Consider the following 72,089-nt stretch of genomic DNA (forward strand, 5'->3'; position numbering starts at 1 on the left):
GTGACCGTGCTTCATCAAGGTGATCTTTCCACCGCTACACCAACTCAAATCTTGGGAAAGATCAATGCTCATGAGATGTATATGCACATCACACCACAAGATGGCTTATCCTCTACCAAGAAGAAAGACAAAGACTTAGCATTCAAGGCTAGCCAAGAGAAGGGCAAAGCAAGAATTGAGTATGAGAGCTCAAGTGATGATGAAGTTGATGCAAGTCTTGCTCTCATGGTGAGAAGAACCATCAAGATGCTAAAGAAGCTCAACAAGAATGACATCAAGTTTGATGGTAAGAAAAAGAAGTTCTTTACTAGCACTAGAAGAAAGCCAATCTTTGAGATAGATTGCTACAATTATGGAGAACTTAGTCATCTAGCTCATCAATGCACCAAGCCCAAGAAAGACAAGTACAAGAAGAAGTACAAGGGCAAGAAAGATGACTCAAGTGATGAAGATAATAATGAGAAAAAGAAAACAAGCCATACAAGAAGAAAGATGGCAAGAAGAAGGACTTCCACAAAAAGAAGAAAAATGGGAAGGCATACATCATCGATGATTGGTTCACATACATTGACTCATCAAGTTGCTCATCCGATGATGATAGTGAGAACGAGAAGGTGGCCGCTATTATGATTGACTCTTCATCATCTTCACCGACACCACCGCCATCATCCTCTACACACCTATGCCTTATGGCTAAGGGTGAACGAAAGGTATCAAATGATGATGATAGTCATGGTGATGATCATGCTAATAATGATGATAGTGATAGTGATAGTGATGATGATGAATTTGAATCACCTTCATATGATGATCTTGTTAAATTGCTAAATCAATACACTAAGATAATTAGAAAGTCAAGAGCTAAGAATGAAAAGCTTGAGATTAAGAATAACTCTCTTTTAGCTAAATGTGACATAGCAGAAAAGGCTAGCGTTGAGCTTAGAGAAACAAATGATGCTATGTCATCCAAACTCAAGGAGCTCAAATCTTCTAAGAAAGGGCTTAAAGATAAACATGATAAACTTGAGGGGATGCATAAAGAGCTCATCACTAGCTACAACATGCTAAAAGAAGAATATATAAACTTCAAGGTTAATCATGATAATCTTGTTATCTCTCATGAGTTTTTATCCAATGAGCCACATGATGCTACTAATGATGTTGTTAAGATTGATATAGCTACATCGTGTGATGATTTAATCATTGAGAGCATTGAGCAAGGTTCTAGTAGCAAAGGCAAGCAAGTGGTTGAGTCCGATGACTATGATGAGTATGTCAAGATCAAGAATGAGAATGAGAAGCTAAAGAAAGATCTTGAGAAGCTATCAACCACCAACACTATTGTGTTAGAGAACCTTGATCATGATTATGATGTAGAGCTCAAGGAAGAGAACGAGAAACTCAAAGAAGAGAACAAGAAACTAAAGATGGAGAAAAATCATGATGAGCTAAAAGAAGAGAACAAGAAGCTCAAGTTGGAGAAAGAACATCTCAAGATTGGCTTGAGCAAGTTTACAAGAGGCAAGCATCTTCAAAGTGAGCTACTAATGAACACCGTCATGAAGATGGATAGAAGTGGAATTGGATATTTGGCAAATCAATAGAAGAAGGCTCAAGCTCAACAACAACAACACAAGTCAAAGCCAAAGCCAAAGAGGTGTTTTGAGTGTGGACAAGAAGGCCACTTTGCCCATGAGTGTCAAACTCCACCACCACAACCTTGCCCAAGCATGCTAGACCCTTTACTTTCAATGCTCATTACATGCTTAGAAAGGACTCTAATGGAAAAATGAAAGTTATGTTCTTAGGACCTCCCAACAAGAATAGGCCTAAGAAAATTTAGGTTGAAAAGTCACTTGTTGAGAAAGTCAAGGGCCCTCAACAAGTTTGAGTCCCTAAAGCTTGATCTCTTGTGTGTAAGTGAACTACAATACCGGTGGAAGTCATTAGGTAATTGATAGTGGTTGCACACAACATATGACCGGTGATCCTTATATGTTCACCTCACTAGATGAAAAAGTAGATGGCCAAGAAAGAATTACATTTGGAGATAATTCAAAGGGCAAAGTCAAAGGATTGGGCAAAGTGGCAATATCAAATGATCACTCTATTTCAAATGTGCTATATGTTGCTTCCTTGAGTTTCAACTTGCTATCCGTTGGACAATTATATGATCTTGGCTTCCAATGCTTGTTTACCGAGAAGAAAGTTGTTGTATCTAAGAAGGATGATGATCAAGTGATATTCAAGGGATTTAGATACAACAACCTATATCTAGTGGATTTCACCTCCTAAGATACTAACTTGAAGACATGCCTATTCACCAAAACATCACTTGGGTGGCTATGGCATAGAAGACTTGCTCATGTTGGGATGAGTTCACTCATGAAGATTATGAAGAATGAATTGGTAAGATGGTTGAAGAATGTGAAATTTGAGAAGGACAAGCTTTGTAGTGCATGTCAAGCCAGCAAATAAGTTGCAAACACTCATCCTACAAAAGCTTTCATATCAACCACAAGAGTGCTAGAGCTCCTTCACATGGACTTATTTGGACCAACAACTTACAAGAGTTTGGGAGGAAATCTTTATTGTCTTGTGATTGTTGATGACTACTCAAGATAAACATGGATGTTCTTCCTTCATGACAAGACCGAGGTTGCTTCATGCTTCAAAAAGTTTGCCAAGAGAGCACAAAATGAGTTTGAAGTGAAACTCAAGAAGATTATAAGTTATAATGGTAAAGAGTTTGACAACACAAACATTGAAGCCTATTATGATAAAGTTGGAATCAAGCATGAGGTCTCCGCAACCTACACTCCTCAACAAAATGGTGTAGTTGATAGAAAGAACTAGACACTAATCACACTTGCAAGAACAATGCTTGATGAGTACAACACACCCGAAGCTCTATGGGCGGAAGCTATCAACACCGCATGTTATGCATCCAACCGCCTATTCCTTCAAAAGTTTCTTGGCAAGACACCTTATGAGTTGCTCAATGGGAAGAAGCCGGATGTCTCCTTTAGGATGTTTGGTTGCAAATGCTATATCTACAAGAAGCGACAACACCTAGGGAAGTTTCAAAGGCATTGTGATATTGGTTTTCTTGTCGGTTACTCATCAAAGTCTAAAGCATATAGAATATTTAATCATGCCACCGGCTTGGTTGAAGAAACATATGATGTGGAATTTGATGAATCTAACGGCTCTCAAGGAGCATATGAGAATCTTGATGATGTAGGTGATGAACCATTGAGGGAGGCCATGAAAAATATTTTGGTTGGAGACATCAAGCCACAAGATGATGTACAAGTGATTAATCCACCTTCTTCATCAAATGTGCCATAAGATGGTGACAAAGATGGGAGAGTAGAAAATGAAGATACTCATGTCTCTTATGATCAAATGGTGGCACAAGCACAAGATGTTGATGCTCCACAACCTCCCCCTCAAGTGGTTGATAGAAGAAATTCACCTCTACTACAAGCTCATCCATAAGATCTCATCATAGGGAGTCCATCAAAGGGTGTAATGACTCGATCTCAAAAACTTGCTTCTTTTATTGAACATCACTCTTTTGTCTCTTGTGTTGAACCTAAGAATGTATAAGAAGCTCTTTAAGATTCTGATTGGATAAATGTCATGCATGAAGAGTTGAACAACTTCGCCCGCAATAAAGTTTGGACTCTTAAACAGCGACCACAAGGTGCAAGAGTCATTGGAACAAAGTGGGTGTTCTACAACAAGCAAGATGATCAAGGCATTGTTGTGAGGAACAAGGCAAGACTAGTTGCAAAGGGGTTCTCTCAAGTTGAAGGGTTGGATTTTGGAGAGACCTTTGCATCGGTTGCAAGACTTGAAGCCATTTGTATCCTACTTGCATATGCATCGCATCATAAAATGAAACTATATGAAATGGATGTTAAAAGTACATTTTTAAATAGTTTATTAATGAACTAGTCTATATTGATCAACCTCCTGGGTTTGAAGACCCTAGATATCATAATCATATTTATAGGTTGTCCAAGGCGCTATATGGGCTTAAGCAAGCCCCAAGAGTTTGGTATGAGCACCTTTGGGATTTCCTCATTGAGAAGGGCTTCACTATTGGGAAGGTTGATACCACACTATTCACCAAGAAGCTTGATGGAGAGATCTTCATTTGTCAAGTATATGTTGATGATATCATCTTTGGATCATCAAATGAAGATTCTTGCAAAGAATTTAGCGAATTGATGTTGAAAGAGTTCGAGATGTCTATGATCGGAGAGCTTGCATTCTTTCTTGGTTTTCAAGTCAAGCAAATGAGAGAAGGGATTTTCATCCCTCAAGAAAAATATACCAAGGATCTTCTCAAGAGGTTCAATATGGATGAATGTAAGCCAATCAAGACACCAATGTCATCTAATGGACATCTCAACCTAGATGAGGGAGGTAAAACGGTTAATAAAACTCTCTACCGCTCTATGATTGGTAACTTGTTATATTTAATCGCATCTAGGCCTGACATCATATTTAGCGTGTGTATGTGTGCTAGATTTCAAGGTAATCCTAAAGAAGATCATTTGATTGTCGTTAAAAGAGTCCTTAGGTATCTTAAGCACACACCAAGCATTGGCCTTTGGTATTCCAAAGGAGCTAGATTTGAATTAGTTGGCTATTCTGATTCAGATTATGCCAGTTGCAAAGTCGATAGAAAAAAGCACATCCGGAGGGTGCCATTTTCTTGGTAGATCACTTATGTCTTGGTCCTTCAAGAAGCAAAATAGTGTGGCTTTGTCCACCGCTAAAGCAAAATACATTGTCGCGGGTGCTTGTTGTGCATAAATACTTTATATGAAGCAAACTTTGCTAGACTATGGTGTAGTTCTAGAAAAGGTATTGTTTTTGTATTTTTGGGATCATTGGTGACATCTCTTAGTTTAGCATCTTTTTTATATTTAACTATATTCATTAGTGGTAGATGAACAGGTAATCTTTCAACTGGCGACCAATGATAATGTATCTCATAACCAAGTAATATCCATAGTGCATCTTGTTCACATAAGTATCTACAATCTAGATATGCTTTGATCTCATCAATATCTTTGGTTTCCTGATTCATGGGTGCATCTTGACCTTTTTTTGATACGTTCAAATATTATATTAGCTTGGTCAGGACCTTTGTTTACATATTTGCATAAGTACTTTAAAACTCTGCTTTTGTTTACATATTCCACATTTATGTGTGCCTGGTATTTCTTTAGTAACTCTAGATTATGTGGAACAACCCATGTGTTATCTAGATTGTGGGTATCTCTACGTATGAAAATACCAGTGTCTCATCTTCGATGTACTGTGAAACCTGTATCTGTGAAAGTAGTCTCTTCTTGAAATTGTTTAGGATAGAATTTAGAGCATCTTCCCTTTTTCATACATGGACAATCCCAGTTTTTTTTCGCCACATGGTCCATGCATTATGTCTTCAGATACAAGTATGTAGCCCAAAGGGTCTTTTGTGGGGTCAGGTATTTCAGCAGTTATCCAAGCGTCAATAGTCTCAGTTGTCACTTCATTTCCTCTTTTATCCACCCAAACTAAGATATGAACATGTGGCAGACCCCTTTTTTAAAATTCTATAGAATATAGTATTGCTAACATAGGACCAAAGATTGCGGTCGAGCTTATGTCATCTAGTAGTTGTTGGAGTTTCATATGAAATACACGCACTATAATATCAGGTCTATTGTTAGGTTGTTCGCCATTTGATATAGCTAATGATATTTTTGGCCACTTAGGATTACATGTGAATGTTATAAAAAGATCTAGTGGTCCATATTCACGACAGATAGCTATGCCATTATGGTAATTTTGTATCATATAGCGTCTAGAACCAATATGGCTAGAAGGTAAGAGAACTCTTTTCCCTATTTGATTTCCTTCATGTATTTCTTTCTCTATGGCATCAAATATTCCCTGTATATATTCAGCTTTTAGATTTTTTTGATTTTTTGCCATAAATTGAAGTCTATCTTCATCTTCCATTGCTCGTGCATCTACAATTGCTTGTTTTGATAATTGTCCATAGCATAAATATGGGTTTGGTTGGTTATTTCTATAGTGCATATGGTATTTAAAAAATTCATGCATTGTTACCATGTTTCTTTTTTGCTGAGCTGTTTGATTTCTTATTTCCTCGTGATATTCTATGCCTAGTTGAAATCCTCTTTCTCCATAAGGAAATAATAATGGATATTGCAATGGCATATATGCTGGATGAAATATAGATATATGTTGTAGTGCCTTTGTTCGGGTGCTAACAATTATATCCCTTTTATAGTTTTCCAATGTCATATCGCCTACAATTAACATAGCTAGTTCTTCTGGGTGTGGCATTTTGTATTTTATTTGATCACCTTTTTTGGCTCCTATGATTCGGATACTAACATCAATTCCTCTATGTTCTTCAAGTAGATCACGTGCATGTCGAAATACTTTTACTAAAGGATTGCATTCATCGAGCCTTTTTTGTAATCCTTCCATTATAGCTGGGTTAAGATCAATTCCATCTGGATCTTCTTTGCTTAAGGCTCGTATTCTATTTTCAATCTCATTTTTGGTATCAAAGATATATACAACAACAACAACAACAAAGCCTTTAAGTCCTAAACAAGTTGGGGTAGACTAGAGTTGAAACTCAATAGAAGCAATCAAGGTTCAGGCACGTAAATAGCTGTTTTCCAAGCACTCCTATCTAAGGCTAAGTCTTTGGGTATATTCCATCATTTCAAGTCTCATTTTATTGCCTCTACCCAAGTCAACTTCGGTCTTCCTCTGCCTCTCTTCACGTTACTATCCTGGCTTAGATTCCACTACGCACCGGTGCCTCTAGAGATCTCCGTTGGACATATTCAAACCATCTCAACCGGTGTTGGACAAGCTTTTCTTCAATTGGTGCTACCCTTAATCTATCACGTATATCATCGTTCCGAACTCGATCCCTTCTTGTATGACCACAAATCCAACACAACATACGCATTTCTGCGATACTTATCTGTTGAACATGTCGTCTTTTCGTAGGCCAACATTCTGCACCATACAACATAGCAGGTCTAATCGTCGTCCTATAAAACTTACCTTTTAGCTTCTGTGGTACCCTTTTATCACATAGGACACCAGATGTTTGGCGCCACTTCATCCACCCTGCTTTGATTCTATGGCTAACATCTTTATCAATATCCCCGTCTCTCTGTAGCATTGATCCTAAATATCGAAAGGTATCCTTCCTAGGCACTACTTGACCTTCCAAACTAATATCTTCCTCCTCCTGAGTAGTAGTGCCGAAGTCACATCTCATATACTCAAATTTAGTTCTACTGGGTCTAAAACCTTTGGACTCCAAAGTCTCCTGTCATAACTCTAGTTTCTAATTTACTCCTGTCCGGCTTTCATCAACTAGCACTACATCGTCCGCGAAAAGCATACACCAAGGGATGTCCCCTTGTATGTCCCTTATGACCTCATCCATCACTAAAGCAAATAGATAAGGGCTCAAAGTTGATCCTTGATGTAGTCCTATCCTAATCGGGAAGTCATCCGTGTTTCCATCATTTGTTCGAACACTAGTCACAACATTGTTGTACATGTCTTTAATGAGCTCGACGTACTTCGTTGGAACTTTATGTTTGTCCAAAGCCCACCACATAACATTCCTTGGTATTTTATCATAAGCCTTCTCCAAGTCAGTAAAAACCATATGTAGGTCCTTCTTCTTCTCCCTATACCGCTCCATAACTTAGTCTTATTAAGAAAATGGCTTCCATAGTTGATCTTCCGGGCATGAAACCAAATTGGTTCATAGAGACCCACGTTATTGCTCTCAAGCGATGCTCGATAACTCTCTCCTATAGCTTCATAATATGACTCGTCAACTTAATTCCCCAGTAATTAGTACAACTTTGAATATCCCCTTGATTCTTGTAGATCGGTACCATTATACTTCTCCACTCGTCAGACATCTTATTCGATCAAAAAATATGTTTGAACAGTTTGGTTAGCCATACTATAGCTATGTCCCCAAGGCATCTCTACACCTCGATTGGGATATCATCCGGTCCCATCGCCTTACCTTCTTTCATCCTTTTCAACGTATCTCTGACATCATATTCTTGGATTCTCTGCACAAAGCGCCTATTGGTGTCATCAAAAGAGCCATCCAATTGAAAGGTTGTGTCCATATTCTCACTGTTGAACAATTTGTCAAAATACTCTTGCCATCGATGTCGGATCTCATCCTCCTTCACCAAGAGATGCTCCCTTTCATCCTTAATGCACTTAACTTGTTGAAGTCCCTTGTCTTTCTCTCACGAACCCTAACCATCCTATAAATGTTCTTCTCTCCTTTCTTCGTACTCAAATGTTGGTAAAGATTCTCATACGCTCTACCCTTTGCCACACTTACAGCTCGCTTTGCAGTCTTCTTTGCCACCTTGTACTTCTCTATGTTGTCCACACTCTTGTCATGGTACAAGCATCTATAGCATTCTTTCTTCTCCTTAATTGCCCTTTGGACTTCCTTGTTCCACCACCAAGTATCTTTAGCCTCGCCTCCACTTTCTTTGGTTACTCCACACACCTCTGAGGCCACCTTCCGAATGTTGGTTGCCATCTTCTCCCACATGTTGTTTATGTCCTCTTCTTCCTTCCAAGAGCCCTCTTTGATAACCCTTTTCCTGAATACCTCTGATGTCTCCCCTTTCAGTTTCCACCACTTTGTTCTTTCAATCTTAGCTTGTTTATCCCTACGGACACGCATCTGAAAACGAAAGTCTGCCACCAAAAGCTTATGTTGAGAAATAACACACTTCTCTGGTATCACCTTGCAACCCAAGCATGCTCGTTTGTCCTTTCTTCTTGCGAGGACAAAGTCAATCTGACTAGAGTGTTGTCCGTTACTGAAGGTCACTAACTTTGACATTTTATTTGGTTTAGGTAACAATGATCCAATACGATGATGTATTTGATCGTTTATTCGAAATACGTAGGGGCCTTCTCCCTTATTGATAGTTTTATCAATATTGCCCCCCTCCCATAGATGTAAAAGCAAACATGCTATTATATTGTCTTATCTTTTGTAGGAAATGTCTTGGGTATCTATCTCCTCTGTAATCCAGTAATCTTTTAAGAAATTGGGGTGGTTCTTTGAAAGGTGGTATTTTGATTTTGCCATATTTACAACAGTTGGAGTATAATACTTGTCCATGAGCTCGTTCAGTATCATATTTGTTGCGTTCTTCGTACCAGAATATTGCATTGCAATATTTACAACTGTATTTTGGTATTCCCAAGTATGATCTTTGTCCATATGTTTCTTTCAGGTATTGAATTTGTTCAGGAGAGAAGTATATCATACCATGAGGTAAAGATAAGTATGCATGTTTTTGATCTTGTTGTAAGCATCTTCGTTTTATAGCTTCTTGTAGAACCTGGTTCTTTTCATCTATCTTCCGTTCTCTCTTCTATTTTCTCACGTATCTTGTTTTTGTCCACAGAATATTTTTGTTTTTGTCTTTTACCAAGCGGTTGATCAGATTGATATGCTCTTTTCCCCATTTCTATAATAAACAGTAGGTGTTATAATTATTGCATAAGAGAAAATCAAGGGTCAGTAAATGTGAATGAAACAAAAATATAATATTACAACAGGATATTAATAACATAAAGCAATATAGAGTTCATTGTGCATATCTTAATAAAATTCTATGAATTATCAGGATATTCCATCGTGTATACCTAAAAAAAATTATATAAATTCTTAGGAGATGCTATACATGAATTAAATATAATATGAAGAAAACAGTTTGTTTAGCAGGTTATAATTGTTTTATCAGCTTGGTTGATTTTGGTTGATGATTATATGACAATGTGAGCTCATGTCTATTGTATTTTGTTAGCTGATCAAGACAGGGGAAGCTAAAAATGAGGAAAGGCAGCTGCTATATGTATTGTCGACTGGTCCATCTTTACTGAAGATAATTAAAAAAAAGAGTTATTACCGGTCCGTGACGAAGAACCTCGATTTGGTTTTGATATTCGTGTTCACCGATGTCCTATTGCCTTGGTGTTGTTTCTTACTGGTGAAAATAAGGTGTGAAACTGTGAAGGGTGAGGGATGACAGAGAAGCGATGGCTGAAGTTGTTAATTGTTAACGATCAAGAGTGGCAGGTTCAGTTAAAGTTTTTAGGTCTGGTTGTGTCATATATATTTGAAGCAAGGTGTTCACGTGGAGGATGAAGAGCTCTCTAGAATATGAATAGTACACGATCATAGAAAAATATGTAAAGCTCTTGTACTTTCTAGAAACATGGCTTGAGCTGTGCTAAATAAGAAGCTACGTGTTGTGGCCTGGTGAACGTGGCCTTGTGAATGGTTGAACACGTGGCATGGTAAGAAGCTAGCTTTGTTGCCCTGTGAATGTGGCCTTGAATAGCAACGGGATGTACCTGTTGGGTATTGCCGGAACGTTGTCTTCCCCGCTACGGAGAAGTCATCCTGTCCATGTCCCTGTTAACTGTCTTGGGTATAGATTCTTGCCCATCTTCGTACCCGTCAGGCATCGGTCGGGTAAAAGATACCCGACGGGTACTGCATACCCGATAAACAATGACACTTGGGGTCGTAGCTTTGCAATCGGAGACGTTTCTTCTTCACCCGGGTATAAGTGTTGGAGTCTCGGAGATGCCGAGGAGAAGGAGTGAGGTTGCGAGGAGGACGAGCAAAGGTGGCAGAGAGACCGAACTGAGGAAGTGAGGGGCACGAGCGCTCGTGAGGCAGGCGTGCTTGTGCTGCTGGCGGAGATGGTGAGAAAAAATTGAACTATGGTTTCTAGAACACACAAACTATATATATGATTGTTCAGATTTGGGTCAAAATACCTATGTTGAGCTTCTTTGAGTCTAATACTCGCATGACAGCTCAAATAGTCGGGTTCCCCAACGGGTAACGGGGACGGGTAAACATGAAACGTTCTCGTACCCGCTATACCCGTCGGGGATGAATTCTTGTCCATTTAGATGCCTGCGGGTAAATATATGATCCCATCCCTATCCCCTAATGGATCAAATACCCGTCGGGTATCGGGGTCGTTGCCATCTTTACTTGTGAATAGCTAGTGAATGTGGCCTTATGAATAGCTGGACACGTGGCAAGAGAAGAAGCTATATCTTATCGCGTGTTTCTAGCTTTCGAGCATCCGGCCGGCGCATAAGAGCATCTCCAACCGATCCCTCACTCAGCCCCTTATCCATTTTTGAGGGTCAAACCACAAAAACAGCTCTCCAACCGATCCCTCATCCGACTCCCACCCGATGAGAGACCCTCATCCATCGCCTCCCATCCCTCACATGTAGGGGACCGCACGAGATCCCTCATCCACGGCGGGAGCAACCGCCGCGAGCCTGCGCGCGCTCGGACATCTCCGCTCGTGCCTGCTCTACGTCGACGCTGCCGGTCTCCGACGCTGCCGTGCCAGGCTCTATCGTCGACCAGGTATGCCCATCCTCCAATCGTATTTAGTAGCTGTAGAGACGAGGAGAGAGAGACCGCATCTACTAGATCCCATCGTGGGGGAGAAGATAGATCAGCTATGGTCGGTTGGAGCAGCGAGCACTGCTCGTGCGCTGGTTGGGCAGGTCAGCAAGCTCCGCCGGCTACTGCCTGCCCCCTGGCCCCTCCTCCTCGCCCTCTTCTGTCGATTGTTGGTGGTGGATTTGTGATGCGGGATTTTTTTTTCATCTTCTTCCTTCTTCTCGCGGTGTCTCGGAATCTTGGCTTCTCTGGATTGCTGTCAATCTCTGCTTCTCGATTTTGGTTAGTTTTGGGGGTTGAGCGGGCGATTGTCGCGTTCCGGATCTGATGATTCTCGCATGGCCTCCTTCTCTTCACGAAATCTTGCTGCCCCTTGGGGACTGACGCCACTATTGTTGTTTGTTGGTCTTGCCGCGGCTCCGATCTGTTCAGTCTCGGGGGAATTCGACCCATGCTTCTGTGCTGCCTTGAATGCTCAACCGTGTCAAGAGTGAATGCTGCTACTGGGATTGTGGGAGTGTGATGCTCTTATTTAGATTGCTGTCTTGTACTAGGCAGCAGCCTTTAAGCACCAATCTGGCTGCAATTCATTTAGCTCATCTGTGCTCATTCCTTAGTTTTTGCTGTGGAAATCTCCAACAACTTTGCGTTCATCTGAAATATCGGCAGTACCATTTGTGGCCACCTTGATACTAGGCAAAGTTATCTGGATCCTTCGCAGGCATGGGCTAGGAATGGCATCAGTTTGTCCCATGTTCCCATGGGTGGAACGGGGATAACATTTTCTTAGTTTTAAATACTGGTACCACCTACAAATGAACGGGGATAACATTTTCTCAGTTTAAAATTCGACAGATTTATAAGGGCATTTATTCATGGATTGGAAAACAGAAAAATGCAAACACGTTACTTCTTCAGCCATGCATTAAATTAGTTATTTTGTGCAGCTGGAAACTCATAGCTTTATTTTTCTGTTTATTACTCAATGAAACTGATCGCTCAGGGGTAATGACCATCACCTCAGGCTTCCATAAACAAGTCCCAGCCCTTTCGTAATGTAAAGAATTGATCGGTATACAAGGTCTGATCAACTTCATTGTCATTAATTTCTAAATGTCCCAATATACATGTATATTTATTTATTTTTCTGACAAGACTGCTCACAAAGCATAAAATTTATTTGTCGCTGACCCTCTCTTATGTTAATCCTGATATATAATGTAGTATGTTTCTCTGAAATCAGAATGCACATGTTATCTCTTTTTCAGAAGTCTTCCTAAAGTAGTATGTTTCCTTTTAGGAAGAGAAAGGGTCATTGTCGTTCAATGCTTGTATGCTGCTATTTTTTTGGATAGCAGATTATTGCTTCTCCTGGGCTTGATGACAGCGATTCTGATAAGATCATAGTGGAATATTTTTATACATTGCATATTTTTTTGGATAGCAGATTATTGCTTCTCCTGGGCAAGACCGACTCTGTTGGCTAGAGCATTGCATATTTTTATTTTGTTTATACAGGTAAGTTGTAGTACTTAATTGGAACTGGAATTAATAGCATAACTTGTTACGGGCCTGTGGCACAGGAAGATGGAAATGCCCAGCTTTGATGATGTTTTTGGGAGCAATGTGGAAAACACCGAGGTTGATTATTTTGGTATCTCACCTGAAGATGGAAATGGTCAATGTGGCACAGGGTCTTATTTTGGTATCTCACCTGAAGGACAGAATGTTGTTGAACAAAGCCTCTCAGTCTACGAAAGGAAGCAAGAAGAGATCAAAAAATTTCACTTTAAAAGAGGATAACATGTTGGTGGAAGCATGGCTAGAAGTAAGCTTGGATGCAGTTCAAGGCGTCGACCAACCTCGTGCTACCTATTGGCAACGAATTCATGATTACTTCCATGAGCACAAGGATTTTCAATCTGATCGTAATATTAGTTCTCTCTCTCATCGCTGGGGTATCATTAATGAAAGTGTTAACAGATTTTGTGGATGGTTAACAGCGATTCAAAATAGAAACCAAAGCGGTGTGACTGAACAAGATGAGGTAAGAGGCATTTTCTTTCAATTTGTTAGAAATGTATATGTGCATTCATGGTTACTAACACATATTAAATTGTGTAGATACAACAAGCACTTGAAATGTACAAGGAGAAAGATGAGAAAAAAAGAACGTTTTCATTGATGCATTGCTGGAATGTATTGCAGCATGAACAAAAGTGGACTAACCAAAGACCTACAAAAAAACAGAAGTCATCTTCCAGGGAAGGTCCAAGGTCATGTACTCCTGAAACCAATGAAAGTCATCTTGGTGATGAAGAGCAGGGTCCCAGCCATACTTCACCAAGGAAAGATAGGCCTATCGGTAAGAAGAAGGAGAAAGATCGCCGAGGTAAAAATCTTGTCGCTCATGGAGAAAACCTATACATGGAAGCAATGGAAAATATGTGGCTCAAGAGACAGAAGGCCGAAGAGTTGAGAGAGATTAGGAAAAAAGAGCGTAATGATCAAAGATTAGCTGTAGAGACTAGAAGGCTTGAACTGAAGCAAGAAGTAGAGAATAGGAAGCTTGATCTGAAGCAACGAGAACTACAACTGAAACAAAGGCAGGACGATGAGAAAGTGATGAATATGGATCTTAGTTCTTTGAGTGAGCGGCAACAAATATTCTACAAGACAATGCAAGATCAGATCATTGCTCGTCTTGGTGGTGGAGCACTTTGAGATGACAGCTATATGTGTGGGGCATTATGTGTGTGGGGGCAATATTTGTGAACCATCGTGTCATTTAAGTATTGTTGTAGGACCTATGTAAGAACAATATGTCCGAACCACTAAGTTTAATTCTTGTTGCCTCTATATGTGGACTATGAGCTATGTGTGTCTTTAAATAGAAGGCACGATACATGGTGCATGCTTAATAAAACGATGAGTACAAGCCTCAATAATAAATTACATAGTACATGATTACAAGCCTGAATAAATTATATAGTGCTAAATTACATAGTAAAATGATGACTACAAGCCTCAATAAAGTACATGGTACATGATTAGTACAAGTCTGCATGACGTTGCCAAAGATGCTCAATTAGGTCCTCCTTAAGCTGGCTGTGGGTTTCCATGTTTCTAATATTGTGATGAGCTTGCATGAACTCATGTAGCTCATGTGTGCGATTACGAACTTCACGCTGTGTAGGTCTCACTAGCTGGCCAATACCCTCGTAGTGGAAGTCGTCTTCTTCATTTCTCTCATCTTCGACTATCATGTTATGCATAATGACACAAGCTGTCATAATTTCTCTAAGTGTTTCTTTATCCCAGCTACGAGCTGGCCCACGAACAATGGCAAAACGAGCTTGTAAAACTCCAAAGGCTCGTTCCACATCCTTCCGTACTGCTTCTTGTGCCTTGGCGAAGTATTTCCTCTTATTGCCATGCGGATTAGTTATGGTCTTTACAAATGTTGCCCACTTGGGATATATACCATCTGCTAGATAATACCCCATTGTATAATTATGATCATTGATGGTAAAATTAACTTGAGGAGCCTCCCCTTCGGCTAGCTTGGAGAAAAGATGTGAACGGTGAAGAACATTGATATCATTGAGAGACCCTGGCAAACCAAAAAAAGCATGCCAAATCCAGAGATCTTTGGAAGCAACAGCTTCAAGGATGATAGTGGGCTCACGCTTATGACCGGTATATTGACCATGCCATGCCACAGGGCAGTTTTTCCATTGCCAATGCATACAATCTATGCTACCAAGCATTCCTGGAAAACCTCTGCGCTCACCTATTGCAAGTAATCTGGCAGTATCATGCTCATTTGGAGATCTTAGGTATTCACCTCCAAACACTTCGACTACAACTATAACAAACCTTTTAAGACTCTCTAGGGCCGTACTTTCACCAATGCGAATATATTGATCCATAAAATCTGCTGGTACTCCATAACTGATCATCATCAATGCTGCAGTAACCTTCTGCAAACATGATAACCCAAGTCGTCCACATCTATCTCTTTTTTGCACAAAATAATTGTCATGTTGTTCTATAGCTTGCATTATGCGAAGAAACAGAGGACGGGCCATTCTAAACCTGAGCAAAGAAATGAGAATAAAAAAACTTACACATAGAAAGAGCATGATAAAAGAGAGCAAATGAATTGACCAAGATATTTGCAAACCTGCGTCGGAATATAGATTCCCCATAGGTTGGATGCTCCGAGAAATAGTCATTGTAGAGTCTAAAATGGCCACTTTCTCTTTCTCTATGAATATAGTTACGGCCAGGTATAGAACCTCCCCAACGTGGATTATTCAAAGCTAGATATTGAGTGTGGGCTTGGTGTAATGCACTAAGGATGAGCTCAGGCTCATCATCATCATCTGAAGATGAGGATGAATCTAAGCGAGAGAGACGACCCATTTCTGGTGGAGAAGGAACAACAGAGTAGAGAAGGAGCAAAAAACGAATGAGTTGGTGTATGAACCAGGTGAGTGTGCAAGCATATATAAAGATAAAATCAGGAGACGTTGGAATATAGCCGTTTGGAGTAGAGCCATTTGAAATAGAGCCGTTCGAAATAGAGCCGTTGGAAATAGATTCGTTTGAAATAGAGCCGTTTGAAATAGAGACGTTGCAACAAATTTGCTGGAATATGGACTTCTAAAAAAGAAACGTTGAAAAAATTGTCATTACAAAAAATGGCCATTGGAATGTAGCCATTAATCAAAAGTATAAACGTTAATATAGCTATTAAAAATGGTTGATTCGTTAGTTACAAGATATGCATAAAATAGAGGTGGAAGAAAGTAGGGAGGCAAATATGAGGGATCGGATGGAGTTCACAGCTAAGTAGGGGATGGAATCTGGATGAGGGAGCCTTATTTTCGAGGATAAGGGTTCAAAATTTGAGGGTTCGGTTGGAGATGCTCTAACAACCCCCTTTACGGCAAAATGCAAATCAGATCGATCATCGATGTGAGTTGCCGAACGAGGAACTCTTGGGGCGTGATTGGTTCTGTGTTTCAGCCCAGCCTGGCTAGAATCAGTGATTGGTTCTTTGGTCAGGCTTGGTGGGCACAAAGGCACTTGATTGGCCTGCCACGCTATTGGGCCTGAAGCCCAACGGCTCGTGACGCGAGGCCCAAGTAGAGCCAGCACCCACCCACCGCAGCTCGCTGGCAGCCGGCTATAAGAACGACAGGGTCGACAAACCCTGACCAAATCCACCGTGCTCGTTACATCTGGCCGCCGCCTCTACTACGCTTCGTCGTCGCAGAATTCCTTCCCCCATATTTTGTTTTCTTCTTTTGCTGCCCTCTCTTTCTGATTTTGCATCTTTGAGGAAATTTGTTGCTCTCTCTTTCAGATCCAGCAACCTGCCCGGGAGAAAATTTGTTGGTTTTGTTCATTTGTGTGTTTCTCGTTATGGAGTAGATGCGAAGATTTATGTCTTCTGTTTAGTTTTTTTCTCACGCACGGTCTGAATCAAATCAGAGAGATCCGGCTCTATATTATGAGTCAACAGCAGGAGCCGGTCAATGGCGTCCTGACTGCCGCTTGGAGCCCAGATTGACGCCCTAGCCAGGAGAAGATTGTTTGGAGATCCATCTTCTTTTAGTTCCAAGCCACAATACCTGGCCACACCTCGATGCAAGCTCACCCAAATACTGAACCTTTACCTATTTTTGTTTCGTTTTGGTGCTATATTTGTTTCATTTTGGTCTGTTGGATTTTGTGCTGGGACGGCATAATTAGATGAACGGGTGACCTCCGGTCCTCCATGGAAGTTTGCCCTTTGCAAGGTGCCCAGAGAGACGCCTATACACGATTGGATGGGGCATCATGTTTCTGCCCTTATCCAAATTTCATGCGGCCACATTAAGTGTATGTGTTGATCCGGTTTTGTTTCTATTTTTTGCCGGCGGTTCCATTTTTTCATTTCTATTTTTTTTTCGGTGGTTCCATTTCTCCATCTTTTTTTTATTTTGCAACTAAAACAGTGAAAACGAAATGATAACAGATATTCACATCTGTTGAACTGCGAAAGCTGTGTCAGAGATTTGTTGAGTCATGCTGAAAAATTGATTTGAACTGTGCCTATGCGTTTTACAGGTAAAACAAAAATTTGTTACGTAGTACTAAGGAATGGAGGGATGCATGTGATACATATAATTTGGAATTACTGTGGAAGACTACGAATTGAATTACTGTGGAAGACTACGAATTGATAACAGCTTATAATCTGGATGGAGTATTGAAGCGACAAGTTCAAGCGACTGGACGTCAGTTCGATGCCAGCGGCAGTCTGTTTTACTGTGTCCACGAATGGGCCCGCGCCTGCCGGATGTTGCTTGCCAGCGTCTGCATCTCGCGGCCACGCTGGGGCTCGTGCCGCCGAACATGGCTCGTGCCACCCGCCCGCAGCGACTGCTTGCGTCCACTCGCTTCCCATGCCTATCCCAGCAACACCGGAACTATTTTTTTTTAAATATTTAGTTGTAACATTTGCAACATAAAAAAACAGATAAAACACTAAACATGCATTTGAAACACTTACAGAAAAACTTAAAAAACACTTGAAAACCATTGCAAAACATACACTATCCAGATAAAATACTTGCAACATATGTGTAAAAATATATGCAACATCTAAATAAATACGCTTGCAACGTATGTGTGAAAAATAGATGAAACATTGGAGACAGACTCTTGCAACATACGTGTACAACCATTGCAACATTCAAATATACTTTTACAGCATCCATATAAAACACTTGCAATATACATCTAAAACATCTGAAACATTTTTGAAATGTGAGCTTGCAATATACATCGTATCCCGTTGCGGCCACCTCCGCCGCCTCCATCGGGGTGTCGCAGTCGTAGCAGCATACGAGGTCGGAGGGCTTCCGCACCAGGGCCTATCGCTTCTCCTTGCCCTGGCGGCGGCTGTGGTGTCGTTAGGCAGAACAGGAACAGCAGGGCGGATGGCTGAGGTGCAGGAGCAGCGCAGGACGAGCAGCAAGGAGCAACAGAAGGCGGCGCGAACAGCGAAGGAGAAGCAGGAGTAGCGCGCGAGGCGAGCAACGGAAGGGCATGGATGCGAGGTTTAGGGGGTGTTTGGTTCTTTAGTCGCTTCTAAAATTCATGTCACATCGAATGTTTAGATACTAATAAAGAGTATTAAATATAGATTAATTATAAAACCAATTACATAGATGGAGGCTAATTTGCGAGACGATTTTTTAAGTCTAAGTAATCTGTCATTAGCACACATTTACGGTAGCATCACGTTGTCAAATCATGGACTAATTATGCTTAAAAGATTCGTCTCGCAAATTAGTCGCAGGTTGTATAATTAGTTTCATAATTAATCTATATTTAATGCTCCATGTACGTGTCTAAACATTGTGACTTATTTTAGGAGCGCATGTAGATACCAAACAGGTCTTATTTCCGATGAATATAACTTATAAGTTAATTGGGAACGGAGAGAGTATGTGATAAACAGTGAAACTATGAAATGATTACGACGTAAGTTATAATTTGAAAGGGAGAGAGTACGTGATGCATAATCTGATACACATCGGTAATGGAGGTATGTGATACATAACTCTCTTCGCAGATCTTATCCTTATTATAATAACTAATAACCGCTTCATAGTCATTTGACCGAGGCTGCAATAAGTGCAGCAGTTAACACAGTTCGCTCTAGCCAAATGTCCCTTTTTGAGCCATATGAGCTGTATCCAGGACTTAACAAGGGCAACGACGCACAATACAGGGCTTCATATGGGGCATCGTCTTCACAATTGGAATGGCAAGATCTTATTCTTATAGAATGATTTAAGGTCCCTGACAAAAACGACAGTAATTAACAAGTAGCAATGTATATCAGTTGAACATGGTCACACTAACACAACAAACAACCTTCCAGTCGGCCAAACCGCAATGGAGCACAACTCTGGCTGCATTTATCTGTACACATTCCACCAGTTCATTCTACAGTATTCAAAGAGAATGAACACAGATTGATGTAAAACAAGGGTGTCTACAGAGCCATTCGACAGAGTCGATGACCTCTTAACCAGCGACACCACTTCATAACCAGCAGGCAGCACACTCTTTTCAGATTGGTGGGATGTTCGAAAACGAGAATCCCTTGTAACCTTTGTAAGCATAGTAGGCGATTCTTGTGTAGTAGAACCCAGGGATGAACATTACAATGCCCAACATCATGAAGAAAATTCCTGATACAACATGGGGCACAAGGTCAGGTAGAGGGAGTAACAAGTTTATGCATAAGCACAGGGACAAAGTTCATGCATAAGCGCAGCATTTCATATGAATCAGTACTTAATTAAAACTGCTATATGAAAGGGTTCACATTGCATCAGTACTTGAAAGGTGAATCAACACCCATGCAAATTATCAAGCCTGTGTGTGCAAATCACAACTTGTTCTAATCCACAAGCAGTTGAGTGTGAATCACAGCTTGTTCTTATTACAAACCTATCACAGGCTTCTAGCATAGACACAAAATCTATACCTGAGTACATACTCAGGAAGCAAAAATGTGATTTCTATTGCCTCTAAATTAAATTTCACACTCCTGCATTTTTATGAAACTACTACTAAACCCTGTCCCGCAACTTCAAGGCGCTCAAATGAACTCAGTACTGTGATGGCTTGTTGATACTCTGAAGTTTCAGGTAGGTTCGTGCTCGTCTGATACGATCAAATTTACAACCCAGTAGGTAGATAAAAACCTGCATTTCCTATTGTGGACATTGGACAGTTCGCCCGATTGGCACCCGGTCAACTAAGCATCCTACCCAAATCAATCCCAACCCCAAACGTAAGCAACTAAGCATCCCACCCAAATCGAAGCTCGCTGTCATCCTAATAAATAACTAATTAGGAAAGTAACTAAATCACTAGTATCTCTTTGTGTGCGCAAAGCCACATTACATGCGTCGCACCCCGGAACACCACTAACAGGTGGTGATTTCCTGACACCGCAGGCGCTTAAACCAAGCTTTACAGCTAAAATCCCCCAGAGATCTGGTAAAAAACAGTGCGAATTACATGAGGCGCACGCAGGAAGCGGACTCGAGCTGCTCGCATCGAAACGAGAGAGGCAGAGGCAGAGGCAGAGGAAGAACATGGGGCAGGGGGACGGCGGCCTCGGACTCACCGTGCGCGCGGTCACCTCCGACGCGGTTGACGGCCATTAGCAGGCCACCGATGGCGCCGAGCGCCCCGAAGGCGAGCAGCGCGGCGGCGAAGGCGATCTCCTTGACGGGCGCCCCGCGCGGGCCCCCGATGGCGCCGCCGACGAGGTCGTCCTCGTCGGAGATGGAGAAGGCGTGGTCCACGTACGCCATGCCCGGCGCCAACCGAAACCCTAGGTGGGGTGACGGGTGAGAAGGTTCCGGACCTTTGCTGCTAGATTGGGGAGGTTGGGGGTGGGCGGGCGGGTGGGGTGAGAAATGAATGCGGGCAAGTCGGGAAGAGGAAGACGCGAGCAAGGGAAGGAAGGGCTGCGAGGGTTTTTTTTTTCTTTGGTGAGAAGAGGTCAGTCTCGAGCCTCGAGTGGGTCGCTTTACGCTACGCAATTCCGATCCTCGGCTCGCGGGTTCGCTGGGTTTAGTGGACGCGCACGGGCAAAGCGGACGCCTTCCCCTCCTTAAAAAAGTGCAGGTGAGCCTATCCAAGAGTTTTCTATTTTTTTTCTAAAAACGTATAGTTTGACAACTCCTAAAGATTTAAAAGAAAAAAAAAGGTCATCTTCAAATTTTTTTAATAAATGGCATCTAAAAAATCAAATTTAGGGTCCACACGAATTATGTTGCGGCTTTTTTCTTCCATGCATCTTCCTCCTCTCACTTTCAGGCGGACCCCACGTGTCATAGACAACAACATGCATCTTCCTCCTCTCGACAGCAGGGATGCCACACTCACCCGCTGGGGCAGGCCGCGCTCGCCTGTTAGGGCTGGCCATGCCGAGCTCGCCGGTCGGGGCTGGCCGTGCCGCGCTCTCCAACTGAGTCTGTCCACGGCGTGCCGCGCCTGGGAGGCGTGGGGGCGGAGCCGAGGCGCGTCGTGTGGGCGGCGGCCGGGTTCGCCAGAGGTGGAGGGGCAATGGGGCCGCGGAGGTGAGGCGAGGGCGTGCGGGAGGCAGCAGACTTCGCCGGAGATGAAGGGGCAGCGGGGCGCGGCGTCCTCTGTGCTAGATCTGCGGCTGCGCATGCCACCAGGGCTGGGGCCTGAGTCCCGAGCGATTCGCCGCATGCGCGGCGACCGTGGCTGCCCGTGCTCGCTGGCCGGGGCTCCCGCGCTCGCCGACAGTGAAGGAGGAAGGGAAGGAGCGAGGGAGGGAAACGCCAGTCGCCTGCCGTGCCATTGGAGCTGCGTCCGCACGACCGAAGCAGGCGCCGCCACTGGGATAGGACACGCCACCGCTGGGATATGACCACGCCGCCGTCGGGGATGGGGCAGAGATGCCCGTGATCGGCAGGGGAGGATCCGGAGGGAGTAGCGGCGCGCGGGAGGCGAAGGAAACTGCAGGAGTCGAAGGATACGCGCGAGGCTACGGCTCGTAAAGTTACGCAGATGAGGGGGATTTTTTCCAACTCCTAAAATATTAGGAGATTGTATTAGGAGTTGTTGGAGATGTATTTTTTCTGGATCTTTCTAAAAACTTAGGATTATGAGCAGGTTTAGGGAACTCTTGGAGTTGCTCTTACCTCTCAACTCGGCAAAGTCCGTTTTTTTCTCCTTCAACTTTAAAATCGGACAAAACACATCCCTTAATTTTAAAACCGTTCATATGGTCCTGTTATAAACAATTTTGAAGGCGGTTCTGTCTTTTTATTTATTTATTTCGGTTGAATCTTTGTAAAATCATAGTAAATAACAGAAAAATCATAAAATAGAAAATCTAATTTTATTCGACTTCACATGAGTAGTGAACATATAATATGGTATGCTTTAATATAAAGTTTTTGATGTGACTTTAGATCCATGCTTTTTTGTAATTAATAGGAATAATTCATAGCTGCAGTTTTATGGTCCAATTATGATGAAATTTTTATGGTGAACTAATTATTATATGAAAAAATGGATTTTCGTGAAAATTGAGAAGGTAACATGGAGTTTTTCCCTCGGTCAACCTCGGCTGAATCGCATCGACCGGCGAGCCATCCTGGGTGGGTTGGTTGGGCTGTGCTGGGCAGGCTTGAGGCCTGTGCAAACGTAAGGCCGATTGGTGCTGGACTTGTTGGGCCCAGAAGTAGAAGACTTGTTGGGTCGGACGACCATTTGGTTCATTTGTTCCTGGGCCCCAATTAGCCCATCATCAGGATGCTCTACAGTTCACCTTTCCTCTTTCTCTTTCTCTCCAGGCCCAGGGGAGGAGAGAGAGTTAAGCATTAGGCGTGTGCGTGACTGCGTGTCTCCAGCCCACAAGAAATCAGGCCCTCACATTTTTATTTTTAAGTTGTTATATTATACAAAATGCTACTCCTATAACCATCTGACGTGTGATTTTATCAAAGGCACAACACTCTCAGTTCTCAAAAGGCTCATCAGAGATACTGACACACACGTTTGTTGTGGTATGGTATCAATTAAGATTTTGCTGTGGTATTTAAAAAGAGTATCGTTCTAACTAAGAATAACTTAGTAAAGAGGATGTAGGGCGGTAATAAATTTCGTTGCTTCTATATTAGTAGCAAATATGCCCGTACGTTACAACGGAATCCAATACGTAGTGATTAGTTATATCACGGGTCATGAGTTTGAGTCAAAAATTTAATTAAAATAGTGGTAAAAATCTTTGTTTCTTAAGGAGTCAAAGATTAAAATGGATGTGATTTCTTATTTCTTATTTGTTTTTAATCTTATTATATTATTAGAACAAGAAAAACTAGGTGGAGAAAACAATGAAAACAAAATCAGAAAAGTCGAGCTACTCGGAGCAAGTTAAAACGGACAAACCAGAAAAAAGTGAAAAAATAGAAAAAAACTAAACAAAGAAATTATACCTTTAATGGACTTGCTGTCTTAATTCGTTTGGGCCAATGTGGTGAGACATTCCAACTCCGAATAAAGGAACCAAATCAATTTATTTCCTTCTCCATGCACGTAGACCATTAAGAAGCGTAGCGATGCACCTAGACTCTGAAAAAAGTAATTTGTATCAGAGATTTCTTTTTAGATTTTTTCCTTTCGAATTTTTTCTAGAGTTCAATCGTAGTAATCTGCCGGTCTTGGGTCTGCTGGTGGACGATTCCTCTTCAAACGTTTTAGGTGTAGAGATTTCTATTCTTATATTTTTGCATTTGGATTAAGAGGATTAAGATTCATTCCGGTTACTCGGAGTTGGAGAGATCTAATTGAATTAAGATTTCTAGTTGTCTATATTATTATATTTTTCTATTTGAATTAAGATTCCTATTCACCCAAAATCAGAGAGATCTAATTGGATTAGGATTCCTAGTTATATAAAGAGAAGGGCTATAGACGAGTTTCCACATTCACAAATTAGTTAAGGGATGGCCGGACCAAAAATAGGTGGAGAGAAATTTTGCCTTTTTATTATTAGGCATAGAAACATGTAACTATTAAACATCTCCTTTTTATTGTTACTGTCATTATGGCAAATTCCTATGGCATGCAATCCATGTTGTTCTAGGGTTCCCTACCGACCAATATTTTTTATATATACTTGATTAAAAGTAGCAAGATGAAAACAAAATATTCTATTATTGTTACGGGCTGTGGCTGCTTGCTGAGCTATTTGGATCACAAGATACGACTTTGTGTTAAACACTAAACGGTAAATGGTTGGTCACTTGTTGTTTAGCCATTATTTAGCCATAACAGCCTTTAAACAAGCAAAACAACTAATGACGAGAAAAGATGTATCGCCGTGTAGGTGTAGCGTTTAAATGGTGTGTAAAAGGGCAAAACAACCGTTTAGGCAAACACTACCTAAACACTATAAATGGGCTCTATTACAATGCACCTAGGAAATCAAGGATCATCCAGTACACCGTTGCCATACTATCAGCGAGTTCGGTTTGGGAACGATATAAAGAATGGGATGATTTCGTCCCTGTTTTATAAAATCGGATAGTCTTTGCCTCATGTTTGGTTGAGTGGGATGTATCTATTTTAGTTTTTTGCTTGGTTGAGCGGATGGATAGTGTTTTGGCACCATTAGCATGCATCAAATGCGGATCCCACTTGTGATTCATGCAACCCAGGCCACATGTCAACGTAACAGTCTCTCTTCTTTATATCATTATATGCATATAAAAAGCACATTCTTCTTCCTCACAGAACCAATGCCGCCCCCTCCGTCCCCTATCTCACAGCGCCCTCTCTCCTTCACCATGCGTTGCGGTTCCCCTACATGAGTTGTTGTCGCGCCACTTGCAAGAGATCTTGTGCCGCCTAGCGTGGGAAGGAGTGCGTCTGCTAGAGACCCTCGTTGCCCAAGCCACGTACCCGGCCTTTGGGGACCTCGCCTACCGAAAATCACTTCACTAAACGTCACACCTTGTTGGTTCTCAGTCTAGTTGGTGACAGACAAGAGATATACGGCAACACCATCCAAAGAGGATGCGCCCGTCCGCTCGATTTATAGGGAGGGCGTCCTGCATTTGAGGGGAATATCCTCTCGGGGATGTTCACATCCCAAATCCCCCTAAACCAAATATAACTAAAATTTGAGATCCACCCATCCCATCCTACCAACCAAAATAGTCAAGGTCATTGGAGTTTTTCGCCTCCCATGAATGACCTTTTATTTTTCACATTGGTTATTAGTGTTAAACTCAATGTATGGAGTCAGTTAGAGTTTGTAATGATTTTAGACTCATGCCTCTTCTTTGATGACGAGGCATGAATGGATTTTATCTGTTATAAAAAAACACTTCTTGTGAACCCACTCAAATCACAAAGATGTGCATGCAATATATGTTGGTTCAAAGGAAGAAGAAAAAAAAAAAGACAGACATGTCTGCATGCAAGGAAAGCGCCTTCAGTTAGGCGGTTAGCTAGGCCTTTCGTTTGCGCCATGATGGGCAGCCATTGTTGACTCCCACTACACACTGATCTGATTAGCTCAACTGCTCAACTGCATCCTACATGTCCTAAGTCCTAACAGGCTAAAACTGCCATATAGAGTTAGAGGAACTTCTAAAGAATACACACTTTGCATCTTCCATGCCTCATGCATGAGCTTTGAGGGCAAAATTCAGCTGCTGCACAGTAGTAACTGACACCTCTTTTTCGGTAAAGAGGTAAAAGGCAGCATCATATCATAATTGGTGCTACGGAGTGGGGAAGAGCATAATTAAAAGCGAGCTCTTAATTTTGTGGGCGCGAAGGAAAAAGAGGTAAAGAAAAGAGCCGGTAAAAAAAAAGCCATGGCCCCGGCACCAAAAGGGAAATGCCTTTTACTTATTACCAAAGGCGTAAATGTTTCGCAAAAGTATATTAGCATGCAATGCAATGGTGGGGGACATACGTGCATGCATACACAAGTTTCTGTCCAGTATCAATATGTCAATATGTCCTTGATGTTGCTGGTCCTAGAAATAAATAAATACTCCGTATAAGTGTATATATACAAACATATATGTGTGTCTCCACATATTTGTGTGCCCGGCCCCACTCATCAATTTGCACGAACCTCGAGATGAACCTCGAGGCGAAGAAGGAAGGAACATCCTTTATCACGTTGCTGCACTGGCCATTATGCTTGTCGATCCATGGATGTCACTCCCATTCATGGCCATGGCCCATGGACAGTCACTTTCACCTGCAGGGGAGCCATATGCACTGTCGCTCTCTGTCAGAGTGCCGTCCGACTGTTTCCAACAGAGCATGCAAACCGCAACCCAAACGCAAAATAGGTCATTCACAGTGTTTTGCCTACAAAAAACAACGCTCCAACAGAAGACCCAAACACCTCGCCCATTTTGCATACGAGGCTTGCCGAAACGCAAATCTGCGTCGTCGAGAGAGACCGACGTAAATCTCTGACGTCGTAGTGGTGGGCCCGTAGGAGCGGGGCGCTGCGAGGCGCGGCCAGCGGGTACCGCGGCGAGGTGGGGAGCGGGGCTTGTCGGCGGGGAGCGGGGCGTGGCCGTCGGGGAGCGGGGATCCGAGGTCCTCCTCACCCGCGACCGCCGGATCCGGGAGGGTGGGGAGGGAGGGGTGCCGGCGCCGGCCGGATCCGGGAGGGAGGGACGCCGTGCTCAACGAGGGAGGGGAGAGAGGGACGGGCGGCGCCGGGGTAGAGAGGGAGAGAGGGACGGGAACGAGAGGCGTGGGGAGAGAGAGTGAGGAGAGAGGGACGGGTGGCGCCGGGGTAGAGAGGGAGAGAGGGATGGGAACGGGCGGCGCGGGGGGAGAGAGAGTGAGGAGAGAGGGATGAGTTTTGGGTAGGCTGTCAGAGAATGCAAGTTTTGAGTGTGTGACCCTTTGTTGCGCGTGACCCAAACTATAGAATAAGTCTCCGATTTGGGTCTGTGTTGTTGGAGATAGCCTCAGGACAAGAAAACTGTATGAGTACCCATAACCATATGCATCCCAAAATTCTATTTTTGTCAGTATAACCTCGCGTGTATTAAGATTTTTTTTCTGTAAAATGAACTTTCTTAGAAGACAAACCATCATACTTTTTTTTATGTATGTATAAGAAATAATCGTATTTTGTTTGCAAAGAAAAAAAGAAATAATCGTATTACATTTTATAAAAATAAAATGTAAAGAAAGAATCCTATCGGTGTCGCCTCCAAAGTCCAAGCAGTGGAGCTGCAAAACATGTCTAGGATTTTAAGTTCAAACTTTTTTTTTTTGCGGATAATTTTAAGTTCAAACTTTACATTTAAAAAAGAGAGTAAGATATATTGATGATCCGTAAATTTAGGTGATGGCGTCATCGAGGTCCTAAACTTTTTTTTTTTTAATTTTTGGGTTTTCAAACTTGTTCTCGGTCACAAGTTCAATGGGTTTTGAGCCGCTCTATAAGCCGGCATGGCATGTTGACTCAACGTCGTTGGCGTGGTGGATCTGACATATTTAGCCTAGTACCTAAACTTATATATATGATAATGGCACCTAGGTTCCTAAATTCTAAAATTGCATATCGAGGTTCCCAATGGGGCCAACGAGGTACCTAAACTCTTGCGCGGTCATGCCATATTGCCATATGTGTCCTTATATTCCAAAATTGTAGATTTAGAACCTAAACTCTTGCGCGGTCATGCCATATTGCCATATGTGTCCTTATATTCCAAAATTGTAGATTTAGACACCCAAACTTGCTAATCGGGTGCCATGAGATCCAAATTACCATTGTTTACGTCCATATGTGGTTGTTGACTGTGCTATGTTGGGTTAGCCATGTCGCCGCAAAAACCTAAGAGACTGATCTCTCTAGCGCCGGAGTAATGGGAAGGCCAACACCTTGGATCAACCACCAACGTTCTTCTCTTCGTCTCCGATGCCGCCGCCACCACTAGGAGGTTGTGATGGCAGCTATACGTCTACGAGATCCACTACACCAATATATCATGTGCATCAGCACCTGCTCTCTAAGTAGGCACATGACTTCGCTCGCAGGTTCAATGGCCACCTCATCTAACAACAACGGTAATACCAGAGTATTTATCCATTTTAGGCGTCTAATTTTGAATTAGTAGTCCTCTATTTAAACCATGAGTTTTAACATGTGCGTATAGCATGGTCGTCCCTTTGTCTCATCTCCTTCCCTGCCCTCTCCTATGCCATCGCCACCACTCGCTCTTACGCCGACGTAGCCCAAGCACCAACACCAACATTATAGCCGGAGCACCCTCTGAGCAAGAGGGAGTGGTGGCAGTGACATAGGAGAGAATGGGGACAAGATGAGAGAGAGAGAGAGAGAGAGAGAGAGAGAGAGAGAGAGAGAGAGAGAGAGAGGGACGCCATATTGACCCCATATGTCAGTTGCATAATAACAACTATGCAAACAGTTTATTGGAAACAATGGTAATTTGTATCTTGTGTGGTTTGATCAGTAAGTTTGGGAGTCTGGATGTGCAATTTTAGACAGTAGGGACCTCGATGGCATCACCATACAAGTTTAGAAACTAGGCCAAATATATCAATCGATGATAGCGTGAAGTCGTCTTATGGAGCGTTTGGACCAATGCTAAGACTTGAAATAAGTTTTGGCACCCATAAATTAAAAAAATAAAAAATTGGAACTGGAATGTCACAATCTTCTTCGGAGTTGTTATTATTGTTAAAATTATCTACTAGAGCTCATCATAACAATCATACAAAGGTGGAACTTTGTGTGGCCAGTACTCAACTTCAGTTGAATTGCTACATCTGTGTTTTTTATTTTTACCACAATCTTTTCTACTTTTTTTTTTTACAAAATGAACACATATACATGTAGTGGACTTGTAAGTAACAAACGCTCAACTTTCTGCCAGATGCTTTTCCGGAAAATACACAGCAGGAGCAGGACTAGCAGTTGGGCCGAGACAGAATCATTGAATCCCCTGCAGCAGTGGGACCAAAGTATTCAGATCTGAGCGAGTGGCATTAACCACCTTTTCTCTCCAGATCTATTCTCCTGCACCCCCTCTGTGAATTGCCCTGCCCGGCTCGGCTGCCCCTCTCATCTCATGCATGCATCCCTTTTTGGACCAAGGCAAGAGGACACCCTTTGGAAGCTGTGTCAGGCTTCTTTCCTCTCCAGGCTCCAGTTGTTCCTTGCTTTGCTCCCTACTCTCTCTCACACACACCTAGAGACTAAACTGTTACTACTCATGTGCTTTATTAACATGGACTAATTAATCAGACTTCGAACTTATTAAAAAGAAAAACAAGAGTCAATTAATCTGACAACACAAAACATATATAAAAGAATTCAGTCGGTTGACGTCAAAATGCCCTTGACTTTGATCAAGAAAATGAAATTACCTAGCTTTGCAACAAACTAACTCAAGGCTCAAGAACCATGTCGCATGCATAAGCCATATAGAGATCATCTCCACAACATGAATTCACCTAATCACGCAACGGTGACTAGGAGAGCTAAAACACAAAAAGATCATATATATGTTTCTAATTGAGTCCATTGTTTTCATCTCATATCATGAACTTTGCTGAACTACAAGTCGGGGGGGTCCAGAGTTGGGTTCAATCAGCACTTCAGCAATAATACATATACAATTTTGGTAATTGAAACCCCAACGTACTTAAACTAAACTGAAGTAAGCTAATTAATAAGCTGGAGTTTAGCTGCATGCATGATAAACTAACCTAACCTAGACATGCTTCAGCTCTCTTGGCGAGCCAAGAGCTACATGCCCAGCTAGCCCAGCTAGCCAGGGCGCCATGCAGGGGCGGACACAGCGGTGGGGCGGGGGCTCAAGCCTCCCTACCCATCTCAGAGCAGTGGAACCCCTATGGAGCCCCCATGAATTTTTAGTTAAAGTTCTATAGTGTAGGAGGACTGAGACTTAAGATCGAACAACAGTATTGTTTAGCCCCTGAAATATTTCCAGGTCCGCCGCTGGCGCCATGGACAACCTCCCTCGATGCATCCATCGATCTGCATGCATCACATATACTAGCTAGCTAGTCACCATCAACTACGACGTGACCAAGGAAGCAGCGTACGTACGCGTGCACCGTCTCATGACTCATGAGCCCACGACGTGCACGCGCATCTTCTTGCTTGCCGGCGACATCGGGCACGGCGCGGAGGCGGGCCGGGCGACGAACACCGCGGCAAGGACGTCGTGGGGCACGGCGATGAACCACCGCACGGGCGCGGGGCGCGGTGCTGCCGACCCATCACTACAGCTACACCCTCGTCGGTGATGCGTCGTCGGCAGCTGCTTCCTCTTGGCCGGCTTCGGCTTCCTCGGCGCCGGCGGGCAGGCCGACGGCGCCCGCAGCACGCTGGCCGCGGACTTGGGCGTGGCGCACCCGCCGTCGACGTCGGCGGCATTATCGTCGCCGCCGCCGCCCGGCCTCGGCGTTGGCGGCGCTGCCACCGTCCGGATCGGCGGCGGTAGCTGGCTGGGCAGCAGCTCGAGCTCGAGGCCCATAAATAAGTCAATGTACTGGTGAGAGGAATGTGACGATGAGGTGGATCAGTGCTGGAGCAGTGATCGATCGAGTGATGGCAATGGCGGTTCGCGGAGGAGGCCGAGGCAAGCAAGAAGCACGGTAGGGTTGCGCGAGCGGCGCTTAAGTAGATGAGAACGGGGGCGGGGAGCAGGCGTGGAGGGCAGAAGGGATGGGATGGCAGTGATTATGGCGGCGATCGAGGAGTGACTAGTGAGAAGGAAGCGGCAGGCAGTAATAAAGGAGAAAAGGGAGCAGAATTATATGGGAGGAGGCAGCCTGCGCCCTGTGATGCCAAAGGCGTCTCGAGAGAGAGAATCTGTGGTCGATGCGAATGAATGATTGTGAGAGGAATAGAGTCAGAGTGCATGAAAGCGGCGGGCCGGCGGGGGTGAATGAACGAACTCAGCCCAAGGAGAACGAAGCTCAAATCTGAGCATTTCGAGGCGGGCGATCGGATTCAGAATATCTGCTGTATCTGTATGGCTCTTGAATTATTGGTGCGGACGCGGTAGAAGTAGAAAATAAACTACTGCTCCTAGATCGAGTTTCTTCCACACAGCTCGTCAGACTGAGCACTTAATTGACCAGATTGCCGAGCATGGCAAGGGCTGACATGTAAGTACGTCACCTAGCTAGCTAGGTCAGTCAGTAGTTACCAGTCACCACCATGGTGCAGTACAGCAGTTGTGCACTTAGGCCCTGTGTAGATTCAAAAATTTTCGACACAAAATGTCACATCGAATCTTACGGCATATGCATGGAGTACTAAATATAGACGAAAAACAAAACTAATTACACAGTTAGATGAGAAATCGCGAGACGAAACTTTCGAACCTAATTAGTCCATAATTAGATACTAATTACCAAATACAAATGAAAGTGCTACAGTAGCCCAACAGTACCCAAACCCAAAAAATTTTGGGAACTAAACGCGCCCTTACAGTGGCCCATTCTATCGCCTATCTGAAATCAAAACTCTTGTGCAGGTTCTATTCACGAGAATATATTGGCTTTCATGGCGTTCGGCTGGTGCCTTGCGCAGTAAATTTCGAATGGTTTGGATGATTCAATAGTATTCTGTGAGAGAGAATAAGCTGAAACAAGCCACCACCTGACCAGCCGAACGCGTTGTTTGTTTCTGGTCGCAAGCTCGAGAATGGCCCAATTGGCTAATTAACAAGGAATGAAATTATATTTGACAAATAATGTTGATATAAAACTCTTTTGCATGTTCTATTGAGGGGAGGGAACGCATTGGCTTTGTTTCTGGGCTCATTTGTAAAGGCATGAGGCATAGGTGTTAGAGGCTTGCCGCAAGCCAAAAAATGCTCCAAATGTGTTTTTCACGTCCTATATATATGGATGTACTTTTATTTTCAGAATTGAGTTTTGAGCTAGTTTTATTTTGTAAGCTCGTTCCTCGTCGTGGAGTAATTATTGTAATAATGTGGTCTTGTTCCTTTTTTCGAGGATGAAGTCAGATGTTCTTCCTGTTATCTATAAAAAAAATCTGAAACTGAAATCGTCAGGAAAAATCTCCACTATTTTTTTTTGAAATTCAAATAAATTTTGAAAATTTAACACTGCCTGGCCTCCCTTAACATTCAAAAAAAAAAACTTCCTGGCTCCACCCCTGCCTTCATGTTTTATTAATTAGAGCTCTCATGTTTGGTTGTCTTTGTATAGATAAACTATGTTTGGTAAAATTATATTTGGTTGTTGTCACACCTGATTTTAAGGATAAAATAGATGCAAAATTTTATGTATGCCCAGAGATCAGTCACACATATAAGCCGACAAATTATAGATAATATCATCACAAGTGTTTATTACATCACGAATAATATGACATAGTCTTCACATAAATACAGCGGAAGTATAAAGATAACTCTCTCGCGGAAGCTCCATAGCACAGGGACGTCAATTGGTTGACCACAAGTCTAGTAATCATCAGGAAAGTCGTCATTACCGTTGCAATCTGTTACCCATCTAGGATTTTTATCCAAATAATAAAAATAAACAAACGTAAGTACATCTCATACTCAACAAGTGTAACAAGAGGTTCATGAGGCTCAAAGGCTTGACACATGTTTAACAACATTTAGCTTTTAGTTGTCATAATTTTAGCATAAGAGTTGCAACAAGATGTTTTAATCCCAAAGTAAAACACATGATCAATGTAAACATGAGTAATATATAGCAAAAACTATTACTTAATAATAATAATCTATTCCATAAGGGTTCCAAGACCGCTCGTGACCATGAGCACGACTGTTATAACAGTTTTACTCTCTGTAGAGGTTGTACAATTTCACTGTGAGTCATGATACCCATATGCCTGGGTTTATAACTCCCAAAAACACTTTCAAGGTGAGCAGGCAGGGTACACTATGAAGCCTTTCAAAGGTTCATCTAACAAGTTAGGGCCGCTAGGTTTCCAATTGGCAAGCAGATATAGGAACCCCCTGTCGAATGGCATAATTCCTTCACGGCTATACACATAAGAGTAGATGTTGTCCTATACCTGACTCGGTAAGCCCCTCTTGCGCCATAAAGGTAACCACTAACAAGCTAGAAAAGGTCCTCATATTTGACTAAAGTCAGAGCCATGTGGCCCTCACAGCTGTTCTGTAAGTTCTAGATGATCACTTATAGATAAGTCCTTAGGAAGAGGAATCCGAAGCATTTAGAAAGTAGCTAAACACTCCATCCCCTTTTTTCCAAGTTGCTAAAAAGTCATGTTTTAATGTTTATTGCATACACCATTAGTCAAGTTACAAGATCATGGTTTAGTTGAGCACTAGCAAAGCTACCCAATGCATATCCCATAGGAGTCGAGGCATAAGTACAATTCTAGGAAATCCTTATCAAGGTGACACATGTAAATATGGATTGATTATATTAAAGTGAATAGGAAATAAGGATGATTCCATGCTATACTTGCCTTGATCTAAGTGTTCCTGCTAATCCTGCTCATCAAAGTAGTACTCTTGATCACCCACGAATTGTTCACCGTCTATACTCAATAATCACAGCAATATACAAGCATCTAGAAGCAATCATGCATAGCAAACAAAGGCTATAGATTAGAACAGCACACCAACAACATAAAATCAATATGAAAAGTTTGTAAAACGAATCTACATCTCGCTATGAACACACAGACACGAAGATCACGGAAATCAGAGCTAAAATGAAGAAATTATGAATTAATCAAGATTTCCTTTAATAAAATAATAGATTAAATCTAACCTCGAATTTCAAAAGTTGAAAATATACTTAACAGTAGTCTAAACATGTAGATTACGCAATTTTGAATCTAACACAACTTGAACGGATCAAAACGGAGTTAAAACGAAGTTTTATGAGCAAAACAAAATCAGTGGCAAATCTGTAATAAGGAAAACATATTTTGAATCTAACAGAGGAATTCTATGCTTTCTGAAAGAGAAAATGTATTATGTGAATACGCTATAGACTACGGGTTCTATTTATATAATATAGAGGGTCCCTTTTGGAAAAGTAGCAGGCGAAAGGGTATGGTGAAATCTAAGCCGTTAGATCTAAGCTGGACGGTTCAGATTAGAAACGGGGAGGAAGAGAGAGATGGTGTCGGCTAGAACAGTGCCGGTGCAGAGGCTTCCATGGCTGAGCTCGCCAATGAAACTGATTAGGGCGCTACAGGGCTCTGTTTGACTCTGAAAAAGTACGAAGGGGCAAGAGGAGCGGATGGAAGCGGCGTGCGGCTTGGGACGGCGGGTGGTAGAGTTCCTGTGAGCAACAGTGATGCGTCTTGAGCAAATCGGAGCGAGAAAAAGAAAAAGAAGAGGTTCGATGGCTTCGCAACCTCGATGCGAAGCTCGAAAATGGCTTACGGTGGTGTCAAAGCAGCAAGGCGAGCACGGCGGTGTCGAGTTTCTACTCGGCGAGATCCAAGCAGCGACGCTAGGGCTCAAGGTGGCATGGGGGCTTACGTTAGGCCTCGGTAGGGAGGCGATGGACATGAGGCTACTATTTAAGGGGGCCTCGGCATGTGGGTCACACTAAAACGCCGTGGAATCAGGGTGATGGTGGACTCTGATCGAACAAAGTCTGGTTCTAGGATGAGCGCGAGGTGGGAGACAACGCCGACATGCGGGCTCGGGTGATAGTGACACAGGGCGTGGGACCATGGTGTCAGCAAGGGAGAGAGGGGAGCGGTGCCCGTACTACTGGTTGGGCTGGCCTGCTTGCGTGGCCCATGGAAGAAAGGAAAAGGGAGCGTCTGCCGCTGCGGGAGGGAGAAATGGGCCGACGGGGCGCACTGGGCTGCGCGGGGGAAAACAAGGCCGAGCGGGCCAGAATCCGTGAGAGGGAGAAAGAAAAGAAAGAAATAAAAAATCCTTTTCTTTTTCTTGAACACATTTTCAAATCCAAATTCAAATCTAATTTAATTTCTTTGAAATTTTGATCAAACCCAATCATCACAAAATAAATATGCAGCAGCATGTATGCACAAACATGTAGCTAGACCTTATAGTTGATTTTAATTTTAACAAAAGTTATTATTTTTCTAAGTTAAATGCTCACAAAATACATAAATAATTCATTTTAACCTATTTTAAAATGATACAAATTTAGGGTGTTACAATTCTACCCCTTAAAATGAATCTTATCCCCGAGATTCGGATGATGCTTACTCAAAAAGCTGCGGGTATGTTTTCCTCAGATCGTCTTCTCTTTCCCAAGTAGCCTCATCTTCTGTATACCGATTCTACTGAACCTTACACATCTTTATAACTCGACTCCTCGTAACCCTTTCTGCCGTCTCCAAAATCTTTACCGGAAATTCCTCATAGGTGAGATCTTCCTTAACTGTAGCTCCTCTAACGGTATTTGCTCCTCAGGTACACGCAAACACTTCTTTAATTGAGACACATGGAACACATCATGTACACCTGACAAACTCTCAGGCAATTCTAACTGATAAGCCACTTCTCCATGTGACAAACTCACATTGGTGCTAATTTTCCTTTCATATTAAACCTTCTCACCACTTCTCATTGGTGACACTTAGGTAAACATAATCCCTATTTCAAAAACCAATCCTCTTCTTCGAGTGTAGCATAATCTTCTGTCGAGACCGCGCCACTCTCAAGTTATCTCTAATCATCCTTACTTGCTCCTCTGCGTCTCTTAAAACATCTGGTCCGAACACTTGAGTTTCTCCCGTTTGATTCCAAAACAACGGGGTTCTACACTTTTGTGCATACAAAGCTTCAAAAGGTGCCATATTGAGTCTCTTTTGATAATTGTTGTTATATGAGAACTCTGCATAAGGCAAACTCTTGCCCCAACTTGTACCGTATTGCAACGCACAAGCTCTCAACATATCCTCTAGTATCTGATTAGTTCTCTTAGTTTGTCCATCCGTCTGAGGGTGATATGCTGTACTAAAATTTAACTTTGTCCCCAATGAACTATGTACTTGCTGCAAAAATGAGATGTAAATTGAGTACCCTGATCAGACACAATTTTCTTGGGAACTCCATGCAGACACACTATCTTCTCCATATATAATGGGGCCAACTTTGGTCCATTATAATTAGTCTTGACCGGTTTAAATTGAGCAACTTTAGTTAACCAATCCATTATCACCCATATTGAATCATAACCTCATTTAGTGACCGATAATCTACACACATCCTTTGGGTACCATCCTTCTCAACAAATCTAACCAGTGCTCCCCAAGGTGATGAACTAGGACAAATGAAACCTTTCTCCTGCAACTCCTTTATTTGTTTCTTAAGTTCCTCTAGTTCATTAACCCCCATTCTATATGGACGCTTAGCTATAGGTGCAGTTCTAGGTAATAATTCAATAATAAACTCAATGTCATAGTCAGGTGGCATACCTGGCAAGTCATCGCGAAACACATCTGGAAACTCATCCACTACTAGGTCCTCCTTGTTGGTGCTATCATCAAGCTGGTTCACTGTGGCTGTTAGCTGCTTCTACACTATAATATCTACACTGATGCTATCCCCATTCAGTGTGGTCGCAAACAACTACCTTCTCCTGACACTGAATTACTGCTCGGTTTTGCTTCATCCAATCCATACCCAAAATTATATCAATGCCAGATGTTCTCAACACAATGGGGCTCACTTTGAACTCTACCCCCTTAAAGATAGACTAGTTGGAAGACAACGATAAGAAGCTTGCATACTACCTCCCCTGGTGAGTTTATTAGCATAGGATTTTTCATTGCAAATAGGGTATGCTATGCGTTCTAACAAATGCTTGCGATATGAAAGAATGCGAAGCTCCAGAATAAAAAAGAACGGTGATAGAAGTGGAATTGACATCAAACGTACCGAGCATGACTTCTGGTTCTGCAAGCGCCGTTCTGTAGACATATGATTCACCTTACCGTGTTGGGTGCTCGCTTTTGAGGCGTTCCATTCTGATTACTGTGCTGACCCTAGGGTGTTAGCTGATTCTACTTCCTAGGACAATGGTTAGCATAATTGTGGCAGAACCACCTAATCTAATGTCCCCCCAGGAGTGCTCGTCTTCCATTAGACACTAAGCACCCAAGGGATAACACTAAATTACTCGGTTCCGTCTGGCACACCCCAGGGGAGAACCAAGAATCCATATTTTTCATCAGATCACAAATAAGATATAAAGCTTACATGATTCTTAACCATTTCTTACATCGCTTTTACTACAACATCAGAGTATAATATTTATTATTATAACATCAGAATGTAATCATATTATCAGAGTTATGAGCAATTTAATGTAACAATGGAATATAAACATGTGACCAGAATTACAACGGAAATAAATAACTATTCATGGCATGATGAAGCATTGATATGTAAACTAGGACAACAGATTATAACTTTTGTTTATAAAAATATTTAGTGAGAGTTATAAATAAAAGCTATGGTCGCAGCATAAAGGAATCCTCGCTGAGCCCACCAAGAGGTATCCACACACAAGGGTCAGCTCTAGCATCTACCTGTCATCTACACAGGGGGAATAAAACCTTGAGTACTCAATTGTACTCAGCAAGACTTACCCGATAGGAGGAAAGAAAAGACTCTAAGGATATGCAAGGCTATCTAGCTTGTGGGTTTATTGCATTTGTAGGAAGCATTACTAAGCGTGCGTCCTTATATTCGATTTTATTAATAGCCGCATTGGTTCATTAACTAACCATTCTATGTAAGCACCTGTGCTACTTTCAAGCAGGTGGTAAGCAATCAGATTTCCTTTTTCCATTCCATCTTCCATCTTTTAGTTCTACTATGGTGCTGTCATGAATTGCTCTCTCTTTCAGATCCAGCAACCTGCCCGGGAGAAAATTTGTTGGTTTTGTTCATTTGTGTGTTTCTCGTTATGGAGTAGATGCGAAGATTTATGTCTTCTGTTTAGTTTTTTTCTCACGCACGGTCTGAATCAAATCAGAGAGATCCGGCTCTATATTATGAGTCAACAGCAGGAGCCGGTCAATGGCGTCCTGACTGCCGCTTGGAGCCCAGATTGACGCCCTAGCCAGGAGAAGATTGTTTGGAGATCCATCTTCTTTTAGTTCCAAGCCACAATACCTGGCCACACCTCGATGCAAGCTCACCCAAATACTGAACCTTTACCTATTTTTGTTTCGTTTTGGTGCTATATTTGTTTCATTTTGGTCTGTTGGATTTTGTGCTGGGACGGCATAATTAGATGAACGGGTGACCTCCGGTCCTCCATGGAAGTTTGCCCTTTGCAAGGTGCCCAGAGAGACGCCTATACACGATTGGATGGGGCATCATGTTTCTGCCCTTATCCAAATTTCATGCGGCCACATTAAGTGTATGTGTTGATCCGGTTTTGTTTCTATTTTTTGCCGGCGGTTCCATTTTTTCATTTCTATTTTTTTTTCGGTGGTTCCATTTCTCCATCTTTTTTTTATTTTGCAACTAAAACAGTGAAAACGAAATGATAACAGATATTCACATCTGTTGAACTGCGAAAGCTGTGTCAGAGATTTGTTGAGTCATGCTGAAAAATTGATTTGAACTGTGCCTATGCGTTTTACAGGTAAAACAAAAATTTGTTACGTAGTACTAAGGAATGGAGGGATGCATGTGATACATATAATTTGGAATTACTGTGGAAGACTACGAATTGAATTACTGTGGAAGACTACGAATTGATAACAGCTTATAATCTGGATGGAGTATTGAAGCGACAAGTTCAAGCGACTGGACGTCAGTTCGATGCCAGCGGCAGTCTGTTTTACTGTGTCCACGAATGGGCCCGCGCCTGCCGGATGTTGCTTGCCAGCGTCTGCATCTCGCGGCCACGCTGGGGCTCGTGCCGCCGAACATGGCTCGTGCCACCCGCCCGCAGCGACTGCTTGCGTCCACTCGCTTCCCATGCCTATCCCAGCAACACCGGAACTATTTTTTTTTAAATATTTAGTTGTAACATTTGCAACATAAAAAAACAGATAAAACACTAAACATGCATTTGAAACACTTACAGAAAAACTTAAAAAACACTTGAAAACCATTGCAAAACATACACTATCCAGATAAAATACTTGCAACATATGTGTAAAAATATATGCAACATCTAAATAAATACGCTTGCAACGTATGTGTGAAAAATAGATGAAACATTGGAGACAGACTCTTGCAACATACGTGTACAACCATTGCAACATTCAAATATACTTTTACAGCATCCATATAAAACACTTGCAATATACATCTAAAACATCTGAAACATTTTTGAAATGTGAGCTTGCAATATACATCGTATCCCGTTGCGGCCACCTCCGCCGCCTCCATCGGGGTGTCGCAGTCGTAGCAGCATACGAGGTCGGAGGGCTTCCGCACCAGGGCCTATCGCTTCTCCTTGCCCTGGCGGCGGCTGTGGTGTCGTTAGGCAGAACAGGAACAGCAGGGCGGATGGCTGAGGTGCAGGAGCAGCGCAGGACGAGCAGCAAGGAGCAACAGAAGGCGGCGCGAACAGCGAAGGAGAAGCAGGAGTAGCGCGCGAGGCGAGCAACGGAAGGGCATGGATGCGAGGTTTAGGGGGTGTTTGGTTCTTTAGTCGCTTCTAAAATTCATGTCACATCGAATGTTTAGATACTAATAAAGAGTATTAAATATAGATTAATTATAAAACCAATTACATAGATGGAGGCTAATTTGCGAGACGATTTTTTAAGTCTAAGTAATCTGTCATTAGCACACATTTACGGTAGCATCACGTTGTCAAATCATGGACTAATTATGCTTAAAAGATTCGTCTCGCAAATTAGTCGCAGGTTGTATAATTAGTTTCATAATTAATCTATATTTAATGCTCCATGTACGTGTCTAAACATTGTGACTTATTTTAGGAGCGCATGTAGATACCAAACAGGTCTTATTTCCGATGAATATAACTTATAAGTTAATTGGGAACGGAGAGAGTATGTGATAAACAGTGAAACTATGAAATGATTACGACGTAAGTTATAATTTGAAAGGGAGAGAGTACGTGATGCATAATCTGATACACATCGGTAATGGAGGTATGTGATACATAACTCTCTTCGCAGATCTTATCCTTATTATAATAACTAATAACCGCTTCATAGTCATTTGACCGAGGCTGCAATAAGTGCAGCAGTTAACACAGTTCGCTCTAGCCAAATGTCCCTTTTTGAGCCATATGAGCTGTATCCAGGACTTAACAAGGGCAACGACGCACAATACAGGGCTTCATATGGGGCATCGTCTTCACAATTGGAATGGCAAGATCTTATTCTTATAGAATGATTTAAGGTCCCTGACAAAAACGACAGTAATTAACAAGTAGCAATGTATATCAGTTGAACATGGTCACACTAACACAACAAACAACCTTCCAGTCGGCCAAACCGCAATGGAGCACAACTCTGGCTGCATTTATCTGTACACATTCCACCAGTTCATTCTACAGTATTCAAAGAGAATGAACACAGATTGATGTAAAACAAGGGTGTCTACAGAGCCATTCGACAGAGTCGATGACCTCTTAACCAGCGACACCACTTCATAACCAGCAGGCAGCACACTCTTTTCAGATTGGTGGGATGTTCGAAAACGAGAATCCCTTGTAACCTTTGTAAGCATAGTAGGCGATTCTTGTGTAGTAGAACCCAGGGATGAACATTACAATGCCCAACATCATGAAGAAAATTCCTGATACAACATGGGGCACAAGGTCAGGTAGAGGGAGTAACAAGTTTATGCATAAGCACAGGGACAAAGTTCATGCATAAGCGCAGCATTTCATATGAATCAGTACTTAATTAAAACTGCTATATGAAAGGGTTCACATTGCATCAGTACTTGAAAGGTGAATCAACACCCATGCAAATTATCAAGCCTGTGTGTGCAAATCACAACTTGTTCTAATCCACAAGCAGTTGAGTGTGAATCACAGCTTGTTCTTATTACAAACCTATCACAGGCTTCTAGCATAGACACAAAATCTATACCTGAGTACATACTCAGGAAGCAAAAATGTGATTTCTATTGCCTCTAAATTAAATTTCACACTCCTGCATTTTTATGAAACTACTACTAAACCCTGTCCCGCAACTTCAAGGCGCTCAAATGAACTCAGTACTGTGATGGCTTGTTGATACTCTGAAGTTTCAGGTAGGTTCGTGCTCGTCTGATACGATCAAATTTACAACCCAGTAGGTAGATAAAAACCTGCATTTCCTATTGTGGACATTGGACAGTTCGCCCGATTGGCACCCGGTCAACTAAGCATCCTACCCAAATCAATCCCAACCCCAAACGTAAGCAACTAAGCATCCCACCCAAATCGAAGCTCGCTGTCATCCTAATAAATAACTAATTAGGAAAGTAACTAAATCACTAGTATCTCTTTGTGTGCGCAAAGCCACATTACATGCGTCGCACCCCGGAACACCACTAACAGGTGGTGATTTCCTGACACCGCAGGCGCTTAAACCAAGCTTTACAGCTAAAATCCCCCAGAGATCTGGTAAAAAACAGTGCGAATTACATGAGGCGCACGCAGGAAGCGGACTCGAGCTGCTCGCATCGAAACGAGAGAGGCAGAGGCAGAGGCAGAGGAAGAACATGGGGCAGGGGGACGGCGGCCTCGGACTCACCGTGCGCGCGGTCACCTCCGACGCGGTTGACGGCCATTAGCAGGCCACCGATGGCGCCGAGCGCCCCGAAGGCGAGCAGCGCGGCGGCGAAGGCGATCTCCTTGACGGGCGCCCCGCGCGGGCCCCCGATGGCGCCGCCGACGAGGTCGTCCTCGTCGGAGATGGAGAAGGCGTGGTCCACGTACGCCATGCCCGGCGCCAACCGAAACCCTAGGTGGGGTGACGGGTGAGAAGGTTCCGGACCTTTGCTGCTAGATTGGGGAGGTTGGGGGTGGGCGGGCGGGTGGGGTGAGAAATGAATGCGGGCAAGTCGGGAAGAGGAAGACGCGAGCAAGGGAAGGAAGGGCTGCGAGGGTTTTTTTTTTCTTTGGTGAGAAGAGGTCAGTCTCGAGCCTCGAGTGGGTCGCTTTACGCTACGCAATTCCGATCCTCGGCTCGCGGGTTCGCTGGGTTTAGTGGACGCGCACGGGCAAAGCGGACGCCTTCCCCTCCTTAAAAAAGTGCAGGTGAGCCTATCCAAGAGTTTTCTATTTTTTTTTCTAAAAACGTATAGTTTGACAACTCCTAAAGATTTAAAAGAAAAAAAAAGGTCATCTTCAAATTTTTTTAATAAATGGCATCTAAAAAATCAAATTTAGGGTCCACACGAATTATGTTGCGGCTTTTTTCTTCCATGCATCTTCCTCCTCTCACTTTCAGGCGGACCCCACGTGTCATAGACAACAACATGCATCTTCCTCCTCTCGACAGCAGGGATGCCACACTCACCCGCTGGGGCAGGCCGCGCTCGCCTGTTAGGGCTGGCCATGCCGAGCTCGCCGGTCGGGGCTGGCCGTGCCGCGCTCTCCAACTGAGTCTGTCCACGGCGTGCCGCGCCTGGGAGGCGTGGGGGCGGAGCCGAGGCGCGTCGTGTGGGCGGCGGCCGGGTTCGCCAGAGGTGGAGGGGCAATGGGGCCGCGGAGGTGAGGCGAGGGCGTGCGGGAGGCAGCAGACTTCGCCGGAGATGAAGGGGCAGCGGGGCGCGGCGTCCTCTGTGCTAGATCTGCGGCTGCGCATGCCACCAGGGCTGGGGCCTGAGTCCCGAGCGATTCGCCGCATGCGCGGCGACCGTGGCTGCCCGTGCTCGCTGGCCGGGGCTCCCGCGCTCGCCGACAGTGAAGGAGGAAGGGAAGGAGCGAGGGAGGGAAACGCCAGTCGCCTGCCGTGCCATTGGAGCTGCGTCCGCACGACCGAAGCAGGCGCCGCCACTGGGATAGGACACGCCACCGCTGGGATATGACCACGCCGCCGTCGGGGATGGGGCAGAGATGCCCGTGATCGGCAGGGGAGGATCCGGAGGGAGTAGCGGCGCGCGGGAGGCGAAGGAAACTGCAGGAGTCGAAGGATACGCGCGAGGCTACGGCTCGTAAAGTTACGCAGATGAGGGGGATTTTTTCCAACTCCTAAAATATTAGGAGATTGTATTAGGAGTTGTTGGAGATGTATTTTTTCTGGATCTTTCTAAAAACTTAGGATTATGAGCAGGTTTAGGGAACTCTTGGAGTTGCTCTTACCTCTCAACTCGGCAAAGTCCGTTTTTTCTCCTTCAACTTTAAAATCGGACAAAACACATCCCTTAATTTTTAAAACCGTTCATATGGTCCTGTTATAAACAATTTTGAAGGCGGTTCTGTCTTTTTATTTATTTATTTCGGTTGAATCTTTGTAAAATCATAGTAAATAACAGAAAAATCATAAAATAGAAAATCTAATTTTATTCGACTTCACATGAGTAGTGAACATATAATATGGTATGCTTTAATATAAAGTTTTTGATGTGACTTTAGATCCATGCTTTTTTGTAATTAATAGGAATAATTCATAGCTGCAGTTTTATGGTCCAATTATGATGAAATTTTTATGGTGAACTAATTATTATATGAAAAAATGGATTTTCGTGAAAATTGAGAAGGTAACATGGAGTTTTTCCCTCGGTCAACCTCGGCTGAATCGCATCGACCGGCGAGCCATCCTGGGTGGGTTGGTTGGGCTGTGCTGGGCAGGCTTGAGGCCTGTGCAAACGTAAGGCCGATTGGTGCTGGACTTGTTGGGCCCAGAAGTAGAAGACTTGTTGGGTCGGACGACCATTTGGTTCATTTGTTCCTGGGCCCCAATTAGCCCATCATCAGGATGCTCTACAGTTCACCTTTCCTCTTTCTCTTTCTCTCCAGGCCCAGGGGAGGAGAGAGAGTTAAGCATTAGGCGTGTGCGTGACTGCGTGTCTCCAGCCCACAAGAAATCAGGCCCTCACATTTTTATTTTTAAGTTGTTATATTATACAAAATGCTACTCCTATAACCATCTGACGTGTGATTTTATCAAAGGCACAACACTCTCAGTTCTCAAAAGGCTCATCAGAGATACTGACACACACGTTTGTTGTGGTATGGTATCAATTAAGATTTTGCTGTGGTATTTAAAAAGAGTATCGTTCTAACTAAGAATAACTTAGTAAAGAGGATGTAGGGCGGTAATAAATTTCGTTGCTTCTATATTAGTAGCAAATATGCCCGTACGTTACAACGGAATCCAATACGTAGTGATTAGTTATATCACGGGTCATGAGTTTGAGTCAAAAATTTAATTAAAATAGTGGTAAAAATCTTTGTTTCTTAAGGAGTCAAAGATTAAAATGGATGTGATTTCTTATTTCTTATTTGTTTTTAATCTTATTATATTATTAGAACAAGAAAAACTAGGTGGAGAAAACAATGAAAACAAAATCAGAAAAGTCGAGCTACTCGGAGCAAGTTAAAACGGACAAACCAGAAAAAAGTGAAAAAATAGAAAAAAACTAAACAAAGAAATTATACCTTTAATGGACTTGCTGTCTTAATTCGTTTGGGCCAATGTGGTGAGACATTCCAACTCCGAATAAAGGAACCAAATCAATTTATTTCCTTCTCCATGCACGTAGACCATTAAGAAGCGTAGCGATGCACCTAGACTCTGAAAAAAGTAATTTGTATCAGAGATTTCTTTTTAGATTTTTTCCTTTCGAATTTTTTCTAGAGTTCAATCGTAGTAATCTGCCGGTCTTGGGTCTGCTGGTGGACGATTCCTCTTCAAACGTTTTAGGTGTAGAGATTTCTATTCTTATATTTTTGCATTTGGATTAAGAGGATTAAGATTCATTCCGGTTACTCGGAGTTGGAGAGATCTAATTGAATTAAGATTTCTAGTTGTCTATATTATTATATTTTTCTATTTGAATTAAGATTCCTATTCACCCAAAATCAGAGAGATCTAATTGGATTAGGATTCCTAGTTATATAAAGAGAAGGGCTATAGACGAGTTTCCACATTCACAAATTAGTTAAGGGATGGCCGGACCAAAAATAGGTGGAGAGAAATTTTGCCTTTTTATTATTAGGCATAGAAACATGTAACTATTAAACATCTCCTTTTTATTGTTACTGTCATTATGGCAAATTCCTATGGCATGCAATCCATGTTGTTCTAGGGTTCCCTACCGACCAATATTTTTTATATATACTTGATTAAAAGTAGCAAGATGAAAACAAAATATTCTATTATTGTTACGGGCTGTGGCTGCTTGCTGAGCTATTTGGATCACAAGATACGACTTTGTGTTAAACACTAAACGGTAAATGGTTGGTCACTTGTTGTTTAGCCATTATTTAGCCATAACAGCCTTTAAACAAGCAAAACAACTAATGACGAGAAAAGATGTATCGCCGTGTAGGTGTAGCGTTTAAATGGTGTGTAAAAGGGCAAAACAACCGTTTAGGCAAACACTACCTAAACACTATAAATGGGCTCTATTACAATGCACCTAGGAAATCAAGGATCATCCAGTACACCGTTGCCATACTATCAGCGAGTTCGGTTTGGGAACGATATAAAGAATGGGATGATTTCGTCCCTGTTTTATAAAATCGGATAGTCTTTGCCTCATGTTTGGTTGAGTGGGATGTATCTATTTTAGTTTTTTGCTTGGTTGAGCGGATGGATAGTGTTTTGGCACCATTAGCATGCATCAAATGCGGATCCCACTTGTGATTCATGCAACCCAGGCCACATGTCAACGTAACAGTCTCTCTTCTTTATATCATTATATGCATATAAAAAGCACATTCTTCTTCCTCACAGAACCAATGCCGCCCCTCCGTCCCCTATCTCACAGCGCCCTCTCTCCTTCACCATGCGTTGCGGTTCCCCTACATGAGTTGTTGTCGCGCCACTTGCAAGAGATCTTGTGCCGCCTAGCGTGGGAAGGAGTGCGTCTGCTAGAGACCTCGTTGCCCAAGCCACGTACCCGGCCTTTGGGGACCTCGCCTACCGAAAATCACTTCACTAAACGTCACACCTTGTTGGTTCTCAGTCTAGTTGGTGACAGACAAGAGATATACGGCAACACCATCCAAAGAGGATGCGCCCGTCCGCTCGATTTATAGGGAGGGCGTCCTGCATTTGAGGGGAATATCCTCTCGGGGATGTTCACATCCCAAATCCCCCTAAACCAAATATAACTAAAATTTGAGATCCACCCATCCCATCCTACCAACCAAAATAGTCAAGGTCATTGGAGTTTTTCGCCTCCCATGAATGACCTTTTATTTTTCACATTGGTTATTAGTGTTAAACTCAATGTATGGAGTCAGTTAGAGTTTGTAATGATTTTAGACTCATGCCTCTTCTTTGATGACGAGGCATGAATGGATTTTATCTGTTATAAAAAAACACTTCTTGTGAACCCACTCAAATCACAAAGATGTGCATGCAATATATGTTGGTTCAAAGGAAGAAGAAAAAAAAAAAGACAGACATGTCTGCATGCAAGGAAAGCGCCTTCAGTTAGGCGGTTAGCTAGGCCTTTCGTTTGCGCCATGATGGGCAGCCATTGTTGACTCCCACTACACACTGATCTGATTAGCTCAACTGCTCAACTGCATCCTACATGTCCTAAGTCCTAACAGGCTAAAACTGCCATATAGAGTTAGAGGAACTTCTAAAGAATACACACTTTGCATCTTCCATGCCTCATGCATGAGCTTTGAGGGCAAAATTCAGCTGCTGCACAGTAGTAACTGACACCTCTTTTTCGGTAAAGAGGTAAAAGGCAGCATCATATCATAATTGGTGCTACGGAGTGGGGAAGAGCATAATTAAAAGCGAGCTCTTAATTTTGTGGGCGCGAAGGAAAAAGAGGTAAAGAAAAGAGCCGGTAAAAAAAAAGCCATGGCCCCGGCACCAAAAGGGAAATGCCTTTTACTTATTACCAAAGGCGTAAATGTTTCGCAAAAGTATATTAGCATGCAATGCAATGGTGGGGGACATACGTGCATGCATACACAAGTTTCTGTCCAGTATCAATATGTCAATATGTCCTTGATGTTGCTGGTCCTAGAAATAAATAAATACTCCGTATAAGTGTATATATACAAACATATATGTGTGTCTCCACATATTTGTGTGCCCGGCCCCACTCATCAATTTGCACGAACCTCGAGATGAACCTCGAGGCGAAGAAGGAAGGAACATCCTTTATCACGTTGCTGCACTGGCCATTATGCTTGTCGATCCATGGATGTCACTCCCATTCATGGCCATGGCCCATGGACAGTCACTTTCACCTGCAGGGGAGCCATATGCACTGTCGCTCTCTGTCAGAGTGCCGTCCGACTGTTTCCAACAGAGCATGCAAACCGCAACCCAAACGCAAAATAGGTCATTCACAGTGTTTTGCCTACAAAAAACAACGCTCCAACAGAAGACCCAAACACCTCGCCCATTTTGCATACGAGGCTTGCCGAAACGCAAATCTGCGTCGTCGAGAGAGACCGACGTAAATCTCTGACGTCGTAGTGGTGGGCCCGTAGGAGCGGGGCGCTGCGAGGCGCGGCCAGCGGGTACCGCGGCGAGGTGGGGAGCGGGGCTTGTCGGCGGGGAGCGGGGCGTGGCCGTCGGGGAGCGGGGATCCGAGGTCCTCCTCACCCGCGACCGCCGGATCCGGGAGGGTGGGGAGGGAGGGGTGCCGGCGCCGGCCGGATCCGGGAGGGAGGGACGCCGTGCTCAACGAGGGAGGGGAGAGAGGGACGGGCGGCGCCGGGGTAGAGAGGGAGAGAGGGACGGGAACGAGAGGCGTGGGGAGAGAGAGTGAGGAGAGAGGGACGGGTGGCGCCGGGGTAGAGAGGGAGAGAGGGATGGGAACGGGCGGCGCGGGGGGAGAGAGAGTGAGGAGAGAGGGATGAGTTTTTGGGTAGGCTGTCAGAGAATGCAAGTTTTGAGTGTGTGACCCTTTGTTGCGCGTGACCCAAACTATAGAATAAGTCTCCGATTTGGGTCTGTGTTGTTGGAGATAGCCTCAGGACAAGAAAACTGTATGAGTACCCATAACCATATGCATCCCAAAATTCTATTTTTGTCAGTATAACCTCGCGTGTATTAAGATTTTTTTTCTGTAAAATGAACTTTCTTAGAAGACAAACCATCATACTTTTTTTTATGTATGTATAAGAAATAATCGTATTTTGTTTGCAAAGAAAAAAAGAAATAATCGTATTACATTTTATAAAAATAAAATGTAAAGAAAGAATCCTATCGGTGTCGCCTCCAAAGTCCAAGCAGTGGAGCTGCAAAACATGTCTAGGATTTTAAGTTCAAACTTTTTTTTTTTGCGGATAATTTTAAGTTCAAACTTTACATTTAAAAAAGAGAGTAAGATATATTGATGATCCGTAAATTTAGGTGATGGCGTCATCGAGGTCCTAAACTTTTTTTTTTTTAATTTTTGGGTTTTCAAACTTGTTCTCGGTCACAAGTTCAATGGGTTTTGAGCCGCTCTATAAGCCGGCATGGCATGTTGACTCAACGTCGTTGGCGTGGTGGATCTGACATATTTAGCCTAGTACCTAAACTTATATATATGATAATGGCACCTAGGTTCCTAAATTCTAAAATTGCATATCGAGGTTCCCAATGGGGCCAACGAGGTACCTAAACTCTTGCGCGGTCATGCCATATTGCCATATGTGTCCTTATATTCCAAAATTGTAGATTTAGAACCTAAACTCTTGCGCGGTCATGCCATATTGCCATATGTGTCCTTATATTCCAAAATTGTAGATTTAGACACCCAAACTTGCTAATCGGGTGCCATGAGATCCAAATTACCATTGTTTACGTCCATATGTGGTTGTTGACTGTGCTATGTTGGGTTAGCCATGTCGCCGCAAAAACCTAAGAGACTGATCTCTCTAGCGCCGGAGTAATGGGAAGGCCAACACCTTGGATCAACCACCAACGTTCTTCTCTTCGTCTCCGATGCCGCCGCCACCACTAGGAGGTTGTGATGGCAGCTATACGTCTACGAGATCCACTACACCAATATATCATGTGCATCAGCACCTGCTCTCTAAGTAGGCACATGACTTCGCTCGCAGGTTCAATGGCCACCTCATCTAACAACAACGGTAATACCAGAGTATTTATCCATTTTAGGCGTCTAATTTTGAATTAGTAGTCCTCTATTTAAACCATGAGTTTTAACATGTGCGTATAGCATGGTCGTCCCTTTGTCTCATCTCCTTCCCTGCCCTCTCCTATGCCATCGCCACCACTCGCTCTTACGCCGACGTAGCCCAAGCACCAACACCAACATTATAGCCGGAGCACCCTCTGAGCAAGAGGGAGTGGTGGCAGTGACATAGGAGAGAATGGGGACAAGATGAGAGAGAGAGAGAGAGAGAGAGAGAGAGAGAGAGAGAGAGAGAGAGAGAGGGACGCCATATTGACCCCATATGTCAGTTGCATAATAACAACTATGCAAACAGTTTATTGGAAACAATGGTAATTTGTATCTTGTGTGGTTTGATCAGTAAGTTTGGGAGTCTGGATGTGCAATTTTAGACAGTAGGGACCTCGATGGCATCACCATACAAGTTTAGAAACTAGGCCAAATATATCAATCGATGATAGCGTGAAGTCGTCTTATGGAGCGTTTGGACCAATGCTAAGACTTGAAATAAGTTTTGGCACCCATAAATTAAAAAAATAAAAAATTGGAACTGGAATGTCACAATCTTCTTCGGAGTTGTTATTATTGTTAAAATTATCTACTAGAGCTCATCATAACAATCATACAAAGGTGGAACTTTGTGTGGCCAGTACTCAACTTCAGTTGAATTGCTACATCTGTGTTTTTTATTTTTACCACAATCTTTTCTACTTTTTTTTTTTACAAAATGAACACATATACATGTAGTGGACTTGTAAGTAACAAACGCTCAACTTTCTGCCAGATGCTTTTCCGGAAAATACACAGCAGGAGCAGGACTAGCAGTTGGGCCGAGACAGAATCATTGAATCCCCTGCAGCAGTGGGACCAAAGTATTCAGATCTGAGCGAGTGGCATTAACCACCTTTTCTCTCCAGATCTATTCTCCTGCACCCCCTCTGTGAATTGCCCTGCCCGGCTCGGCTGCCCCTCTCATCTCATGCATGCATCCCTTTTTGGACCAAGGCAAGAGGACACCCTTTGGAAGCTGTGTCAGGCTTCTTTCCTCTCCAGGCTCCAGTTGTTCCTTGCTTTGCTCCCTACTCTCTCTCACACACACCTAGAGACTAAACTGTTACTACTCATGTGCTTTATTAACATGGACTAATTAATCAGACTTCGAACTTATTAAAAAGAAAAACAAGAGTCAATTAATCTGACAACACAAAACATATATAAAAGAATTCAGTCGGTTGACGTCAAAATGCCCTTGACTTTGATCAAGAAAATGAAATTACCTAGCTTTGCAACAAACTAACTCAAGGCTCAAGAACCATGTCGCATGCATAAGCCATATAGAGATCATCTCCACAACATGAATTCACCTAATCACGCAACGGTGACTAGGAGAGCTAAAACACAAAAAGATCATATATATGTTTCTAATTGAGTCCATTGTTTTCATCTCATATCATGAACTTTGCTGAACTACAAGTCGGGGGGGTCCAGAGTTGGGTTCAATCAGCACTTCAGCAATAATACATATACAATTTTGGTAATTGAAACCCCAACGTACTTAAACTAAACTGAAGTAAGCTAATTAATAAGCTGGAGTTTAGCTGCATGCATGATAAACTAACCTAACCTAGACATGCTTCAGCTCTCTTGGCGAGCCAAGAGCTACATGCCCAGCTAGCCCAGCTAGCCAGGGCGCCATGCAGGGGCGGACACAGCGGTGGGGCGGGGGCTCAAGCCTCCCTACCCATCTCAGAGCAGTGGAACCCCTATGGAGCCCCCATGAATTTTTAGTTAAAGTTCTATAGTGTAGGAGGACTGAGACTTAAGATCGAACAACAGTATTGTTTAGCCCCTGAAATATTTCCAGGTCCGCCGCTGGCGCCATGGACAACCTCCCTCGATGCATCCATCGATCTGCATGCATCACATATACTAGCTAGCTAGTCACCATCAACTACGACGTGACCAAGGAAGCAGCGTACGTACGCGTGCACCGTCTCATGACTCATGAGCCCACGACGTGCACGCGCATCTTCTTGCTTGCCGGCGACATCGGGCACGGCGCGGAGGCGGGCCGGGCGACGAACACCGCGGCAAGGACGTCGTGGGGCACGGCGATGAACCACCGCACGGGCGCGGGGCGCGGTGCTGCCGACCCATCACTACAGCTACACCCTCGTCGGTGATGCGTCGTCGGCAGCTGCTTCCTCTTGGCCGGCTTCGGCTTCCTCGGCGCCGGCGGGCAGGCCGACGGCGCCCGCAGCACGCTGGCCGCGGACTTGGGCGTGGCGCACCCGCCGTCGACGTCGGCGGCATTATCGTCGCCGCCGCCGCCCGGCCTCGGCGTTGGCGGCGCTGCCACCGTCCGGATCGGCGGCGGTAGCTGGCTGGGCAGCAGCTCGAGCTCGAGGCCCATAAATAAGTCAATGTACTGGTGAGAGGAATGTGACGATGAGGTGGATCAGTGCTGGAGCAGTGATCGATCGAGTGATGGCAATGGCGGTTCGCGGAGGAGGCCGAGGCAAGCAAGAAGCACGGTAGGGTTGCGCGAGCGGCGCTTAAGTAGATGAGAACGGGGGCGGGGAGCAGGCGTGGAGGGCAGAAGGGATGGGATGGCAGTGATTATGGCGGCGATCGAGGAGTGACTAGTGAGAAGGAAGCGGCAGGCAGTAATAAAGGAGAAAAGGGAGCAGAATTATATGGGAGGAGGCAGCCTGCGCCCTGTGATGCCAAAGGCGTCTCGAGAGAGAGAATCTGTGGTCGATGCGAATGAATGATTGTGAGAGGAATAGAGTCAGAGTGCATGAAAGCGGCGGGCCGGCGGGGGTGAATGAACGAACTCAGCCCAAGGAGAACGAAGCTCAAATCTGAGCATTTCGAGGCGGGCGATCGGATTCAGAATATCTGCTGTATCTGTATGGCTCTTGAATTATTGGTGCGGACGCGGTAGAAGTAGAAAATAAACTACTGCTCCTAGATCGAGTTTCTTCCACACAGCTCGTCAGACTGAGCACTTAATTGACCAGATTGCCGAGCATGGCAAGGGCTGACATGTAAGTACGTCACCTAGCTAGCTAGGTCAGTCAGTAGTTACCAGTCACCACCATGGTGCAGTACAGCAGTTGTGCACTTAGGCCCTGTGTAGATTCAAAAATTTTCGACACAAAATGTCACATCGAATCTTACGGCATATGCATGGAGTACTAAATATAGACGAAAAACAAAACTAATTACACAGTTAGATGAGAAATCGCGAGACGAAACTTTCGAACCTAATTAGTCCATAATTAGATACTAATTACCAAATACAAATGAAAGTGCTACAGTAGCCCAACAGTACCCAAACCCAAAAAATTTTGGGAACTAAACGCGCCCTTACAGTGGCCCATTCTATCGCCTATCTGAAATCAAAACTCTTGTGCAGGTTCTATTCACGAGAATATATTGGCTTTCATGGCGTTCGGCTGGTGCCTTGCGCAGTAAATTTCGAATGGTTTTGGATGATTCAATAGTATTCTGTGAGAGAGAATAAGCTGAAACAAGCCACCACCTGACCAGCCGAACGCGTTGTTTGTTTCTGGTCGCAAGCTCGAGAATGGCCCAATTGGCTAATTAACAAGGAATGAAATTATATTTGACAAATAATGTTGATATAAAACTCTTTTGCATGTTCTATTGAGGGGAGGGAACGCATTGGCTTTGTTTCTGGGCTCATTTGTAAAGGCATGAGGCATAGGTGTTAGAGGCTTGCCGCAAGCCAAAAAATGCTCCAAATGTGTTTTTCACGTCCTATATATATGGATGTACTTTTATTTTCAGAATTGAGTTTTGAGCTAGTTTTATTTTGTAAGCTCGTTCCTCGTCGTGGAGTAATTATTGTAATAATGTGGTCTTGTTCCTTTTTTCGAGGATGAAGTCAGATGTTCTTCCTGTTATCTATAAAAAAAATCTGAAACTGAAATCGTCAGGAAAAATCTCCACTATTTTTTTTTGAAATTCAAATAAATTTTGAAAATTTAACACTGCCTGGCCTCCCTTAACATTCAAAAAAAAAAACTTCCTGGCTCCACCCCTGCCTTCATGTTTTATTAATTAGAGCTCTCATGTTTGGTTGTCTTTGTATAGATAAACTATGTTTGGTAAAATTATATTTGGTTGTTGTCACACCTGATTTTAAGGATAAAATAGATGCAAAATTTTATGTATGCCCAGAGATCAGTCACACATATAAGCCGACAAATTATAGATAATATCATCACAAGTGTTTATTACATCACGAATAATATGACATAGTCTTCACATAAATACAGCGGAAGTATAAAGATAACTCTCTCGCGGAAGCTCCATAGCACAGGGACGTCAATTGGTTGACCACAAGTCTAGTAATCATCAGGAAAGTCGTCATTACCGTTGCAATCTGTTACCCATCTAGGATTTTTATCCAAATAATAAAAATAAACAAACGTAAGTACATCTCATACTCAACAAGTGTAACAAGAGGTTCATGAGGCTCAAAGGCTTGACACATGTTTAACAACATTTAGCTTTTAGTTGTCATAATTTTAGCATAAGAGTTGCAACAAGATGTTTTAATCCCAAAGTAAAACACATGATCAATGTAAACATGAGTAATATATAGCAAAAACTATTACTTAATAATAATAATCTATTCCATAAGGGTTCCAAGACCGCTCGTGACCATGAGCACGACTGTTATAACAGTTTTACTCTCTGTAGAGGTTGTACAATTTCACTGTGAGTCATGATACCCATATGCCTGGGTTTATAACTCCCAAAACACTTTCAAGGTGAGCAGGCAGGGTACACTATGAAGCCTTTCAAAGGTTCATCTAACAAGTTAGGGCCGCTAGGTTTCCAATTGGCAAGCAGATATAGGAACCCCCTGTCGAATGGCATAATTCCTTCACGGCTATACACATAAGAGTAGATGTTGTCCTATACCTGACTCGGTAAGCCCCTCTTGCGCCATAAAGGTAACCACTAACAAGCTAGAAAAGGTCCTCATATTTGACTAAAGTCAGAGCCATGTGGCCCTCACAGCTGTTCTGTAAGTTCTAGATGATCACTTATAGATAAGTCCTTAGGAAGAGGAATCCGAAGCATTTAGAAAGTAGCTAAACACTCCATCCCCTTTTTTCCAAGTTGCTAAAAAGTCATGTTTTAATGTTTATTGCATACACCATTAGTCAAGTTACAAGATCATGGTTTAGTTGAGCACTAGCAAAGCTACCCAATGCATATCCCATAGGAGTCGAGGCATAAGTACAATTCTAGGAAATCCTTATCAAGGTGACACATGTAAATATGGATTGATTATATTAAAGTGAATAGGAAATAAGGATGATTCCATGCTATACTTGCCTTGATCTAAGTGTTCCTGCTAATCCTGCTCATCAAAGTAGTACTCTTGATCACCCACGAATTGTTCACCGTCTATACTCAATAATCACAGCAATATACAAGCATCTAGAAGCAATCATGCATAGCAAACAAAGGCTATAGATTAGAACAGCACACCAACAACATAAAATCAATATGAAAAGTTTGTAAAACGAATCTACATCTCGCTATGAACACACAGACACGAAGATCACGGAAATCAGAGCTAAAATGAAGAAATTATGAATTAATCAAGATTTCCTTTAATAAAATAATAGATTAAATCTAACCTCGAATTTCAAAAGTTGAAAATATACTTAACAGTAGTCTAAACATGTAGATTACGCAATTTTGAATCTAACACAACTTGAACGGATCAAAACGGAGTTAAAACGAAGTTTTATGAGCAAAACAAAATCAGTGGCAAATCTGTAATAAGGAAAACATATTTTGAATCTAACAGAGGAATTCTATGCTTTCTGAAAGAGAAAATGTATTATGTGAATACGCTATAGACTACGGGTTCTATTTATATAATATAGAGGGTCCCTTTTGGAAAAGTAGCAGGCGAAAGGGTATGGTGAAATCTAAGCCGTTAGATCTAAGCTGGACGGTTCAGATTAGAAACGGGGAGGAAGAGAGAGATGGTGTCGGCTAGAACAGTGCCGGTGCAGAGGCTTCCATGGCTGAGCTCGCCAATGAAACTGATTAGGGCGCTACAGGGCTCTGTTTGACTCTGAAAAAGTACGAAGGGGCAAGAGGAGCGGATGGAAGCGGCGTGCGGCTTGGGACGGCGGGTGGTAGAGTTCCTGTGAGCAACAGTGATGCGTCTTGAGCAAATCGGAGCGAGAAAAAGAAAAAGAAGAGGTTCGATGGCTTCGCAACCTCGATGCGAAGCTCGAAAATGGCTTACGGTGGTGTCAAAGCAGCAAGGCGAGCACGGCGGTGTCGAGTTTCTACTCGGCGAGATCCAAGCAGCGACGCTAGGGCTCAAGGTGGCATGGGGGCTTACGTTAGGCCTCGGTAGGGAGGCGATGGACATGAGGCTACTATTTAAGGGGGCCTCGGCATGTGGGTCACACTAAAACGCCGTGGAATCAGGGTGATGGTGGACTCTGATCGGAACAAAGTCTGGTTCTAGGATGAGCGCGAGGTGGGAGACAACGCCGACATGCGGGCTCGGGTGATAGTGACACAGGGCGTGGGACCATGGTGTCAGCAAGGGAAGAGAGGGGAGCGGTGCCCGTACTACTGGTTGGGCTGGCCTGCTTGCGTGGCCCATGGAAGAAAGGAAAAGGGAGCGGTCTGCCGCTGCGGGAGGGAGAAATGGGCCGACGGGGCGCACTGGGCTGCGCGGGGAAAACAAGGCCGAGCGGGCCAGAATCCGTGAGAGGGAGAAAGAAAAGAAAGAAATAAAAAATCCTTTTCTTTTTCTTGAACACATTTTCAAATCCAAATTCAAATCTAATTTAATTTCTTTTGAAATTTTGATCAAACCCAATCATCACAAAATAAATATGCAGCAGCATGTATGCACAAACATGTAGCTAGACCTTATAGTTGATTTTAATTTTAACAAAAGTTATTATTTTTCTAAGTTTAAATGCTCACAAAATACATAAATAATTCATTTTAACCTATTTTAAAATGATACAAATTTTAGGGTGTTACAATTCTACCCCCTTAAAATGAATCTTATCCCCGAGATTCGGATGATGCTTACTCAAAAAGCTGCGGGTATGTTTTCCTCAGATCGTCTTCTCTTTCCCAAGTAGCCTCATCTTCTGTATACCGATTCTACTGAACCTTACACATCTTTATAACTCGACTCCTCGTAACCCTTTCTGCCGTCTCCAAAATCTTTACCGGAAATTCCTCATAGGTGAGATCTTCCTTAACTGTAAGCTCCTCTAACGGTATTTGCTCCTCAGGTACACGCAAACACTTCTTTAATTGAGACACATGGAACACATCATGTACACCTGACAAACTCTCAGGCAATTCTAACTGATAAGCCACTTCTCCATGTGACAAACTCACATTGGTGCTAATTTTCCTTTCATATTAAACCTTCTCACACTTCTCATTGGTGACACTTAGGTAAACATAATCCCCTATTTCAAAAACCAATCCTCTTCTTCGAGTGTTAGCATAAATCTTCTGTCGAGACCGCGCCACTCTCAAGTTATCTCTAATCATCCTTACTTGCTCCTCTGCGTCTCTTAAAACATCTGGTCCGAACACTTGAGTTTCTCCCGTTTGATTCCAAAACAACGGGGTTCTACACTTTTGTGCATACAAAGCTTCAAAAGGTGCCATATTGAGTCTCTTTTGATAATTGTTGTTATATGAGAACTCTGCATAAGGCAAACTCTTGCCCCAACTTGTACCGTATTGCAACGCACAAGCTCTCAACATATCCTCTAGTATCTGATTAGTTCTCTTAGTTTGTCCATCCGTCTGAGGGTGATATGCTGTACTAAAATTTAACTTTGTCCCCAATGAACTATGTACTTGCTGCAAAAATGAGATGTAAATTGAGTACCCTGATCAGACACAATTTTCTTGGGAACTCCATGCAGACACACTATCTTCTCCATATATAATGGGGCCAACTTTGGTCCATTATAATTAGTCTTGACCGGTTTAAATTGAGCAACTTTAGTTAACCAATCCATTATCACCCATATTGAATCATAACCTCATTTAGTGACCGATAATCTACACACATCCTTTGGGTACCATCCTTCTCAACAAATCTAACCAGTGCTCCCCAAGGTGATGAACTAGGACAAATGAAACCTTTCTCCTGCAACTCCTTTATTTGTTTCTTAAGTTCCTCTAGTTCATTAACCCCCATTCTATATGGACGCTTAGCTATAGGTGCAGTTCTAGGTAATAATTCAATAATAAACTCAATGTCATAGTCAGGTGGCATACCTGGCAAGTCATCGCGAAACACATCTGGAAACTCATCCACTACTAGGTCCTCCTTGTTGGTGCTATCATCAAGCTGGTTCACTGTGGCTGTTAGCTGCTTCTACACTATAATATCTACACTGATGCTATCCCCATTCAGTGTGGTCGCAACAACTACCTTCTCCTGACACTGAATTACTGCTCGGTTTTGCTTCATCCAATCCATACCCAAAATTATATCAATGCCAGATGTTCTCAACACAATGGGGCTCACTTTGAACTCTACCCCCTTAAAGATAGACTAGTTGGAAGACAACGATAAGAAGCTTGCATACTACCTCCTGGTGAGTTTATTAGCATAGGATTTTTCATTGCAAATAAGGGTATGCTATGCGTTCTAACAAATGCTTGCGATATGAAAGAATGCGAAGCTCCAGAATAAAAAAGAACGGTGATAGAAGTGGAATTGACATCAAACGTACCGAGCATGACTTCTGGTTCTGCAAGCGCCGTTCTGTAGACATATGATTCACCTTTACCGTGTTGGGTGCTCGCTTTTGAGGCGTTCCATTCTGATTACTGTGCTGACCCTAGGGTGTTAGCTGATTCTACTTCCTAGGACAATGGTTAGCATAATTGTGGCAGAACCACCTAATCTAATGTCCCCCCAGGAGTGCTCGTCTTCCATTAGACACTAAGCACCCAAGGGATAACACTAAATTACTCGGTTCCGTCTGGCACACCCCAGGGGAGAACCAAAGAATCCATATTTTTCCATCAGGATCACAAATAAGATAATAAAGCTTACATTATTCTTAACCATTTCTTACATCGCTTTTACTACAACATCAGAGTATAATATTTATTATTATAACATCAGAATGTAATCATATTATCAGAGTTATGAGCAATTTAATGTAACAATGGAATATAAACATGTGACCAGAATTACAACGGAAATAAATAACTATTCATGGCATGATGAAGCATTGATATGTAAACTAGGACAACAGATTATAAACTTTTGTTTATAAAAATATTTAGTGAGAGTTATAAATAAAAGCTATGGTCGCAGCATAAAGGAATCCTCGCTGAGCCCACCAAGAGGTATCCACACACAAGGGTCAGCTCTAGCATCTACCTGTCATCTACAACAGGGGGAATAAAACCTTGAGTACTCAATTGTACTCAGCAAGACTTACCCGATAGGAGGAAAGAAAAGACTCTAAGGATATGCAAGGCTATCTAGCTTGTGGGTTTATTGCATTTGTAGGAAGCATTACTAAGCGTGCGTCCTTATATTCGATTTTTATTAATAGCCGCATTGGTTCATTAACTAACCATTCTATGTAAGCACCTGTGCTACTTTCAAGCAGGTGGTAAGCAATCAGATTTCCTTTTTCCATTCCATCTTCCATCTTTTAGTTCTTACTATGGTGCTAGTCATGAAACAAGTCATACCAGATCGCCTGGCGATTTGCGAATCAATGCCCCTAGCTAGGTACCCCAAAAACACATGCCCCGCTTGTAACCAAGGCACAAGCAAGACCAACCCATCACCCTTCTATCCTGGTTCCTAGGTCCTTGTCCAAACTAGGACTCCAAGCCCCCGCCCCTGAGTCCCGGACTTAGTGCGGTGCAAGGACCTCCTCCACCAAAAAGAAACCCTGATAGTCGGTTTGGAAAGAGCCAGAACCCATGATAAGAGAGCAACAAGTCTTCCAAGTGCCCATACCTAAGTATGTGCTCAGGATAATATGTCTGTGACTTGCCTCGAGTCTTATGCAATGACTGGTCCTTGACCGACACAGACAGAGAAAGCAGTGTAACCAAGCCATGCCCCGCGTCCACGGCGACACAACCTCTTACACCCACCAATACCCAAACCATATCCCTGCCCGGTCACCCTTTATCATTTCCACCATTTATATTTTTCAAGTGTTAATAATCCAATAATATATTTTCTATCTCTCGTGAGTGACAGCCATCACTCGACTTCTACCGGAGTCCTGTAGCATAGCAATCTACACGATCCTGTCATACTAGTAAGACTCATAGGATAAAGATATATATATGCAAGTGGGTTTCATTCAACTCCTTAAAACTTAATGCACAAATATAATTTAAACTGCAGAAAAGTAGGGGTTATGCACCAGGGCTTGCCTAGGTAAAATATAACCAAAAGTTAGTATTTGCATCTTCAGATCATCCACCATCAACTAGATAGGAAGTCCATTGCATCATCTCCTGAAGAGAATTCCATTACACCATCTTTGGATTTCCAATCATCCTTCAATTGATCCGTTGCTCCATCATCGTACCTATATGATATGCATTGATGCAAATACATAGATGTAAATAATCAATGACAGCCAAAATGCTTAGAAACCCAATCACGCCTCACAAGCTAACGGGCTCGCTCTAACGACGTCTGTACTTAGGCTACATATCCATGTTGTCAAAAAAGACATTATTTCCCAACAATTATTTTAGTTATATAAACCCAAGTTGTTTCATTATTCTATTCTATCAATTTAATCTTTATTTGCGATAGGACATCATTATCTATTTAGCAAACTAATTATTCTAGAGCTACAAAAATTATAGTGAGTACCTAATATTGCTAGGAGCCTACTGTTAAAATTTTAGATCCAACACTATTACCAATTTATCACAACAATTCCTATAAGTTTATATTTTTACAATATTAATTATCTAAAATTAATTATATAGCTTTTAAGAATATTATCAAACTATGTGAACAAAATACACTAGCAGTTAGATCATAATTTTAGACGACTAACAAATTTGGTTTCACCATTGTTGTACACCTACACAATTCTATATTAATTTTACAAGTTTGCATCAACATTAAATTAGAAAATACCTAAAAATGAAAATGGGTCGGCGGCATCTAAACTAGCCCAGCAGCCCAGGCAGCCGGGCGTGCGGCGGTCCAGCGAGACCGGCGGCTCACGCAGACATGTGGCCCAGGAGTGGCCTACTATCGGTGAGCGTGACCTAGGCACGCACGGCACAAGCCGGCCTAGCGCGCGGTCGGTGGCCACCGGTCGGCCCTGTGTGGGCGGGGCGCGCACACGGGCGCAAACGGTGACAGGCTGGCCCATCGCGACATGGTCCTTGGGCGCGTGCGCTGCCCAAGTGGTAGTGGACCATGGCCGGCGTGACTGAGTCGGCCCATGGCGGGGAGAGCCTAGCGACGACAGCATCAAATTGTGAAAAGGCCCTTGTACTTACTCTAAATCCACTAAGACCCTCTTTGTAAACCTATGAGTCTAGCGCTTTTGCAAAAAGAACACGGTAAAAGGTACTATTTACTCTTAAGTCCTTTTCTACCTTTTCATCCTCCTCAAAGCAGAGCACCGGCAGGGGAGGCCATCCGCCGGCCAAGAGAGCGGTTCACTGGCGGTGGTGCCATCATGGGTCATCACATGGGGCAGCGAGGTACCTGCCGCACCTGAAGGTGTTGGTGGCAAGGCTAGGCACAACCCACGATGGACCAGCAGCGAGCGCTGGTGGCCGATAGGGGCACCCGATGATAGCGGACATCGATAGGGCTCTACGGGTCGCAGCCATGGCGCGACGGCATTCCTGGGTGGCGTGCTAGCCACGGTGAGGTGGTGATGTGGAGCATGCATGGCTTGGTCGTGTTGTGGGCCTATGGTCCAGAGCGGGCCGAGGGGCGCAGCGACGGTGGCCAAGACCACTACGTGGAGCAATGTAGGAACATGGTAGGGGCGGCACAGAGGGTGAAGGTGAGCACGACTTAGGTAGGGGAAGGCAGTGGAGGCGTGTGGAGTAGTGGACTAGCGCGGGCCAAGGCTCGCTCACGGGGAAGGAAGAAGGAGGGGCGCCACTAGAAATAGCTACGACGGCTACGTCACAGACGGCGTAGGAGGGCAACAAGGTGCTACGACATGGCACACCGAGGGCAGCAGGCCTAGCGTAGGGCCGGGGCATGCACACAGGAAAGGCCAGCACCGGTGTGGTTGGCCTTGGTGTGGACGCTATGGTGGGAGGAAAACAGGGAAGGGAGAGCAGAGCAAGAAGGACGAGCAGAGCTGGGATGACTCCCCATGGCAACAGAGAAGAAAAAGGGAGGGGGAGGTAGGACTAACTCGGCCTAACAGGACCCAACGTGGCCAGCAGGATGTGTCGGTTGGCACGGACAAGATCAAGGCTGTAGAGACAAGCAAGGTAGGCAAGGACAAGATCGAGGCCATAGAAAAATAGAGGGGGTAGTAGGACAGGACGGCACAACGCATCCAGTAGCAGCAGGCAAGGACAAGGCCGTAACCACAAAAATAGAAAAGGGGAAAACAAGAGTGTTCAGTCAACTTTCATTAATGTAGGTGTAGCATGGCGGCAGCAAAGACGACACATGTTTCACGCGCTATGGCATGGCAATGGCGCCCCTGCGCGGCCTATGCGCGAAGTAGTAGCGGCATGGCTCTTTCTCAATAACGTGCGCTAGGATACGTACGTGAGGGAACATGTTGTAGCAGAACACGTTGGCACCATGTGGCTCTACTGGCTGCCTGCCCACGCGTGAGACAACATGACACGGAGGTGACAACGATACGTTGCCGACAACTCTAAAAGAGCTAAATCCGATTGACTTCCACCAATAAACATCGCACGCAATAGCTCATACTCGTACCAAGCCATGGAACAAAATATTAAAGCGTTATGTAATCCTTTTGTGCAAAACAATTTGCCACAAACAACGCTTTAAAATATATGTTCCGATTTTTACTGTTGACGTGAAAAGCTAGTTTTTAAAATTTTTAAAACCCGAGAAAATCATTTCAAAAATTTTCTTAGGCCTAAATTGTGGTGCTAAACAAGCTCATAACACCAGAGGTGTTACAACCAACCCTCCTTAAAAAGAATCTCGTCCCGAGATTCAAAGCAAGAACTAGAAGGGGAAACGCGACTACATTTCATAGATCAGTGATTACCCGAAAGATTGCACGACTTCGAATACTAAACCACATAGGGATCTAGGGATACATGGTTAAGAGTAACCTAGTACAATTGAGACTTAATCTAGAAGTCGAGATAGACGAGGACAATGGAGAAACAACAAGATAATGATTATCCAAAACATGGCGTAGCACAAACAGATCCAGAAACAGGACTCCCAGAACTCAAACATTGTGAACCCTAAGACTAAACTAACCAAGGGAACTTGAACTTCTTTGGAAACCAGATCGTTTCTTCTTCTTAGATTACACCGTCACCTCAGACTGATGAACCAAGCTTTATAATGGCAACTGGATTTCGTAACTCTGCCCTGAAGGCGAGGGAATGGGTTGATGAAGAAGAAGAGCAAGGACCAAAGGGATCTTATAGTGGCGAACAGAGGTGGAGCGCAACACACTAGAAGTGGAGGTGACATGGATAGGGTACATAGATGGGTCATGCTATGGTGATAAGGTCAGACATGGTGTGCGTCCTACATGAGCGGGCAAAAGATAAAGGAGAGGAGAAGGGGTCTGCTCGACAAGGCAGGCGTGCGGATGACCATGTTTCCAAGAGAAAAGAGAAAGGGGAAGGGGGTATAGTATGGGGACAAGGCATGAGAGTCAAGAGCCGACCGGATGCTGGGAAAAGGAGAAACGCACAGTGCACAAGGATGACAGGTGTGGTACGATGCCGCGGCTACGCGAGAACAGGGTGCTAAAGGACCTGACACAGATGGCATTCCTAGGACACGCAGCAAAATAACCCAGCATACATTGTGTGGTCAACTCACATAGGGCTCGGGACATGACATCCACTGAGACTTTTACAATCACTCTCGACTACCCGAGCTTAACTTTCCTTACTACTCTTCTTTTTCTTTCCTTTACTCGACCACATCCATCTTCCATGTAAACCAAGACCATGTCATACGTTCTTCCTCCAAAACCCCCTCCTCTTGCTTACCTTGAGAGAACACTATGTCATCAACCTATTGTGGATTTCCCATTTAAACACCTGAACATTTCCAAGGAAAATTATTTATAGGAAAAGCGGTATGGTGTTGTAGCTTGGCAAAGGTACTTGGTTAACAACCTCGATACCAGCGTGTGCCGAGCAACGTCGCCATGTAGCAGCTGTTCCACAGGGAGCCCTCGGTTCCGTCATGGCACCATAAGCTATTAACCAGGCAACTACTACCGACTTACATGCCATGAAGGCGATGGGGGTCATAGACCATAGAATAAGAGGAGTATTGCAAGGAAAAATTTAAACAACAAAGGTTCTCTTCACAACAAGGGACAAGGAATTCAAATCCAATGACAGATTTGTTTTAAAAAGATTCAAGTGTTCTGTTGGGACATCCACAATTTGTCAATATAGTGTCCAAAATTATCCAATCACGACTGATCTGCTGGTTTTTGAATGACAACTTCTCTTGTAACCCGCTTAATATCGCCCTTGAAAACTTTAAGCACATCTAACAAAACTTAAAGTAAATGAACACAATAACCACAGTGAAATAATTAAAAATGCATATTTCGAACAGTCTTATACGGGTACAATGTACATGCATTCAGGTTCCCATTCACGACATAGCATTCACCTTCCCTACAACAGACGATCTCAACTACGGACCAATAACGGCAAGAGTACAATACTGGAAGACAATGATGAAAAGCACTACTACTATGGGTACAACATCCCAATGCAGCTAATCTACTCCAGACCACGCATCTTCATTCTCAGGCTCGAAGGATTCTTCTACTACCCTGGCTATGGATCTGCATCTTCTCTTGGCGCTGGTTAAGTGAGAGGAACCAAGGGTTCTACATCTGACACTTCTGAGGGTGGAGGTGCTGGCAACACTGCAACACCAGTTCTCCTTCTTTCTAATGGGTGGATAGGGATCCCTTCCAAGATCGGGGCATCTTGCCTTTTAGCAGCTAGCATCCTCCACTTTGCCCTAGTGACAAGATAGGCCACCCGTAGCTGATGGACATGCCGATCTTTAGTCTCCTTCAGAGCTTCCAACATGGCAGTCTCCCGACTCTCAGCAGCTGCAGCACTGGCATGCGCTTTGGCAAGTTGCACTTGGAGCATCTAGGTGAAGATCTCAGCTTCCTCGGCCTGCCGGAGGCAGGTCCTTAGTTCTAAGGCTTGCCGATCGTATTGCTCATCCAGAGCAAGCAGGTACGTGGTCAAGTGCACCATGATTGGACTATTTTTTTGTGACTCCCACCCTTGCAAGGCCTCCATGCGAGCCCTCCATGCCCGTCGATTCTTATCCAAGGGTGGAAAGAACCTCATGGGGGTATAGGCGATGGGCTCTTTAGAGATCTGGCAGAGGTACCGCAAGGCTTTATAAGCCACAACCTGGTAGGTGTCGATAAGCTAAACCCAGTTGTGGTCACACTCCAGGCTTTAGTGAGGTTGGGGAAGTCCTCACTCTTCCCGATATAGACGATAACCTCACACCGCTCGGTGCCATGCTCCTCATACTCATGGCCCTCATACTTGGGATGATCTTTGACTCTGAGCTTTTGTAGGGTGGCATGCAGGATTATGGAAAAACCCTTAATATTCTAGCAGTAACTACTAACCTAGGCTCCTGTCATTTCTAGCGGTGGCTGTGAGGAAGGCTGAGCGAAAAGCTGGCTCAAAGGAAAAGCTAAGCGAGCTAAAGTGTGCCGAGTGGTGATACCAATGGCTAAGCCAGGCTCTGTTTATAATGGTGGAGCGTTCAGTGGTCCTGGCATGGTCCACCAGGGTTCCCGTGTAGGATCACTATGATGAATCAACCAAATTTCTGCACGTTCAAGGCAAGCGACGCCTGAGGCCATTACTGACTGGTACGACTACAGGGCATGTGTCCAACAAGAGCGCAAAAAAGGGTTACGAGGAGATGTGGGTCATGACAGGCGTGAACCATGGGCGAACGTGAAACACGAAGCCATAGTGTAGATCTAATTTTGGAACAGGAACGAGTCAGTCGTGCACAATACGACACCCATGACACCTATGGATGGCGTATCTACAAGCAATATGGCACTACAATGCACAACTAGGATATGCATGAATGTACTTCCTATACGTCCTTTCATTCTTGCCAGCATATAGGGCAACCGTTCTCAGAATTTTAGCACAACGTTCTCTCCCTGTAGCTAGTCGATAGTATCAGACTATGCTCGAGTTAGTGTACCTACAGAAAACTAGATTAAGTCTACCTAAGTTAACAGAGTGCCATCTATCCTGGATACATAACCATAGTAATAGGGCTACTTATATAACTTCGCATAAAGACGTCCTATTCTTTTGAAAAGAGTTTGTTGTCAAATTTTATTTTAGAAAAGGTTTTTGAAGCTTTATTTTCTCATTTATGCTCTGATACCACCTGTGGTAGAACCGTCTAATCTAATGCCCCCAGGAGTGCTCGTCTTCCATTAGACACTAAGCACCCAAGGGATAACACTAAATTACTCAGTTCTGTCGGGCATAGCCCAGGGGAGAACCAAAAAATCCACATTTTTTCCATCAGGATCACAAATGAGAGAATAAAGCTTACATCATTCTTAAACATTTCTTACATCACTTTTACTACAACATCAGAGTATAATATTTATTATTATAACAATGAAATGTAATCATATTATCAGAGTTATGAATAATTTAATGTAACAATGGAATATAAACATGTGATCAAAATTATAGCAGAAATAAATAACTATTCATAACATGATGAAGCATTGATATGTAAACTAAGACAACAAATTATAAACTTTTGTTTATAAAAACATTTAGTGAGAGTTATAAATAAATGCTATGTCGCAGCATAAAGGAATCCTCGCTGAGCCCACCAGGAGGTATCCACACACAAGGGTCAGCTCTAGCATCCACCTATCATCTGCAACAGGGAGAATAAAGCCCTAAGTACTCAATTGTACTCAGCAAGACTTACCTGATAGGAGGAAAGAAAAGACTCCAAGGATATGCAAGGCTATCTGGCCTGTGGGTTTATTGCATTTGTAGGAAGCATTACTAAGCATGCCTCCTTATATTCGATTTTTATTAATAGCCGCATTGGTTTATTAACTAACTATTCTATGTAAACACCTATGCTACTTTCAAGTAGGTGGTAAGCAATCAAATTTCCTTTTTCCATTCCATCTTCCATCTTTCAGTTCTTACTACGGTGCTAGGCACGAAACAAGCCATACTGGATCGCCCGGTGATTCGCAAATCAATGCCCCTAGCTGGGTACCCCAATAACACATGCCCAGCTTGTACCCAAGGCACAAGCAGGACCAACCCATCACCCTCCTGTCTAAGGTTCCTAGGTCCCCGTCCAAATTGGGACTCAAAGCCCCCGCCCCTGAATCCCGGACTCAGTGCGGTGCAAGGAAGCCCATTGCATCATCTCTTGGAGAGAATACCATTATACCATCTTCAAATTTCCAATCATCCTTCAATTGATCCATTGCTCCATTATCATACCTATATGATATGTATTGATGCAAATGCATAGATGTAAATAATCAACGATAGCCGAAATGCTTAGAAACCCAATCACGCCTCACAAGCTAACGAGCTCGCTCTAACGACGTCCATACTTAGGCTACATATCCATGTTGTTAAAAAAGACGTTATTTCCTAACAATTATTTTAGTTATATAAACCCAAGTTGTTTCTTTATTCTATTCTATAAATTTAATCTTTATTCGCAATAGGACATCATTATCTATTTAGCAAACTAATTATTCCGGAGCTACAAAAATTATATTGAGTACCTAATATTGCTAGGAGCCTACTGTAAAATCTTTACATCCAACACTATTACCAATTTATCACAATAATTCCTACAAGTTTATATTTTTACAATATTAATTATCTCAAATTAATTATATAGCTTTCAAGAATATTATCAAACTATGTGAACAAATACACTAGTAGTTAGATCATGATTTTAAGCGACTAACAAAATTGGTTTCATCATTGTTGGACACCTACACAATTCTATATTAATTTTACAAGTTTGCTTTAGCATTAAATTAGAAAATACATCAAAAATGAAAACAGGCCGGTGGCATCTAAACTGGCCTAGCAGCCTAGGCGGCTAGGCATGCGGTGGTCCAGCGAGCCCGGTGGCCCATGCAGAGGTGCGGCCCAGGTGTGGCCTGCTACCGGCGAGCACGACCTAGGCGCGCGCGGCACAAGCCGGCCCAGCACATGGTCGGTGGCCACTGGTCGGCCTAGTAGCACGGTAAAGACGCGGCAGCCCAGTGCGGGCGGGGCACGCGAGCGCGAGCGGTGATAGGCCGGCCCCATCGCGACATGGTCCTTAGGTGCGTGTGCGGCCCAGGCGGTAGTGGACCAAGGCCAGCATGACCAGGCCGGCCCATGGCGGGGAGAGCCTAGCGATGGCAGCACCAAATTGCGAAAAGGCCCTTGTACTTACCCTAAATCCACTAAGACCCTATTTATAATCCTATGAGTCTAGCGCTTTTGCAAAAAGAACATGGTAAAAGGTACTATTTATGCTTAAGTCCTTTTCTACCTTTTCATCCTCCTCAAAGCAGAGCACCGGCAGGGGAGGCCATCCCCCGACCAAGAGAGCAGTTCACCGGTGGTGGTGCCATCGCGGGTCATCACGTGGGGCAGCGAGGTACCTGCCGAACCCGAAGGTGTTGGCAGCAAGGCCAAGGACAGCCTAAGACAGACCAACCACGAGCGTTGGTGGCTGGTAGGGGCATGCGACGACAGCGAACATTGGTAGGGCTCTGTGGGTCGCAACCATGACGCGACGATGTTCTCGAGTGGCATGCTGGCCACGATGAGGTGGTGATGCGGAGCACGCAGGGCTTGGGCGTGTTGTGGGCCTGCAGTCTGAAGCGGACCAAGGGGCGTAGCGACAGTGGCCAAGACCACTGGGTGGAGCGGTGCGGGAACGCAGTAGGGGTGCGCAAAGGGGGAAGGTGAGCATGGCTTAGGCAGGGGGAGGTGGTGGAGGCACGTGGAGCAGTGGACTAGTGCTGGCCAGGGCTCGCTCGTGGGGAACGAAGAATGAGGGGCACCGCTGGAAGTGGCTACGACGGCTCCAACACAAATAGTGTAGGAGTGCAGGGCTTGGGGCACGTGCACTGGAAAAGGCCAACACCAGCACGGACGGCCCTGGCGTGGACACTGCGGTGGGAGGAAAATAGGGAAGGGAGAGCAGAGCAAGAAGGATGAGCAGAGCTGGGATGGCTCCCCATGGCAACAGAGAAGAAAAAGGGAGGGGGAGGCTGGACTGACTCGTCCTAACGTGACCCAGCATGGCCGATAGGACATGTCGGTTGCCACGGACAAGATCGAGGCTGTAGAGACAAGCAAGGTAGGCAAGGACAAGATCAAGGCCATAGAAAAATAGAGGGGGGAGCAGGACAGGACAACACAACATGTCTAGTAGCAGGAGGCAAGGACAAGGTTGTAGCCATAGAAATAGAAAAGGGGAAAACAAGAGTGTTCGGCCAACTTTCATTAATGCAGGAGCAGCGTGGTAGCAGTAGAGATGACACATGTTTCACACGCTACGGCACAACAATGGCGCCCCTACGCGTGGCCTGTGCATGAAGCAGTAGTGGCATGACTCTTTCTCAATAATGTGCGCCAGGATACATACATGAGGGAACACGTTGCAGCAGAACACGTGGGCACTATGTGGCTCTACTGGCAGCCTGCTCACGTGTGAGACGACACGACGTGGAGGTGACAGTGATACATTGCCGACAACTCTAAAAGAACTAAATTCGATTGACTTCCACCAATAAACATCGCACACGATAGCTCATACTCGTACCAAGCCATAGAACAAAATATTAAAGCTTTATGTAATCCTTTTGTGCAAAACAATTTGCCACAAACAACGCTTTAAAATATACGTTCTGATTTTTACCGTTGACGCGAAAAGCTAGTTTTTAAATTTTTTAAAACCTAAGAAAATCATTTCAAAAATTTTCTTAGGCCTAAATCGTGGTGCTAAACAAGCTCGTAACACCAGAGGTGTTACAATAATGCCCAACTTCTCCACAACGATATCATACGTTGGGGGTGCTAGGTGCACTGGTCTTCATGGGAGTGTTGTTAGGTGCTGCCTGTCATGGTGTCTATTGGTCACTCTGCTGCTGGGGACATTGATTGCCATTCTGCTACTGGTACAATGGATGCTACTGGTTTGGGTTGTGATTCCACTAATTAGGTGGCCCCGGGTGCCTATGCTTGAAGCTTTGCTGTGGGTTGGTGCGCGGACGAGTATTACTCCTAGAGGTCTATCCCTGAAGCATCCTCTTCTTAGCCTCCATCTCTTTGCGCTTATTGTCAATAACAATAGCGCAGTTCATCAGTGTCTAGAAATTGGGGGTATGTATTAGACATAAGCTAGAGTTAAAGACCATCATACAACCCCTTGAGAAAGCGGCGTTGCTTATCAGCATCATCAACCACCTCATTCGGAGCGTAATGTGACAACTGAGCGAATTTATCACGATACTCATGAAGGGTTATGAGGATGCTACGCTAGCTGGAAAACAAAAATTTTGACCTCATAAACCAGGATCTACTGCTAGTTATAGATCACGGGATTACCACTAGACGCGCAGGTGCAGCGGAAGCAACTCGATGTAGTCGAACATGTCGTAGCAGTGCCATGCAGTTGTGAGGTCATCCGTCCGTCTGTCCCCTTCGTGCGGTTCGTCCTTGTGCTCCAGATGCAGCAGCTCTGAGGTATCCACACATACAGGGAGGAAGCGTTGCGCCTCCAGACTGCTAGGTCCACGAGGAGCAGCAGGTGTAGGCGTTGGATGGGCAGCGGTGGCTGCCAAAAGGCGTGGATTGATTTGCCCTGTTGCCCCACCCCACATATTTATAGGCATCCCTAATGAGCTCCTGAGTTGGAGGCCCATTAGTAACCCTAAGCCTTGTCTAATTCGGATCCAATCCGAACTAGGCTTCCAGCCCCTTAAGCGTGCGACCCTATGGGTTCACGCACACATAGACATGGCCCGAGTACTCCTACTCGGCCATTAGTTAATAGCGTCCTCTAGCAAGGCATGTCAACTCTTATACATATACAAAGATCATATCAGACCAACCACCACAAAACCACATACTTGTTATTCCCTTGCCACACGATATTTGGTCCAACTCATAGGTTAACACTTAACCCAAGCACGGCCATGCTTTTCTTGATCTAATCAGTAGAGTGATCCAGTGATATCTCTCTAACTCATAGGTTAACACTTAACCCAAGCACGACCATGCTTTTCTTGATCTAATCATTAGAGTGATCTAGTGATATCTCTCTTATATATAGAAAGGGGCAAATTCCATCTTGAATGTCTGTCTCAAAGCATGTTTCTCGACAAACCTGAAAACCACATTTATAACTACCCTGTTATGGAGTAGCGTTTGATAGTCCCTGAGTAGGTTGTTTCACATCTTGAATACATACAATAATCTCAGGTCTAAGGACATAACGTACATGATGTGAATAGAGATAATAATAACATCTCACATTGGGTCATTCCAGCCCCATGTCATACATGTGCCCACATTATTAGTTTGACATCTCCATGTCTATGATTTGTGAAACATAGTCATCAACTAATAATGTGCTGATCCATTATTCATGTGTGTTCACACATGAACTCTGACCAGGGACAACATTAGAATAACCATTCAAGTAAAAGAGTTTCACAAACAATTCACATAATTGCTAATCGATACAGGTTGTCTTTAATGGAAATTCAATGAACTCATAATATATCATGGATACAAGGCAATATAATCATCTCTATGATTATCTCTAGGGCATACTCCTAACAACTCAACCACAGACATAGATCCCTGCTTCAATGCTCTGAATTTCTCCTGCTTTTGCTCTACCAATCCTTCAGGTATGTGGTAGGATATGAAATTCTCTCTAAATTTCAGCCAAGTGACATGAGGAGCATTATTGGGATGTCCATACTCATATGCCTCCCACCAGTCTTGAGCTTCTCCCTAGCATTGTCCTGACACGTATACCTTCTGCTGGTCATCGCACTGCGCTATGTTGAGTTGCTTCTCCACCGCACAAAGCCAATCATTTGTTTTTAGTGGATCAGTGGCATGAGAAAACACCAGGTGGCAGCCCTTCAACAATTCACCACGCTTGTCACATGGTGCCCTACCAATTGGATGATTTTGTTGATTCTGCACCAAAGCTTACATAAGTTGTGTCTGCACTGCCAGAAGCTGCTCAATAGTAGGTGGCGCTAGTGTTGGATTTGGGGGAACACCTCCATGACCCCTACCTCTTCCTCTTTCGGACATCTACCATCCAACACAAATATTCAAAATTT

At 43.6% G+C, this 72,089-nt stretch overlaps 4 protein-coding genes across 4 annotated transcripts; 1 reads left to right on the forward strand and 3 right to left on the reverse strand.

The window, feature by feature from the left end:
- Positions 1–13,238: 13,238 nt before the first annotated feature.
- Positions 13,239–14,293, forward strand: LOC136468618 (glutathione S-transferase T3-like). Its single transcript, XM_066467120.1, has 2 exons — positions 13,239–13,616; positions 13,694–14,293. Exons 1-2 carry the CDS (start codon positions 13,239–13,241, stop codon positions 14,291–14,293), a joined length of 978 nt encoding a protein of 325 aa, XP_066323217.1.
- Positions 14,294–14,619: 326 nt separating this feature from the next.
- Positions 14,620–15,868, reverse strand: LOC136468619 (protein ALP1-like). Its single transcript, XM_066467121.1, has 2 exons — positions 15,756–15,868; positions 14,620–15,667 (listed from the first exon to the last, which is right to left on the reverse strand). The coding sequence occupies exon 2, from the start codon at positions 15,658–15,660 to the stop codon at positions 14,620–14,622; it is 1,041 nt and encodes a 346-aa protein (XP_066323218.1). The 5' UTR covers positions 15,661–15,667; positions 15,756–15,868.
- Positions 15,869–19,382: 3,514 nt separating this feature from the next.
- On the reverse strand, positions 19,383–21,083 carry LOC136471201 (uncharacterized). Its single transcript, XM_066468942.1, has 2 exons — positions 20,775–21,083; positions 19,383–19,827 (listed from the first exon to the last, which is right to left on the reverse strand). The coding sequence occupies exons 1-2, from the start codon at positions 20,962–20,964 to the stop codon at positions 19,706–19,708; spliced, it is 312 nt and encodes a 103-aa protein (XP_066325039.1). The 5' UTR covers positions 20,965–21,083; the 3' UTR covers positions 19,383–19,705.
- A 19,416-nt stretch (positions 21,084–40,499) lies between these two features.
- Positions 40,500–42,202, reverse strand: LOC136471202 (uncharacterized). Its single transcript, XM_066468943.1, has 2 exons — positions 41,892–42,202; positions 40,500–40,944 (listed from the first exon to the last, which is right to left on the reverse strand). The coding sequence occupies exons 1-2, from the start codon at positions 42,079–42,081 to the stop codon at positions 40,823–40,825; spliced, it is 312 nt and encodes a 103-aa protein (XP_066325040.1). The 5' UTR covers positions 42,082–42,202; the 3' UTR covers positions 40,500–40,822.
- Between the last annotated feature and the right edge of the window lie 29,887 nt (positions 42,203–72,089).

This window comes from Miscanthus floridulus, chromosome 8 (assembly GCF_019320115.1).
Source record: "Miscanthus floridulus cultivar M001 chromosome 8, ASM1932011v1, whole genome shotgun sequence".
Classification (NCBI taxonomy): domain Eukaryota; kingdom Viridiplantae; phylum Streptophyta; class Magnoliopsida; order Poales; family Poaceae; genus Miscanthus; species Miscanthus floridulus.

Excerpts from the sequence above, each read along its gene's own strand:
- LOC136468618 (XM_066467120.1), top strand. The coding sequence starts at position 13,239 with ATGGAAATGGTCAATGTGGCACAGGGTCTTATTTTGGTATCTCACCTG. Across the intron at positions 13,617-13,693 it reads GTGTGACTGAACAAGATGAG|ATACAACAAGCACTTGAAAT; the intron begins GTAAGAGGCATT and ends TAAATTGTGTAG.
- LOC136468619 (XM_066467121.1), bottom strand. The coding sequence starts at position 15,660 with ATGGCCCGTCCTCTGTTTCTTCGCATAATGCAAGCTATAGAACAACAT.
- LOC136471201 (XM_066468942.1), bottom strand. The coding sequence starts at position 20,964 with ATGGCGTACGTGGACCACGCCTTCTCCATCTCCGACGAGGACGACCTC. Across the intron at positions 19,828-20,774 it reads CGGAGGTGACCGCGCGCACG|GAATTTTCTTCATGATGTTG; the intron begins GTGAGTCCGAGG and ends ATGTTGTATCAG.
- LOC136471202 (XM_066468943.1), bottom strand. The coding sequence starts at position 42,081 with ATGGCGTACGTGGACCACGCCTTCTCCATCTCCGACGAGGACGACCTC. Across the intron at positions 40,945-41,891 it reads CGGAGGTGACCGCGCGCACG|GAATTTTCTTCATGATGTTG; the intron begins GTGAGTCCGAGG and ends ATGTTGTATCAG.